The sequence below is a fragment of the Ochotona curzoniae genome, unplaced genomic scaffold, assembly GCF_017591425.1.
Source record: "Ochotona curzoniae isolate NIBS_2020 unplaced genomic scaffold, NIBS_Ocur_1.0 contig_2404, whole genome shotgun sequence".
Taxonomy (NCBI): Eukaryota; Metazoa; Chordata; class Mammalia; order Lagomorpha; family Ochotonidae; genus Ochotona; species Ochotona curzoniae.
In genome coordinates this window covers 89,104-160,702 of record NW_024465451.1, presented here as the reverse complement: position 1 = coordinate 160,702, position 71,599 = coordinate 89,104, and the positions used below count along the sequence as shown (strand labels likewise).

The 71,599-nt window shown below is 46.8% G+C and overlaps 1 protein-coding gene across 5 annotated transcripts; it reads right to left on the bottom strand.

The window, feature by feature from the left end:
* Positions 1-16,506: 16,506 nt before the first annotated feature.
* On the bottom strand, positions 16,507-55,231 carry GMEB1 (glucocorticoid modulatory element binding protein 1). 5 transcript variants are annotated; one of them, XM_040974053.1, is made up of 10 exons: positions 55,124-55,231; positions 49,785-49,942; positions 45,135-45,217; positions 44,358-44,482; positions 40,164-40,267; positions 27,500-27,657; positions 25,872-26,003; positions 24,768-24,905; positions 20,690-20,812; positions 16,507-18,967 (listed from the first exon to the last, which is right to left on the bottom strand). In XM_040974053.1, exons 2-10 carry the CDS (start codon positions 49,910-49,912, stop codon positions 18,267-18,269), a joined length of 1,692 nt encoding a protein of 563 aa, XP_040829987.1. In that variant the 5' UTR covers positions 49,913-49,942; positions 55,124-55,231; the 3' UTR covers positions 16,507-18,266. The 5 variants fall into 5 exon arrangements, with proteins under 5 accessions (XP_040829987.1, XP_040829984.1, XP_040829988.1 ...); XM_040974050.1 differs by having other exon boundaries at positions 45,135-45,247; positions 55,124-55,188; XM_040974054.1 differs by having other exon boundaries at positions 49,785-49,939; positions 55,124-55,184.
* Positions 55,232-71,599: the final 16,368 nt, after the last annotated feature.

Genomic DNA, 71,599 nt, shown 5'->3' with positions numbered 1-71,599 from the left:
TCAAGGGCTTGGCCAAGGCTGAAATGAGAAGCTCAATCCAGATCTCCTGTGTGGGTGGCAGGGACTCAACCACTCCACGTATCACCAGTGGCTCCTCCCAGGGTCTGCACTGGCAGCAAACTGGAATCAGGAGTAGAACTGGAACTTAAATCCAAGGTCTGTAACATCAAACCATCTTAACCAGTTGCTTAACTGCTAGGCCAGATGCCTACCCTTAGTTCAAGCATTTTACACCTGAGCTGGAAACCATAGCCCCTTCTGGATATTTGAGTGAGAGGAAATTCTGAATATTTGAGAAAGAAAAGAAATAAGAAGGGTAAAGGGCAGATTTTTACCTGCTCTTCAGCATTTTGCCATGGGCTGGACTAGGTATAAGAACTCTAGTTTTCCCCATCCACTGCCAACATTGTGCGGTGGATGGGATTGGGGAGGGGGCGACCTTGGGGTCTGGGGGTTAAAACTTCCAGCAGCCTGTAGGCTGCTGGTGGGTATCAGGCCGGGATCGTCTTTACACTCAGAGCCCTGATTCCAGCCACCGCGTACATGCAGTGAGCTGTCCCCAGGCCAGTGCGCCATTTGGCGCCAGGTTCCACTTGCTGGCCACTAGCTGAGAGCTCTGGGGTTTTGGGGCTTTGAATTGCTGCTTAGGTAGCTCCATGTTGAGCCCACTGTGCTTCTGTTTTGTTATTGTTGTTGTTGTTTTTTAATCAATCCTGAAGACTCCAAACGACAGAGTAACTTTTCCTTTGAAGGTAAACAGGGTACTGAGACCTGGTAGGTTGGAAGAGAGGGACCAGATATTCTTTATGGACAAGACTGATATACCAATCTCCTTTGAGTCCTGTGTAGAACTTGTTATCACTGAATAATGCTGACGGCCAAACACCAGTCCTTGCAAAAGCTAACAGGACCATATCCTAGTGCCTGACATAATGATGGATGAGGAGATGGGTCACATCAGACAGAAAAAAAAAGTCCTCCTTTCGGTGGTTCACTCCCCAAATGACCACAACGACCAGAGCTGAGCTGATCTAAAACCAAGAGCCAGGAGTCAACACTAACCCAGCTCCCAGCTATGGCTTGGGAAAGCAGCAGATGGCCCAACTGCATGGGCCCCAGAAGAAAGTCTTGGCTCCTGGCTTTGAATTGGCCCAATCAGGCCATTGTGACCGCTGGGAGAGTGAATCAGCAGAGAAAAGATCTCTGTCTCTCTGTAAATCTGTCTTTCAAATAAAAATTAATAAACCTTACCAAAAAAAAAAACTTTTTTTTTCTAAATGAAAGGACAAACACAGGAGTTCTAGCCAGGAATCTTGACAATATCATTACAAACAAGGCCATTGATGAAGTGATAAACACAGCATTTCCTGTGACAGATATTCTGGGTTGTAAAATCTTTCCAGGAGCTTTGTGAACTTTTTCTCCCTCCAATATGCACTCTCTAGCACTCTGAGAAAGTGAATATGACTTGGCATGTGTCAGAAAGCAACATCTAATTAACCTGCACACTGCCATAAGCGTCTGAAATCCCAGCTAAATTGCATCTCAAACTAGGCCCTGCCCTTTAACTGAACGTAATGACACCATAGGTACCTCATATACAGAAACTCAATAAACGGATATTTAAACGCAAATGAAACAACTCAAGAAGTTATGAAACATGTTCTTAAATAAAATACCAACATTATAAGATGATGCCTAGGGCAGGAATTTGGCACGGTGCACAAGCCATCATTTAGCATGCTTGCATCCCCTGTCGGAGACCCAGCTCTGATCCTGCAGCTGAGGTTTGCTCTAGGAGGCAGCAGGTTATGGCTCCAGTGACCTGGTTCCTGCCATTATACAGAGGGAGCCAGACTGAGTTCCCAGCTCCCAGCCATTGTGAACAACTGGGAAGTGACCCATTGTATAGACGAAAGCTAGCTTGCTTGCTTGCTTGCTTGCTTGCTTGCTTGCTTGCTTTCTTTCTTTTTCTTTCTCTCACTTCCTTCCTTCCTTCCTTCCTTCCTTCCTTCCTTCCTTCCTTCCTTCCTTTATTTCTTTTTCTCTTTTTCTTCAAAAGGCAAATTTACAGAGAGAAGGAGAGGAAGAAAGATCTTCCATCTGCTGATTCACTCCACAAATGGCCACAACAGCCAGAGTTGAGGTGATCCAAAACCGTGAGCCATGAGCCAAGAGCTTATTCCAGGTCTCCCACGCAGGTGCAGGGTGCCAAGGCTTTGGGCCATCTTCCACTGCTTTCCAAGGCCCCAAGCAGGGAGCAAGATGGGAAGTGGGATAGCTGGGACAAGAAGCAGTGCCCATATGGAATCCTGGCACTTGCATACTGAGGATTTAACAAGTTAACCATCATGCCAAGACTCAGATTTCTTCTATCCACCAGTTCATTCCCCAAATGGCTGTACTGGCTGGGGCAGAGCCCATTTGAAGCCAGAGGCCAAGAGCTACTTCCAGGTCTCCCACGTGAGTGAAAGAACCCAAGGACTTGAGCCGATCTCTGCTGATTTCCCAGTCCATAAACAGGGTGCTGGATAGGAAGTGGAGCAAGCAGGGCTAGAACCTGTGCCCAAATGGAATGCCAACACTGTAGGTGGGGCATTAACCTGTTGAGCCACTGTGCTGGCCCCAAAAAAGTAGAAGTTTAAACATAAAATGAGGGATGAGCTTTGTTGTACAGCAAATTGAACTACTGCTTAAGATACCTGAACCTTACATCAGAGTGTCCGGGATTGGGCACCGCTTCTACTTCGGCCCAGTTTCCTGCAGGTGATGATTCAAGTACTTTGGTGTTGACCACACACACTGGGAAGACCCAGATGAAGTTCATTGTTCCTGGGTTCAGCCCAATCCAAGCCTGCTTGTTGCAGACACTGAGGAAATGAAACAGCAGTTGGAAGATTTCTCTCTGTGTTGCTCTGTCTTCCATAAAATGGTCAAATGGATTAAGGTAGTGTTTAGAACAATGCTTGCTAGATAATTGCCCTTTAATTAGTATTAGAAATTATTATTATTCCTGCATCAAATATCTATCAAGGGTCTAAGATATGCCGGTAACTGTTCCAGCGACTTGGAAACAACAGACAAGGGGATTTCCATTCTAGCTGATGGGAAAAAGAAATGTACTTAAGATAATAAACGAAAGACAGAAGCAAACCATGGTAAAGGAAAGTGGAAAACACAATTCAGAGGGAAGTTGATTTTATTTATTTATAAAAATTATTTTTCATATTTTATTTTAATATTGTTTAAATAGTTGAGAGGGATACATGACCATCTGTATTGACTTCTGATTGAGTGGCATAAAGGTTTTAATTTTTTTCCTTTTCTCCTGTATCTGCAGGGTGGGAAAAGAAGGGGGTGGATCCTTGCTGTCAAACTACATTAGCATCATGAGGGATCATCACTTGATGTTGCTTTAGAGACCCCAATGTGGGGAAGAATGTTCCAAAGATGTTACTTAAGTGATTTTGATAGTTTTGAGGCTTTGTCAGTTTTGTTGCTCCAAAGCTGAGAAAATCCTTCCAAGGTCTATCGGTTGACAAAGTCCATCTTAGTGCACCCACAGACGCAGCCACTGGCTGCAAAAATTGGCCAAGAGAGTTGTCCAACTTGTTCTGCTTTCTACCTTCTGATATAGCACTCAATGTCCTCTGTCCCCCCTAGATGAACTGGCTATCATGTCCCCTGTGTGCATCTGGGCATGCTGTCCACTGCACAGGCATCAGCAACTGAGCAGGTTGAGTCCTGATACATGCACTCCAAGGTCAGACCACATAACTTGTAATTTTCCCTGTGGCTGAAGTTTGAGTTTATCCACCTAGGTGGGGAGTCCCCCAAGAAACCTCAGCGAGAGTGACCTCAGCTCTGACTCGTGTGTGTCTGCTAGTGCAGTATGCATGCGGTTCAATCTGTCGCCCGACCAGCTTACGTATATGCCGGTGGCTGAGCTCCCAGCTCAGCTTGGCCCCTCAGCCCCATCTCTCACGCACACCAGCAGATGCCTCGGCCTAATAAAGGCAACTCCAACTAACCCCTACCAGGCCTACCTCCAACCCCAGCTTTTGCATCTGTGGGCATGTGCTGCAGTCTAGCCAATCCATCTTGTATACCATCTGGCTCTCATACACATCCATGGGTGCTGCAACTTAGCTCAGCCTGAACCATCCCCAGATATAGCCCACACATATGCCAACAGTTGGTGCCACTTTGTCCAACTGGCCTGCCCCTAGCCCAGGCTTTCATGCTCACCAGTGGGAACTGCAGTCTGTCAGAGCAGTGCCCACAGTTTCCCTACCAGGCCTAAGCCCCAGATGTTGTGCTTGCCAGGGGATACTGTAGTCCAAACTGTCATGACTTGCACCCAGTCCTGGCACTTGCCAACAGATGCTGCAGCAAAGCCTGGTTAACCTGGCTCTTCCATGTGACGGGGGTGCAGTGACATAGCCCAGGCCAGACCGCCCCCAGACCTAGCCTCCATGCAGGCCAACAAGTGCTGCTGCCCTGCCCGGTCTGCCCCCAGTCCCAGCTCTCATGCTCTTCAGCAGTATCAGCAACCCAACAGGAGAGTCCCTAAAGCTCCCCCATAAACCCTTCATAGTTCTGGGCCCTGTGCATGCCAGTGCATGCTTGGCCCAGCCTGACATGGTCTATTTGGCACTCACCAGCAGATACTACAGCCCTTCTCTCCCAGCCCAAATGCATTCTGGTTCTCACTGAGGAATGCTACAGCCCAATCCCACCGTGCCCTCCCCTCCCCCTGCCTAAACCTGGCTCTCACGCAAACCAGCAAGTGCTGTGGCCTAGCCCATCACATCCCACACCTGCTCTGGTTTTCTGATGTGTAGGCATGTGCTGGGGCATAGCCTAGTTCAGTCTTCCCCCAGACCCAGCCCACATGCATGCTGAAGGGTGCTATAGCCTTGTTCAGCCAAGTCCTCCCTGCTCCTCCCCGTCCCTACCTTTGCACTCTCCAGTAGGAACTGCAGCCCAGCAAGGGAGTCCCCATAGTTCCTCTACTAAGCTCCTCCCAGCACTGGATGTTGCTTTCACCCAGCCTGGCATGGTCCATGCCCAGTCTCAACACTTGCCAGCGGACGCTGTAGTTGGCCTGGCCCAGCCCACCCCTAGTCTCAACTCTCACTAACAGGTGCTACAACCTAGCCCAGCCTGGCCTGCCCTTATCTCTGGCTCTCATGTGAATATGTGGGTGTGGCAGTCTAGCCTGGCTCAACCCACACCCTATGCTGGCTCCCATGCATGCCAGCAGGTGCTATAATTTGGCCCAGCCTGCCCACTCCCAGCCCTGGACCCCATACTCATCAGTGGGAGTTGTGGCCTAGCAGGGAAATTCTCAAGTTCCCTGACCAGACCCACTCCCAGTTCAAGCATGTACCACAGGTCCTAGGCACCTGCTCAGCATAGTCCGTCTACACTCCTGGCCTTTGCATGTGCTGGTGGATGCTATAGCCTGGCCCAGCCCAGCCTTCTCACAGCCCCAACTCCCATGAAAGTCATTGTGTTCCATTGTCAACCTAGTTCCACCAGGCTCTATCCCCAGCTCTTGTGCAAACTAGCAGGGGCTACTGTCCCACAGGAGTGAGCCCACAGATGCCCACAGAAATGGTTCACTTATGTGCTGATTGGTGCCACAGCCCAACCTCACATGGTCCACCTCGTGCCCCAACATTCTCAGGCAGGTACTCTAGCCTAGCCCTGCCAAGCAGGTTGCCCAACCCTAGCGTTCTATGTATGCAGGTGGTGGGTGAAGCTACTTAGCCCAGCCCAGGTCTCCTATGTGGTGGGCTGGAGCCTTGGTCTGACCCACACATGCCAGTTTCCCCTTTCTAAACAACCCCATCTTAGCTTTCTGAGTGACCTGATACTTGGAATCCCCTAGAAGTCATTCCTCACCTCTCAAACACTCCCTCAGCAAGTCCCCACTCTCACACATCCCCAAATGCCCCTCTCAGGACAATTTGTAGCCCATCACCTACATCGTGGCAGGCCAAGGGTTGGTTTATGGTCGTCAGGCAGGAAGGAACTGTCTGGAGATGGGCCGATTTATAAGTTTATTTATTGGGCCAGCATTGTAGCATAGTATAGAAACCTGGGCATCCATGTCATCAACATCCTATATGGGTAACTGTTTGTGTCCCAGCTGCATCATCTCTGATTCAACACCCTGCTAATGGCCTAGGAAAAGCCATAGAAAAAGGCTCAATGTTTGGGTCCCTGCCACCCATGGGGGGAGACCTGGAAGACGAGTCCTTTGGCTCTTAGCTTCAGTCTGGCAAAGCTCTGGCCATTGCAGCCATCTGAGGAATGAACCAGCAGATCTTTGTCTCTCCTGCCACTCTGTCTTTCAAATAAGTAAATACATGTTTTAAAAGTCCATTTATGTCTTTGAACAACAGAGTTACACAGAGAGATGTTTTTCATCTGCCAGTTCACTTCCCAAATGCCTGCAATAGTCAGAGGTGGCCCAGGTCCAAGCTAGGAACCAGGTACTCCAACCAGGTCCCATACACAGGTGGCAGAGTCCCTAGTTTTGCACCATCATTTGCTGCCTCCCAGGACGCACATACCCAGAAAGCTGGATGGAAATTGAGGCAGGATTCCAATCTAGGCACCTCCATATAGAATGCAGGTTTTTTTTAAAGTTTATTTATTTTTATTGCAAAGTCAAATATATAGAGATAAGGAAAGACAGAGAGGAAGATCTTCCATCTGATGACTAACTAACATGGATGCCCAGGTTTCTGTGCTATGCTATAATGTTGACCCAATAAATAAACTTATAAATTGGCCCATCTCCCCAAGCGGCTGCAATGGCTGGAGCTGAGCCAAACTGAAGCCAGCAGCCAGGAGCTCTTTCAGGTTTCTCACTCGGGTGCAGGGTCCCAAGGCTTTGGGCCGTCCTCCACTGCTTTCCCAGGCTACAAGCAGGAAGCTGAATGGAAAGTGGGTTTCCAGGATTAGAACCGGTGCCCATATGGGATCCCGGCGCATTCAAGGCGAGACTTTAGCCGTTAAGCCACAGTGCTGGGCCCTAGAATGCAGGTTTCCAAGCAGACACTTAATTTGCTACAATGACTGGGCCTAGTTGCTACTTTATAGGGTGGGTGGTTAAGGAAGTCCTATCTGATAACATAATATGTCAACAGAAACTTGAAGGAAGTTAGGAAAGAAACTGCAATTATCTGGGGAAAGTGTCCTAAGAGATCATCTGATCAACTTAATAAGCCGGGGGCTGGATGTGATATGATATGAAGGCACCAGATAAGACACCCATGTCCCACTGTAGTATCTGGGTTGGCTACTCATTTTCAGCTCTTGACCCCCTCCCATCCCCCCCCCACCCCATTGCTACGAATGCAAACCCCAGGAGGCAGGAGTGATGGAGCAAATCATTGAGTTCCTGCCACGTGACCCACAAAAGGGACCTGGACTGAGCTCCGTGTTCTTGATCTCAACCTTAGCCCATCACAAGCCTTGGCAGGTGCTTGGGAAATCAATCAGCAAGATAGAGGCTCTCACTTTCTGTCTGCCTATCTCTCTCTTGGCACTCAACTAAATAAGGTTTTAAATAAATAAGCTATGAAAAGCAGTCTGCGTTTGTAATGTGGAGTGGCAGGATGGGGGAAGACACCATGCCTCAGCAAAGGCATGCCAGTGCCAGGCACTCTAGACATGGAGTTACTGTTGTTCTGTTATTTTTTTCTATCTTAAAAAAAGATTTATTTGTTTTATTGGAAAGGCAGATCAGATTTATGGAAAAGAAGAGAGACAGAGAGAAAGATGTTCCAACTTCTAGTTCACTCCCCAAGCGGCTGCAACAGCTGGGGCTGAGGCAATCTGAGGCCAGGAGTTTCTTCCAAGTCTCCCACGCAAGGTTCCAAGGCTATAGACCATCCTTCACTCTTTTCTCAGGGCACAAGTAGAGAGCTGGATGGGAAGTGGAGCAGCTAGGACACAAACTGGCGCCTATATGGGATGCTGCCCATATGAGCATTTAGCTGTCAAGTCATTGCACTGGTCCCTGTTGTTCTGTTTTAGAAGAAATAATCTTGAGTTTTTCATGTGAACTGTCCTAATGTCTGAAACTTTGTATGATTAAACTTTGTATGATTAAACTTTGTATGATTAAATGCATATATATATATATATGCTCATCAAAAATATATACAAGAACATCCATAAGGACAGCATTTATAGTAACTGTCAGCTGGAAACTACTCAGCAACTAAGATTAGTTGAACTGATCAGTTGCAGCGTACTCACAGTGTCCACGGTCATGAGAAGGAACCAATTACAGTTCAGCTTGACATGAACGTAAGATATTGTTTTTTTTTTTAATTTATTTTACTTTTATTTGAAAGGCAGATATATGGAAGAGGAGAAACAGAGAGGAAGATCTTTCGTCCGATGGTTCACTCCCCAAGTGAACCACTGGCTGGAGCTGAACCAATCCGAAGGCAGGAGCCGGGAACTCTTCAGGTCTTCCACGTGGATGCAGGGTCCCAAGGCTTTGGGCCGTCCTCGACTGCTTTCCCAGGCCACAAGCAGGGAGCTGGTTGGGAAGCAGGGCTGCCAGGATTGGAACCAACACTGGGTCCAAATGTAAGCTATTGTTAAGAGAGCTAGACAGTGGCTACTCTTGCAGGGGGAAGGGTTGGTCATTCTCCCTGCCCCAACCCCATTTTGGAAACTAGTTTCATAAATGTGTTCAGTTTGCTGAATTTGTTAAGTTGCTGCTTAATACACTTCTGTTATATCAGTATGACCAGGTTGGAGTCCAGGTTTATAATTTTAGCCTCTTGTTAATGTGTACTGTGGGAGGCAGCACTGGAGCAATCATATATTTGGGTCCCTGACACATATATGGGAAGCCAGGATGCCATATTTTTAAACAACAAAAAAAATTTTTTAATTTATTGGAAAGTCAGATATACAGAGAGGAGGAGAGACAGAGAGGAAGATCTTCCGTCCAATGATTCACTCCCAAAATGAGCACAATGGCCAATGCTATGCCGATCTGAAGCCAGGAGCCAGGAACTTCTTTCTGGGTATCCCACAGGGTGCAGGGTCCCAAGGCCTTGGGCTATCCTCGACTGCCTTCCCAGACCACAAGCAGGGCGCCTATATGGGATCCCGGTGCATTCAAGGTGAGGACTTTAGCCACTAGGCCACGCCACCGGGCCCTTAAACAAATTTTTAATTATTTTTATTGGAAAGGCAGATTTACAGAGAGAAGGATATATGGAGAGAAAGATCCTCCCTCTGCTGGTTCACTTCCCAAATAGCCACAACAGCTGAGGCTGAGCCAATCCGAAGCCAGGAGTTTCTTTCAAGTTTCCCACACAGGTGCAGGGTCCCAAGGACTTATGACATCCAATGCTGCTTTCCCAGGTCACAAGCAGGGAGCTAGATTGGAAATAGAGTAGCAGGGACATGAAGCAGTGCCCTAAGGGATGCCAGAACTTGCAGGAGGAGGATAAGCTAATTGAGCCATTGCTCTGTCCCAGAATACAGTTCTTGTCTCCTGGCTTAGCCTAATCCAGTCTTGGCTATTGTGAACATTTGAGGAATGAACAATCAGTTGGAAGGCATCCCTCCCCTTTTTTTTAAATTTTGTGCTTAAAAAAAAAAGTAAATTTGTCACGTGTTTCAATATGGTGTGCATGTTTTTTTAAATAAAATTTATTTTAATAAAAAAATAAACAAACATGTGGGACAAATGCTGGGCTAGCTTCCATACTCGCCTATTCATATGAGAGGTGGGTTAGGGGCAGGTTGGGCAGGGTTAGGCTGCAGCACTCATGGTTGTGTACAAGAGCTGGATGGAATACAGGATGAATCAGACCAGTCTGCTACATGTTATCACAGTCTCCCATCCCCAGGTGCTGATGCGGTTAGGCTGCTGGGAGCAACCCTCTCCCCTCCTCTCCCTCCACCCTGCCCTCAGATATAGGAAGGATTAAAAAAAATGGAAGCAATTAGTTATCTCAGCAACTTTCTGCCATACTTCAATTCTCCCCACCCAAATCAGTGGTGTACAATGAGCATGCATTCTTCTCAACTATGTAAACAACATAAAAATAAAATAACTTTTTTTTTAAAAAATGTGGGCTCCACCTCCCATCCAGCTCCCTGCTTGTGGACTGGGAAAGCAGTTGAGGATGACCCAAGTACTTGGGACCCTGTGCCTGTGTAGCAGACCCAAAAGAGGTGGCTGGTTCCTGGCTTTGAATTGGCTCACATTCGGCTGTTGTGACTTGGAGAATGAACCAGCAGGTGAAGGATCTCTGTCTCTCCTTCTCTCCATGTATCTGCCTTTCCAATAAAAAAAAAATCTTTGAAATAAATAAGCTGCAGGGCTCAGCATGATTGATCGATCAATGGTTAACTCCTTACAAGTGCCGGGAACCCATACGGCACCAGTTCACATCCCAGATATCTCACTTCCTCTCCAGCTCCCTGCTTGTGGCCTGGGAAAGCAGTAGAAAGTGGCTCAAAACTTTGGGACCCTGCAGCCATGTGGGAGACTGTGAAGAAGCCCTTGAATCTTGGCTTTGCTTCAGTTAGCTCTAGCCATTGCAGCCATCTGGGGAATTAACCAGTGGATGGAAGGTCTTTCTGTCTCTCCTCTTCATAAATCGAATCTGCCTTTCCAGTAAAAATCAACCTCCTTAAAAAAATAAAATAAAAACTATTTTTATTCTCTACATAGGCTTTGTTAGAATTTATTTTACTTTTATTTGAATGGTAACATTACAAAGAGACATCTCTTTGTCTCTCCTTCTCTCTGAGAGTCTGCCTTTCCAACAAAATAAATTAAAAAAGAAAAAGGAAGAAAGGCCCATGTGATAGTTAATTTTATTATGTACACTAGGCTAAAGAAATCTAGAAATTTGAAAATGCAGTATTGTGGGTTTCCTGGTACCACTGGCAATTTGTAAAAAAAAAACAAAAACAAAAACAAAACAAACCAGTGTGACTTAACCAATAAAAGCAGGACAGTTTGTGCCTGGAATCTTTTTTTTTTTTTAAAGACTTATTTCTTTTTAATGCCAAGTCAGATTTACAGAGTGAAGGAGAGACAGATCTTCCATCCACTGGTTCATTCCCTAAGTAGCTGAAACAGTCAGTGCTGAGCCAGTCTGAACCCAGGAACTACTCCGGGTCTCCCACACAGGTGCAGCGGCCCAAGGCTTTGGGCCATCCTCGACTGCTTTCCCAGGCCACAGGCAGGGAGCTGGTTGGGAAGTGGAGCAGCCTAGATATGAACTGGCACCCGTATGGTATCCCAGGCATGTAAGGCGAGGACTTTAGCCACCACGCTATTGAGTCAGGTCTTTTTGTCTGGAATCTTAAGAGTTCACAGATGGGGCCCAGCGCTGTGGCTTAGTGGCTTAAGTTCTCACCTTGAATGCGCTGGGATCCCATCTTGGCAGTGGTTCTAATCCTGGTATCTCCACTTCCCATCTAGCTCCCTGCTTTCAACCTGGGAAAGCAGTCGAGTATGGCCCTACACCCATGTGGGAGACCTGGAGGAAGTTCCTGGTTCCTGGCTTCAGATTGATGCAGCACTGGCCATTGTGGTGACTTGGGTAGTGAATCATTGGACGGATGATCTTCCTCTCTGTCTCTCCTCCTCTTTGTATATCTGATTTTCCAATAAAAATAAATAAATCTAAAACAAAAATAGCTCACAGATGGTTGATGCCAGAGACAAAGGTCAGTCTGTGGGCAAATGACTCAGACCAACGTCAAGGCCTGCAGGTGATGGTCTGCAACTGGGACATGGTCCAAGGCCACAGACTGTGTGCTTTCAGATATCCTTGAGCCCCAGCATGGTGACCTAGTTGCTAAATTCTTGCCTTGCAACCACCAGGATCTCATATGGCTGCCAGTTCATAGATGCTCCTGGCTTTGGATTGGCTCATCTCCGGCTATGCAGCCACCTACAGAGTGAAGCAGTGGATGGAAGATCTCTCTCCTTCTCTCTATAAACCTACATTTCCGATAAAGAAATTTTTTAAAGATATCCTTGAGATAGCCATACACTGACTCCTGTACTTGGGTCACACTATTGCTTTCTAATCATCAAGCACAAGCTGGTTAACATCAATATGTGACATGGTTATCAACATTTGTGCCACATCAACTGCTGTAACTTGGTTCCACAATCAGTTTAATAAAAGATTGAGGCAGTGAGCCTTGTAGGTCGACTTCCTCAGAGAAGAGGGCTTGGACATTTTCATAGTCTTTATCTTGTGTCTGTCTCATTTCTTATTTTCTCAGTTGCATGTCTGGTCATGCTGCATTGGTCGTGGTACCTAGGAGAATGTTTCCAAAGGAGATTCCCATGTGAGCATTGAGTGGATCAAGGGGGAAGACTTAGCCCTGAGGTACATGGCACCATCAACTGGCTGAGCCTCTGGAGAGACTAAATACTGAAGGCAAATTGACCTCTTGTGCAGAGAGCTTAGAAATGCTCAACTCTTATCATGTGTGCCAGCTGCCAGTCTTGCGGGATTTACACCAGTACCCACTGGCTGCCACTCAGCCTCAGCTTCCCTAGTTCCGAGGCGCTAAGCCATGAACTGAGCCATATCAGAGCCTGGAAGATGACCTGTCATCAGTTTTCACTCCGGGTAAGGTGAGCCAATTACCATCACCAATCATCCTTCACACACCTAATTACTTACTCTGTGGATTGTTTCTCTGAGAACCTAACATATTCCATGTAAACCTGTGCTGTATTTCAAGCAATCCCAATTCATAGTGATGCAGAACTGGAAACCACAGCCCAAGCGTCGAGCCAGGGGGCAGTTTCACAGCCTAGGGTAGGGTCCACATTAGGCTCAGAGGCTCACAAAATATAACAGAAATGTCACATAATCGTGATGAGGAAGGAGTCCTATGGCACCAAAATCATTTAGTCAGGAAGTGAGTGTAAATCTCTCTCAGAGAGGAACTGTGCTATGTGGGAGAGAGGTAGCGGTGAGCCGTATTAGGAAAGTACTGCAAATGCAGGAGTTAGGCCAGTGCCTGACTCCACCTCAATGATTATTTCCTCAGGTGAGCACCCAAGGGAGTCCAGCCTCACACTTTTCAGAACCCAACCTTTTCTTTGTCCTTTCTGTTTCCTTGGTAGTACTAGAATCTGGATCACTTGTAACTCAGCTAACTAGGAATTCCATGCTCTCTGCTTGATTTCTACCTTCTCATAATCAATATTCCCTATCATACATAGATTTACCTTTAGTATCGCCAATGAACTTGGATAAAATATCACCAATAAAGGATATAAGAACCACTAATTTTCAAAGTATGTGAACTGACACTTCCCAAAGCTAGGGAAAAAATAGTTTTGAATCTTAAATACTCTTGACTATGGTCCATTTTGTACTTTAGCATTACTGGTGGCTATTTTTGGGAGGGGCAAGAGGAGGACAGGAGCCAACAATCAAGCTGGGGAAGAGAACACTCCACAGGCACAGACCAGGCAGGTGCACAGATGACAGGCTTTTTGTGGAAACCGCGTGGCTGGAAGGTTTGGGGCATTTCCCCCGCATTAGCCAGCCTCTAGACCTGCACTGGATTCCACTCTGAGTCACATCTGATGACAATGTAAAGTCCGCATATGTTTCAGACTTCTGCAGTGGGGCACGTTTTTGAGACAGCCTGGCTTTGCAGGCTGAAGCAGCAAACGCCCAGATATTTGGGGCCTGGTACAATGGTTCAATTGGCTAATTCTCTACCTTCAAGCACCAGGATCCCATCTGGGTGCCGGCTTGAGTCCCGGATATTCCACTTCCCATCCATATCCTTATTTATGGCCTTGGAAAGCAGTATAGAACAGTACAAAGCCTTAAAACCCTGCTCCCGGGGGCGGGGGGAACCCCAGAGTGGAGCAGGCAGACAGGAGGAGGCTTGTATCCCAACCCTGAAGACTCCTAGATCCTCACCAAGGACTATCAGTACGAGCTCTGAGGACTACATCCCAACTGCCAAGGAGACCACGGGGAATTGGAGTGCCTTCGGAGGCCGAGAACTCTGAGGTCACCCACCTCCATTTGGATCTCCCATATGGGATGGAAGAAGCCCATATCCTGCTTTGCAGGATCCAAGGTCATTGGAACGACAACCAGGAGCACTGAGCGGTCTGCAGAAACAAAACAGTAAACTTCCTTTGGGACTAGGGAGAGGAGCTTTCTCTGGTTCTTGCCTGGTGCCGACTTTGAGTCCCCACCCTCTCTCGTAATGACCATCAGGATCGCTCCAGAAACCCCCCAAAACAAACTAACAAATAAACAAATAAATAACAACAAAAAACTAGAATAGATAGAGAACAGCAAGGAAAGCTTAGAAACAGGAAACGGGCAGTGGGGATGCACTTATAACTCACTGGATGGGACACAAAGATTAGTTACTCCTCACTAGGGTATTTAAGATTTCTCTGCACACGCCTCCTAAAACTGTTCACCTAAACTGTTGACATATGTCTTGTTAGAGTTATAGAGTTAGAGTTAGACTATCCAAAAAACAGCCAGGTTCTGCAAAATCATGCTTCAACGCTATAAACTGCTAAATACTAAAATTAAAATAGACATGAGACAGCTGAATAGTAATCTATAGCCATTTTAAGGTGTATAGAACCCAGTTGTATATAAACTAATAATTGAAATGTCAATGTAGAAGTCACAGGATGTGGTTCAGAACTTGCACTCTTTTTTTTTTTCTCTCTCTTTTAATATGCTGGTTATATAATACCATGTCAACTAATTCCATTATGTTATAAATTGTTACTGATGTCATGTTAATTGATTGGCATGATACTCTGTTGGCTCTACCTTCAGACCAGAGACGGTCTCCCCAAGAAACTGTTGAACTTATCTGAACAATAAGATGCAGGACTCTATGCTTTGCAGATGCTTGCAAGGAAAGAACCTCAACTGAATTTGAACTGTGGTAATACAACAAGGTGGAAGAATCCACCATGGGGGGGGGGGGCGGGTTTTGGGGAGGGGATGAGGGAATCCCAGTGCCTATAAAACTGTGTCACATAATGTAATGTAATAATAATAATTAAAAAAAAAAAAACCTGCTCCCACATGGGAGACCTAGAGGAAACTCCTGGCTCTTGGCTTTGAATTGGCTCAGCTCTGGCCATTTGGGGAGTGAACCAGCGGATGGAAGATCTTTCTGTCTTTCCTTCTCTCTGTAAAATCTGCCTTTACAATAAAAATAAATCTTTAAAACAATTAAAATAAGCCCAGGTAGTTAAAACTCATCAAAAAATGGTATCTCCTGAATCTTTTTAGGCACACATCTTTTCTAAAACAACTTCCATATTTGCAGACTCACTATTCTCCCAGCCAGCAGCCCTGTCACTGGACTGACTCCTGTTGATGACTCTTGCAGGAGCTCACTAGAGAACAGCTTAGCCTTTTTCTGTCTTTTTTCAGTCTGCTGAACCTATGAACCAATTCTCAGAATATTTTTCAATGCATAATATATAATACATAGGATTACAAAGGAAACAAATTGTATTAAAATCTAGTTTTTTGCTCCAGACATCTGGAATATATGAGCTCCTTGAGTGCAGGGATTGCAACTTCATTTCTGTATGGCCAGTGTTGAATGCAGAGCCTGGCACACAGATGATACTCAGAAATACTTATTTAATGATGGAACAGAAAAAAAAATCACTTTCAAGTTAGTCTATAGAATGATCCATTGCAAATGTATAAGCACATACCAATGCCTTGTCTGTGTCTCATCCATCTGAAACCAAGTAGACCAGGGCTGTAAGGGAACCTACACTCAAGCACAGGTGCCACGGCAACAACAGCACACTATTGTCAGCCCAGGAAGATGACAAAAACTCCTGTAGTGTCTTACCGGCTGGAAAATTCAGAAAGTAAAAGTCAACAGGCTCAGTCTTGAGATCTCTTAGCTTCAGAAACATCATGGTTAGACCACTTTAAAATATTCTATTATTAGCTGCTCTGAGGGAGTGAGAACAGGAATCCAAGTCAGCACAGGAGTGATCTGTAGGGACCCTCTTACCTCTGGCATAAAGAACGGTGCCCCTAAAAAACACCTGAGAAATGAGATGTGCCTTTCTAGGTTTAAGTAATAATTTGCCTTAGAAATTTTTTTCCCCTAGGGGCTGATGCTGCATTGTAGCCATTAAAGCTGTTGCCTGTGCACCTGGGAAAGTAGTGGGACCCTGTGCCCACAGGGGACACCCAGAAGCTCCTGGCTCCCAGCTTTAGATCGGCTCAGTTTCAGCCATTTCAGCCTTCTGGAAATTGAACTACCTCTCTCTCTTTCTCTCTAACTGTGCCTCTCAAATAAAAAGTCAATCTTAAGCCACTTCTATCACGAAAGATATGTAAAGGGCCAAAGGTTCATTTTAAACAGGCTGATAAATCCATTACACATCTGGAAAAGAAAAGTAAAACAGCAATTTTAAAGCTAAAACCCACAAGTATATAAGGTTCAGAAATTTTACTTCTTAAGACTTTTAACAGCAGTCCCAGATTGGAGGACTTCTGTGGCTACATGGCAGAATGCAATTTCCAATTATTTCGACAGGGTTTCCAACATCTGCTACCAACAAACATGGCTTCAGGTGAGTGTCCTCTTTAAAAACGAAAGAAAGAAAGAAAGAAACCAGTTCAAAGTTTTTCCTTTAATTAAAAAACAAAAACCCTCCCACTTCTAAAGTGTGTGCTTTCTTTTATGACCTATTTTTCCTTTAAATCATTTGCAGTTTCCCTATACTCTTCCTAAAGCGGTAAACAATACAACCAAAGAAATAAAAATCCGGTCCACTCTTGCCCCAATGTTGAAAAGGGTCAAGAGAGAAGGAATCACAGCATGGAAAATGGCCCAACTCTAAATATACAAACAACATTAAAAAGAAAACAAAATAAGAAAAGCCCCCCAAGGACATTATTATTGACATTCCTGGGATGCTTCCTATAGTATAATGCTGCGGATAATGCTTCTTTCCCAGGGAGTCCAGCTCGCTCAGGAGGAGACAGCTAGCGGGTGCCTCAGCAAAGGCTGGGAGTGTTGAGGCCTCCCTGCCAAGCCTACGTTTTTTATGAGCTCTACATCTCATAGAAACATCTGCGGTACAAATGACTCTAAAAGGGGAAGGCAGCAGGCGGGCACCTGTCACTGTTCTCCGAACCAGCCAAAAAGCTGAAGAGTGTGGGATCCAGGAGACAGATGCTGTTAGGAGTCCAAGGACGGTGGGGAGAATGAGAGGAAGCACCAAATGAGTGGCTGCTTTTGGTTCCAAAGCCAAAGAATCATCACCATAAAGGCCCCAGCAAACATGGCAGCTGATCTGCATACGAAGTCTGCTCCTAGCCTTGGATTTGCAACCCCGGCAGTCTCAGTCCCAGTCCAAGAGCCAGAGCCAGCTGCACCACATCACAGCTGGCCAGTGACTGTACTGATGCTAGTTCAGGATGATAAGTGCTTTAACAAAGTGAGGGGCAAGGTGGCTATCACCATGAAGACCAAAGTACAGCCGTGGCATCCCTCGGTGGCTGTTTCTGCACAGCCACAGGCCAACGCCTCACTTGATCTCTGGAGATGGGCCCTTCCACTCCTCACTGGCATCCTCTCAAAATCACAGCCCTGATATCCTCAGAGACCTCAAGGACACCAGTTGCACCTCTGGGAGAAAGAAACCATCCTTGCCCCATCTTCATCAAAGCACTTCCACTTTTAAGCGGCTGCTGGCACGCCACCTTCCCCTCCATGCAGAGTTCCACTTCCTTTTGCTTTCAGAGTTCTGCACTGGCCTTTGGGCCCCTTCCAGGATACAAAATAAAAGTGCCCTTCTGCATCCACACGTGAGCAGGTGGCTTTCCAGTGCCAGATCTGTGATCCAGAGTTTGGTCAACACATCTTTAAAAGAATAAAACCACATGCTCACACTGACTGGCCTGGAAGAGTTCCTAGTTATCTTGCCAGCTCCTCTGAAAGAAATAATTCTTAGTATTAGGACACAGAGTGACCTACTCTCAACTTCTGGAAGGTTGTTTGTGGTGTCCATTTTTCAGTGAGGGGTGGAAGAAACCCAACATTTTCAGTTAGGACAATGACAGTTTGTTTTAAACAACAACAACAAAAATAAGGAGGCACCTATTTGGAAATGAATGGGACAATGATAAAAATAAACAAATAATTAAAATTTCAAACCAAAACCTATCTGCTGGCCCCCAGTTCCCCAGTCAATCCTCCAAGACCACAATCTCCACATTGTGAACTTGATGCTGGTGTTCTTCCATCTCAGCCACAACTTTCTCCTCAGTCCTCAGCTCGGTCTCCAAGATGACTGCTTTGCCCTCAGTACCATCGGCCTCCGGGTCGGGGGCTGGGTCAATCTCAATGATGGTCTGCCCGTCCTCGGAAGTGCTTTCAACAGCCTGGATTGCTGAGGTCAGGCCAGACTCCATGGCCACCAGCTCCACGGGGCTCACCATGGTTGTCATGTTGCCCAGGGGGCTCCCATCCTGCATAGTGGTAGAGCTCAGCAGTGCCAAGCTAGAGGAAGGGTGGATGGTCACTGTGTCGGGTGAGTTACTCTTGGCGGAGGAAACCACGGTGGCATAACGGAAGAGCTGAGGGCCAGAAGGCAGCGTGTGGACAGTCACAGGACTGGAGCCCTGGCTGAGAGTGGCCACTGGAATATTGCCCATGGAAAATGACTGGCCCACTGGCGTGATGGTGATAGGTGAGAGGACCGTGAATTGAGGCTGCTGAACAGGAGGAGAGGGGCTGAGGACGGTGGTTGAGGCAGGCCGCTGCAGCCGGGGCCGCTTGGGGGGTTTAGGGGTGCTCACGGGCATCAAAACCACATTCTGAACTGACTGGGATTTCAGCCGATGATCCCGAGCTTGTTTCTTCTGCTCTTCCAACTGGCGTTCCAAGTCTAGGGGAAGAAGATAGACTCTTAAGGAGGGAATTAGAATCTTGGCAAGAATAAACTTGGAGTCAAGTCCTTAGAGTCTCATTCTGGTTTTATTTCTATATCCCAGACAACTCACTTTTGATTTTAAAATAAAGTACTAGTCTGGATGATTTAAAAATCTCTCCAAGAATCATTCTTTGCTCCATACCTATAGGCAGAGCAAAAGTTCAGAATCCTTTTTGTTCAATTTTTTAAATTTATTTTCATTGTATTTGAAAGAGAGGGAGGAGATATAGATAAAAAGAGATCCTCCATACTCTGCTTCCTCGCTCAAATGCCCACAAACAGGGCTGGACCAGTGTAAATTCAGGATCCCAGAACTCAATCTGGGTCACCCACTTGGGGGCAAGGGCCACTATCTGTTACCTCCCAGAATGCACATCAGCAGGAGCTGGATTAGGAAGTGGAGGAGCCAGACCGCAAACCAGGCACTAAAGATATAGAAGGCAGGTGTCCCAAGTGATGACTTAACTGCTGTCTCAAACGTATACTCCCAGAGTCAGTCTGAAGCTGTATTTCTACCATAATTGAATCTAACAGTTCCTCTCACCTCTGTCCCTCATCAACAAAACGTAATCCAAAGGTGGCTGTCTGGTCAAATGGTTAGTTAAGATACTGCTTGGGGAACCTACAGTCCACATCAGAGAGCTTGGGTTCACATCTCAGCTCTGTTTCTGGCCTCAGCTTCCCACTAATGTATACTCCTGAAAATAACAACAGGTGACCCTTCATGTACTGGCATCCTTGCCACATATGGGGGAGACTTGAACTGAGTTCCTCAGCCCAAGTCAGAGTCCCTGGGTTTGCATCCTGCCTCCACTTCCGATTCCATCTTCCAATTAATGTGCGCCCTTGGAAATACAGGTGGTCCTTGCCACCCATGCGGCAAACCCAGGTGGAATTCTCAGCTCCTTTCATCTGACTCAGTTGAGGCTGTTGTAGGCATTTGGGAATTATAGGAGATCCCTGTCTATATGCCTTTCAAGTAAATAAAACCATAATCAATCATAAAAAAAAATCAAACAAGTTTAAAATAATCCAAATCATCCTTTTCTTGTCAAATAAACTTTCCTCTTGGCTTCACAAGTAACTATAATTCATTTGACATTATTCAAAGACTGCTAATGCAAACTTCTGCCTCGTTTTACAGCTTATACCTGGCTTACTGCCCCGAGAAGTTTCGCCCTTTGCTCTTCCATCTACCCACTACACACCTGTCACAAAACTTAACTACTATGTGTACCTGTTTCTATACTAGCTTTCTCTTAATTTTCTTGAATACCTTGAAGAGACAGAGGGTATCTTAATCAATACTATATTTCTAACATCTATTCTGGAGACTAACATAAAATATTTACTAAAAAAGGAATTACATTTCCCATATGCTATGATTTCTGATTACCACAAATAATGGAGAAGGTACTAAATTTATATCTATCAAAAGAAGTAGGAATAAAATGTTAAAAAGATGCAGACATTCCACGAAGCAATTAGTAGACAATCCTCCTTTGTTTCCCATCATTCCTCCTCTCTTGGGGCTATCTGATTAAATAAAAAAAAACAACAAAATCGGATACCAGGTGAGTTTTTTTTTAAAAGGTCAATTCCAGTAAAAGTCAACAAGGAAATGACAAGATGCAAGAGTGTTCCCACACCTTACGTAAGAAGGTGAGTTACACACACCTGTCAGAGTGAAGAGAAACTGCTCCTCCCCTTGCTCGACTTGGTTCCTTCTGTTGTCCAAAACCTTCTTGACTGTGTCCATTAAGCCAAAGGTATGTGCTACATTGTTGAGAACAGCAGCATCTATGGAAAATAAAAGACACACATGTAGTATTAAAACTGTCTTTTGTGCTGTTAGTAAACATAAAATCATTCAGCGATTCTGGGACCCCAAGATTGCATCTTAATAAAATTTTCACAAAGATTTATCACATGCAGAACTTTGATTTGTTCTATATTTACTTTAGCACATACATACAAAACCAGGGGGAGGGACATTACAACTGGATATAGGTTCTGACTACTTTTTTTTTAAGATTTATTTATTTTTATTGGAAAGGCAGATTTCCAGTGAGAAGGAAAGACAGAAAGAAAGATCTTCCATCTCCTGGTTTACTCCCTAAATGGCCACAACAGCTAGAGCTGAGTTGACTGAAACCAGGAGCCAGGAACTTCTTCCAGGACTCCCACGTGGGTGTAGGGTCCCAAGGCCTTGGGCCATCCTCTGATGCTTTCTCAGGTCATAGGCGGAGAGCTGGAAGGGAAGTGCAGAAGCTGGGACATGAACCGGTGCCCACATGGGATCCCAGGGCTTGCAGGGGGAGAATTAGCCAATTGAGCCATCACAACAGGCCCTAGGCTCCAACTTTTGCGTATAAAATACAGTCACAGTTTAAAGTATTTGGCATGACAGTTAAAGGGTCACTTGGGAAACCTGCATCCTGGATTCAAATACTGGCTCTGCTTTCAATTTTAGCTTTCTGCAAATGCATGCTCTGGGAGTCAGCCTTCACTACGCAGGCACTGGAGGAATCAACCAGCAGATGAAAAATCTGTCTTTTCTCTTGCTTTTAAATAAATAAATTATAAAAAGAAACCACACCGCCATAATCTTTTTTTTTTCTTTAAGATTTACTTTATTTAAAGTCAGAGTTACAAAAAGGGAGAGAAAGAGAGAGATCTTCCATTTGCTAGTTCACTCCCCAAATGGTTGCAACAGCCAGAGCTGGGCCAGTCTAAATCCAGGAGCCAGGAGCCTCTTCTGGGTCTTTCACAAAGGTGTAGGAGCCCAAGGACTTAAGCCTTTCTCCATTGCACTCACAGCATGGGAGCTGGAGGGAAGTGGAGCAGCCTCGACATGAGCCAGGACCCATATGGGATGCTGGCACCCAAAGCAGAAGATTAGCTCATTAAGCCATCGTGCCAGCCCCTGTAATCTTATTTTATTTTTTTAAAGGTTTATTTACTTTTATTGCAAAGTCAGATATACAGAGAGGAAGAGAGACAGAGAAGATCTTTGTCCGTTGATTCACTCCCCAGGTGGACCGCAATGGCCAGTGCTGCATCAATCTGAAACCAGAAGCCAGGAACTTCCTCCAGGTCTCCCACACGGGTACAGGGTCCTAAGGCTTTGGGCCATCCTCCACTGCTTTCCCTGGCCACAAGCAGGGAGCTGGATGGAATGTGGGGCTGCCAGGATTAGAACTGCCATCCATATAGGATCCTGGCACGTTCAATATGATGACTTAAGCTGCTAGGCCACCGTGCTGGGCATCCCCACCCCAGGCTTATTTTAAAAAAGAAAGAAAATAAGTTTGAACTGGCTTTGCTATTTCCTGTCTATATAATATGGATAACTCATTTCAGTATCAAGTTTTCTCATCTGAAACTAATGTTACTGTATAGAATGAATATGAAGACTAGATATATCATCTTAAGCACCAAACCTGGGGACAGACATGCAGTATTGCATTGATTATACTAACAATATTATCTCCGCTCTGCCCTATACAAAATGCCTTCAAAGTTGTATTTGCGGTCATTACTTCCTTAACTAGGACCTGTTTACTTACACTCCCTTTCAATAATCATCCTACCCAGTTCTGTGGTTAAGCAGGTTTAGCTGCTCCTTGGCATGTCCACATTCCATACTGGAGTGTCTTGAATTTCGCTGCTTCCAATCCAGCTTCCTCCAAATGCACACCATGGGAGGTAGTAGACACGACTCAAGAGTCTGGATTCTTCCCACCCACATGGGAGGCCAGAGTGAACTCCTGCTTCCTGGCCTCAGCCTGGCCCAGCTCTGGTTATTGCAGGTATTTGGAGATGGGCCAGCAGATGGAAGATCCTTCTCAGTCTTTCCTTCCTTCCTTCCCCTCGCTCTCTTTCTCTACTTCTTTCTTACCTTTCTGCCTCTTGCTTTGCCTTTCAAATAAATACAAATAAACATGAAGGGAACAGCACTGTGGTAAGAGTCCCTACATCCATGGAGGAGACCCAGAAGAAGCTCCAGGCTCCTGGCTTTGGGATGGCTCAGTTCCAGCTACTGTAACCATCTGGGGAATGAACCTACAGATGGAAGATCTCTCTGTCTCATTTTCTCTCTCTTTCACATAAATGATTATTTTTTTTTATTAAATATTTTATTTATTTTTATTACAAAGTCAGATATACAGAAAGGAGGAGAGACAGAGAGGAAGATCTTCTGTCTGATGATTCACTCCTCAAGTGAACGCAATGGCTGGTGCTGCACCGATCCAAAGCTGAGAACCAGGAGCTCTTCCGGGCTCCCCTGTGGGTGCAGGGTCCCAAGGCTTTGGGCCATCCTTGACTGCTTTCCCAGGCCACAAGCAGGGAGCCAGATGGGAAGCAGGGCCATCGGGAATGGAACCGGCGCCCACATGGAATCCCAGCGCATTCAAGGCGAGGACTTTAGCCGCTAGACCACGGTGCCAAGCCAAAATGATTATTTAAAAAAAAATTGAAAATAAGGGTCCGTTACAATAGCTTAGTGGCTAAATCCTTGCCTTGTATCAGGGCCCTCTAATATCTCTCACAACAAATAGATATCCCTAATACATATTTAAAGATTTCAAAAAGATTTATTTTTATTGGAAAGGCAGATTTACTGAGAAATAGAAAAAGAAAGATCTTCCATCTGTTGGTTTACTCCCTAAGTGGCTACAATGACTGAAACTGAGCCGATCTGAAGCCAGGAGCTTCTTCCAGGTCTCCCACATGGGCGCAGGGTCTCAAGGCTTTGGGCTATAAGCAAGGAGCTGGATAGGAAGTGGAGCAGCCAGGACACGAACCGTTGCTTCTACAGGATTGTGGCATTTCCAAGATGAAGATTTAGTCACTGAGCCATCGCAATGGGTCCTAAAGATTTTTTAACTTAACTTATTATTCATTCCCCAAATGCCTCCAACAGCAAGGGCTAGGGCAGGCACAAGACAGCAGCCTATAACTTCATCCTGGTTCCCCAGTATAGACAGTAGAGCCATCACCTGTTGTCTCCAAGTGCGCATGGGCAAGAAGATGGGCTACAAACTGCATCTGGGAATCTAACCCAAAGACACCTATGGGATGAGGATGCGCTAGTCAGGGTCTTAATTGAGGTGGCATGTGTCCACCCCAGACACACATAATACTTGGCTTTACCTCTGACCATTCAGCAGTTATGGTACTTAAACAAATGCCCCTCATAAGTATTGATCAGACATTTAACACAACTGCCTGGGATGCCCTCATTTTGCATCCAAGTGCCTGGGCTCAAGTCTCGGCCTTGCTTCCAACTCCAGCGTTGTGCTAATGTGTACCTGGGGAGGGAGCAGGAACAGCTAAAGTACTTGCTGTGGTTCCTGCCATTCGTGTAGGAGACCTGCCTGGCTGGACTCCTAATTTGTCCGGCACAGATCTGGATGTTGCCACCATCTTGAGAGAGTGAACAAGTGGTTGGAAGATTTCTCTCTTTTTCTTTCTCTCTCTCTTCGTCACTCTTTAAATAATAAATCTTTCTAAAAATGACAGATTCTTTCTAAAGTCATTTATAAAGGCAAAAGTTACCTGTGGAAAAAGTATGGCCTACTTGGGTTCAATATCAAGTTATGAACCTTGGACACGTGACTTAAGGTTAATGAGCCTTAACTTCCTTATTTGTAAAACGGAGGTAGTAACACCTGCACCTCAGGGCTGCTGCAGGGTGACAAGACCTACCTGCACTCAATGAATGAGCACTGTTTCAAGATCTGTCACCCACCTGTGACCTGGAAGGGTGTCTGGACGAGCCGCTGCTGGACTCCCCTGAGAAGCTCCTCGATTTCCTTCTGGATGTTGCAGACAACCTCCTCCATCAGCCCCACGTCAGCTATTCCTTTCCAGAACATCAACGTGTCCTCTGGCATAGGAGGAACAAGACAAGGTAAATAAGGAATGCCCCCCAGATGTTCAGGCACACCTCTACAATGTGAAACTCAAACTCAGTTCGGTTCCAAAGGCTTTCTTGCTGGCCATTTCTGGGGAAGGAGTTTATGTAACACTAATTGCCTCCCTGCGTGGATACCTAATTGCCTCAATTTGTTTCTAGTTACAAAGAACAGGCATCTTCTTCCAATAAAGAGATCAAATTAAATTTTAAATAAACATTAAATATTTACTATTATTTAATTAAACTCAAATATAATTTAAGATTAGTTAATATTCAAAATTATACAAGTTAAAGAACATAGAAATTAAGTCAAATATCAAGAGACATATTCCTCCTCATGTTACACTTGAGAAAATAAAACAGTTGGATAGGTGCGGCTATACGCATGCTAAAGACGGTGACTATATTTTTATCTGTGTACCTAGTAACTAATACCTAGCAACAGTATCAACCAAAAATAGGTAGTAATACTTACTAAACTAATAAGTTTAAATAAGTTTTAATATGAATTAATAAATGAAAGCTAATAATGAAGGTTCATCTGAGAGGGATGATTCCCTCGAAGAGAATCATCATGCATCACCACCCTTTCACACTGTACGCTACGAATTTTCCCAACATTTCAAAGCCTGGTGTAGCTAAGAAAAGTTAGAGGCAACTTGAATAAAAAAGCATGAATGATGCAACCAAACAGTGGAGCTGGTTGTGTGACTAGTCTTAGGTAAGTTGTAGAACCTTCCTTAATCCTAATTTCTTTATGTGTAAAATGTGATTCTGCATGGCTGCTGCAAGGATCACAACAAGAGGTCTGTGGCCATAGTAAGCATTCACTGACATGGGGAAAACGATGAAAACAATCAAGAGGTCTTTTGTGGCCACAGTCATGGCAGTAAGAGTCACAAAACTTGCAAGTATCTAAGCCCTATAGAAAAGTACCTGAAATTTCCTCTGAGTCTTTCTTTACACCCTCCTCTGTGGCCATGGTAACAGCAGCGGTGAGGGCCGAGTTCCACTCCAGCCCTGCTTCTTCCATGCTCTCCTCTGAGATGGCAATCTGTGTGATGCTACCTAGAAGCAGTCCGTTAGAGGTGAGGTCAGGGAATTCCATTTAAAGTCACAGCTCTTTTACTCTCACACTCACAGCAATAAAACTTGACTGCTAGGTAAGGATTTTCTGAAGAAATCCTGCCTTTGGGGTGGAAGTGGGGAATGAGTTCTTACTCTGAATAGAAAGGGAAAGATAACATCACCAAGACAGGCATGCTACTTCACTTCAACAGTGAAGGCAGGTACAAGTGCCAGGCTGCCTGCCGAGACACTGAGAGTGAGGAAGATTGAAAATAATTTAGGAAAAATCTATGGTGTTTTACCAAGAGCTCTACTAGAAATGTATCTAAGACTAAGCATCTAGAACACTGAAGTTGTATTTTATCAGCATATGAAGAGAAAGCTGAGGAAATATCAAGTAAGAAACTCAACAGATTTATAAGGGCAGAAAAAACACCCTTTGCTATCAATTGGCTACCAAGATCTAAAACAAATAGAAGTAAGGAAAACCTGACAGTGATGTAGACAGCAACCCAAACAAGTGTGGTACCCTCCACTCTCCAGGAAACCAACAAACACACAAAGCAGTAGCAGAATGGATAATCAAGTACAGAAAGTAAATAATTTCACATTTTTCACTTTTCAAGTGAAAGAGTGCCTCAAAATTGAATCTGCTAAGTGTCTGTCCACAACATTCCTGAGAGGGACTTGGGCTCCAAGAGACTCAGCTTTACTTACCCAGTGGTTACTCACCAAGTATTAGGGTTAACCAACAGAAAACTTAAGAGGTCACTTCCAAAGCACTTGTTCCCTACCCTTTCAGATTCTGACACTTTCTGTCAGACATATTCTTAACTCTTATGGCAACAATGAAAACACATTTTACCCAAATGAGCTAAGTTTCCAACTAGACTAACTGAAGCCTTCATAATTATCTCCTACAGGGATCCACTTATCCTGTATGGTAGGGAGCCATGTCCCAAGCTCCTGACCATACTGCCCATCCTATCTCCTCTGTGAGCAGACCTCAGCTTAGTAATCTGGAGTCGGTCCAGGCAGAGCATTCCAATCCTTCTAGCAAGGTCTCCACAGTGTAACCCAGCCAATGATGCACTGTCTTTGAGAAACCTCAGAGCAACGACTGAAGTTATCATTGTTATCTACCTTGACCGCTAATAGAGCCAAGGATTTTGCAAGCAATCTACTAAGTTCAATTTTGATATGTCAAGTGGTACATAAGTGAGACTACTGAGTAAGCATTATAACCACTGAACAATCTTTCCAATGCTTCCCAAGGCACTGGAAGGGAGGAAGAAGGAAAGAGATCTGTGGTCAGTGTCATCTGGGAGAAAATGAAGAGCTCCGTTTCCAGAACAGGCATGGGATCCCACCCGAGATTACTTACAAGGCCCACCAACGCTCCCAAGATTTGAGATTAAGAAACACAAAGGAGAAACGAAGGGAGAAAGTGCAGCTGAGAATCACAGTGGGTTTTCAGGTGGTTTCCTACCCCCTACCATCAGCCGAGGTGGGTGTCTGCACCACACTTGTCTGCTGTCCTGGCACTGGAGCTCTTGCACTGCTGATCAGAAGATCAAACTTGGTGCTTCTGCAGGTATTGGAGCAAACTTTGTCATGCTGGTAAAAATCAATCTGTCCAGAGTCCATCATTTTCCTGTGCACAGGGAGACAAGAAGTACCAATTCAGCCTGTACCTCAGCAAGAGGGACAAATAGGGACAAAATACTGCTGAGTCCACTCTGACGATTAGTGAAACTTGGTAATACTAGAAGAAGTCATTAAGTTGTAAAACCTCTGACTGGGACTATGAACTTTTCATTGGTCCTGTCCACATGTACCAGTGCTCTGGTTCCGTCTTAAACTCACACCTTACGAGTACTCCTTTGTACTGTCCGTAACCACTGAATCTTAGGCACACACTCCTGATCACAGCCGAGTTTCCCCACAGAAACCAAATGCAACTGAGCTCATATCTCAGCACAACTGAGAAACATCATAGGGAAATCAGAATTTTGTGATGAGACTCTGGTGTATCGGTTTTCATGACCAATGTGACATGATATCATGCTTAGATAAAGATTCAGCAGATGTCTTTCCATTAACAACAATAACAAAAAAGAGATAGCAGCTGTCTTAGAAACAAAGAGTAGAGTCGATTATGCTAACCCCACTGGCTCCCCTCTGGACAATGTTCTTGTACCAGGATGCAAAGGACATTTACTATACCCTTGAGCAAACCCATTCAGTATTTTTTTAAAGATTTATTTTTATTATTTTTTTATTGGAAAGTCAGATATACAGAGAGGAGAGACAGAGAGGAAGATCTTCCGTCCAGTGATTCACTCCCCAAGTGAGCTGCAACGGCCGATGCTATGCCGATCCGAAGCCAGGAGCCTCTTCTGGGTCTCCCACGCGGGTGCAGGGTCCCAAAGCTTTGGACCATCCTCGACTGCTTTCCCAGGCCACAAGCAGGGAGCTGGAAGGGAAGCGGGGCTGCCGGGATAGAACCGGCGCCCATATGGGATCCCAGGCGTGCAAGGCGAGGACCTTAACCACTGCGCCACCGCGCCGGGCCCATCCCATTCGGTATTTTAATTACAATAAACTTCCTGTTATAACATCACTTGACTGTTATTAAAGATGCTTTATGCATTCAGATTCCTAACTCCATGTGGGAAAAAGTGGCATATGCTAGTCTTTGTAGGCAGCCAAAACAGATTAAGGGCACTAAAAATTAAAGTATCCCTTCCCAATTTCTTTCAACTGATTTCTGCATACAAATTATCTGAAATACATATTTTTCTTAAAGATTTTTTTCACAACTTGAAACAAAGAGAAAGAGATCCTGCATCTCCTGGTTCACTCCCCAAGTGGCCACAATGGTCAAAGCTGAGCCAATCTGAAGCCAGGAACAGCTCTAGATCCTCCATGTGGGTGCAGAGTCCCAAGGACTCTACTGCCTTCCCAGACCACAAGAAGGGAGCTGAAGTGGAACAGCTATGACTCAAACCAGTGCCCATAAGGGATGCCAGTGCTACAGGTGGAGACTCAGCCTTTAATACTACAGTGCTAGCCCCCGAAATGAACATTTTAAAAAATAGTATTTGGGGGCCCAATGCGGTAGCACAGCAGCTAAATTACTCACCTTGCAAGCCCTGGGATCCCTTATGGCCATCGATTCTAATGCTGGCAGCCCCGCTTCCCATCCAGCTCCCTGCTTGTGGCCTGGAAAGCAGTTGAGCATGGCCCAAATCCTTGAGACCCTGTACCTGTGTGGCAGAACCAGAGGAGACTCCAGGCTCCTGGCTTCGGATCGATGCAGCCCCAGCCGTTGCGGCCACTTGGGGAGTGAATCATCGGACGGAAGATCTTCCTCTCTGTCTCTCACCCTCTCTGTATACTTAACTTCCCAATATAAAAAATAAAGGGGGCCCGGCGCGATGGTGCAGTGGTTAAGGTCCTCGCCTTGAACACACGGGATCCCATATGGGCGCCGGTTCTAATCCCAGCAGCTCCACTTCCCATCCAGCTCCCTGCTTGTGGCCTGGAAAAGCAGTTGAGGATGGCCCAAAGCCTTGGGACCCTACACCCGTGTGGGATACCTGGAAGAAGTTCCTGGTTCCCGGCTTCAGATTGGCGCAGCACTGGCCATTCTGGTCACTTGGGGAGTGAATCATTGGACGGAAGATCTTCCTCTCTGTCTCTCCTCCTGTCTGTATATCTGACTTTCCAATAAATAAATAAATCTTTTTAAAAAATAAATAAATATTTAAAATAATAATAATAATATAATAGACTCAGGGCCAGTGCTGACTACTCCAGTGTTGATTCAGGTCCTTGTTCATGTGTCTGGTAATGCAGTGGAAGATGGCCTAAGTCCTTGAATGCCACACTCATGCGGGAGACCCAGAAGAAGCTCCTGGTTCCTCGCTTTGGATTAAACAGCTCCAGTCATTGTGGCCATTTAGGGAGTGAACCAGCAGATGGAAGAGTTCTGTCTGCTTCTCTCTCTCTCACTCTGACTTTCAAGTAAATAAATAAATCTTAAAAAAAAAAAAAAAAAAAAAACAGGCCCGGCGCGGTGGCGCAGTGGTTAAGGTCCTTGCCTTGCACGCCCGGGATCCCATATGGGTGCCGGTTCTATCCCGGTGGCCCCGCTTCCCTTCCAGCTCCCTGCCTGTGGCCCGGGAAAGCAGTCGAGAACAGCCCAAAGCTTTGGGACCCTGCACCCGCGTGGGAGACCCAGAAGAGGCTCCTGGCTTTGGACCGGCATAGCACTGGCCGTTGCACTCACTTGGGGAGTGAATCAACGGACGGAAGATCTTCCTCTCTGTCTCTCCTCTCTGTATATCCGCCTTTCCAATAAAAAAAATAATAATAAAAATAAATCTTTAAAAAAAAAAAACAAAAAAAACCCAGGCAGAGTTTCTGGTAAGGCGGTTTGGACGCCACTTGGGATGATCCCGTCCACATCTGAGTGCCTGGCTTTGAGAGCCAGCTCCACACCCAGTTTTCATCCTGATAATGCAGCAGGCAATGGCTCTCATAGCTGCGTATGGGAGATCTGGACTGAGCTCCTTGATCCCGGTTCTGACCTGGCCCAGCCTTGGCTTGCTATAAAAATTTGCAAGTGAACAAGCAGAAGTGAGATTTCTCTTTTGAACAAATAAAATCAATGAATAATTTTTTTAAAGACCTCAAAAAGTAGTCTGGCACTGTGGTATAGTAGGTAAAGCTGCTGCTTGCAATGCCAGCATTCCATATGGATGCCAGTTCAAGTCCCAGCTGCTCCCCTTCTGAGCTAGCTCCCTGTGAATAGCCTGGAAAAAGAAAGGGAAGATGACAGAAACAGTTGGGCCCCTAAAACACTCATGACAGACCCAGGAGAAACCCAGAAGAAACTTGTAGCTCCTGGCTTCAGTCTGGCCCAACACTGCCTGTTGTAGCCATTGCACAGTGAATCAATGGATGGGAACTCTTCCTCTCTGACTCTCCTTTTGTGAATCTGTCGTTCCAATAAAAAGAAATAAAAGATTTATATAAAAAAACATGTAAAATACAGATGACAACATTTTAGCGTATTTCCATCCACAAATTTCACTTACATATATGTGAACACATTAATAAAACTGGTATCACTCTGGCTAATCAATTTGACATATCTTTCATGTATTATCTTTCCAGATAAAAAATTCTTCAGATTAAAAATTAAACCATAGCATATAATCACACATATTTAGATAAATCATAATTTACTTTAGAAGTTCCTGGATCAATTAATGGAATGGACTTATTTCAGCAAAGCACACTGCAGTTTTTGCCCATAGTGAATAATGTTGCAATGAACAGAGATTCATGTTTGAACTTCTGTTGAGCATACAGATTCTCCAAGTAGATTTTCCTTTAAAAATTTTTTTTTTTTGGTAAAACAAAAGACACCTTTGAGAGGGCAGGCATTTATCCTGCTAGTTAAGAACCCTGCATCTCAGAGAACACACCTGGCCTAGTGGTTAGGATGCCAGTCGGGACACTGCAACACGTATCAGAGAGCCTGTGGTTCCAGGTGCATGGCCACTGCTCATGCAGATTCCTAGTGGTGCACACCCTGGATGGCAGCATGCGATGGCTCAAGCCTATGGGTTCTTGCCAACCATGAGGAAAACCCGAGTTCAGTTCTGGGATCCTGAATCGAACTGGCCCAGTCCTGGTTACTATGTACATGTGGTGAGTGAACCAATGAATGGAAGATCTTTCCCTCTCTCTAGCCATTTCTATCTCTCCTTCCATGTCTCTGCTCATAATCTAAATCAACTAATTAAAAAAAATACTTAGTTATTGTTATTGGAAAGGCAGATATACAGACAGGAGGAGAGACAGAGAGGAAGATCTTTAATTCAATTAATCACTCCCCAAGTGGTCACAACAGTCAGAGCTAAGCCAATCTGAAGCCAAGAGTCAGGAGCCTCCTCCAGGCCTCCCACCTGGATGCAGGATTCCAAGGCTTTGGGCTGTCCTTGACTGCTTTCCCAGGACACAAGTAGGAAGCTGGATGGGAGGTGGAGCAGTCAAGACCAGAACTGATGCCCATATGGGATCCTGGCATGTGCTAGGTGAGGACTTTAACCACTAGGCTACAATGCCAGGCCTCCAAATAAATCTTTAAAACAAAAGACAATACATCCCATAGCAGAGTACCTAGCTTTGACTCCTGGCTCCTCTCCCCAGCTTCCTGCTAATGCAGACCTTAGGGGCAGCAAACAGTGGCTTACATAATTGCATCTCCTAACATGGGAGACCTGGATTGAGTTTCTGGCTCTAGGCACAGGATTTTGGCATACTAGTTAAGATACCCCTGGGAGTACTTGCCAGCATACGTGTGAGTCAGGTCTGAGTGCAGGACAGGCTGGGCCAGTTCATAACACCTACTGGTAGATCTGAGAACCAGGATGGGGTGCAGGCCAGGCCAGGTTGGCCACAAAACCAGCCAGTTCACATGGGGTTCAGGCTGGGCTGGGTTAGGCTACAGCACCCACCAGCATGAGCTGGGACTAGGGGCAGATCAAGCCTGGCCAGGTTACTAAGTACCTGCCACCGGCAAATGCCGAGGTGAGACTGGGCTGCAACACTCATCCGCACACGAGACATGGGCAGGTGGGTGGAAGCCTGGTGGGGACACTGTGGGGGACTGCCCTACTGAGCCACTGCCCCCACTGGTGAGCACAACAGCTGGAACGAGGGGCAAACCAGGTCTGGTAGGGCCACAACACCCATTGGCTTGCAAGTGAGCTGGGTTAAAGAGAAAACCAGGCTAGAATAAATGATGCCACCTACTGGCGCACACATGGGCCAGACAGAGTAAGTGCAGGTTGGTTAGGCATTGCCACAGCATCAGCTCGTTAAGTGGTGGGTCTGGGGGCAAGTCCTGCCAAGCTATACTGCAGAACCACCTGATGAGTGCAAGATCCGGGCTTGGGAGTGGGCCCAGTAGGGAAACAGTGGGCAACTCTGTAATGAACTGCAATCTCCCACTAGTGAGCATGAGACCCAGGCCTGTGATGGGTCTGGCTAGACAGAGAGTGGCACCCGCTGGCATGAGTGTGGGCTGGATAGCAGGGTTGGCTGGGTTGAGCTAGGCTTTAACACTCATTGATGTGTACAAGAGCTGAATGGGATGTGAGACAGACTAGACCAGTCTGCTGCACATACTGACAAGCACAGGAACCAGGACTGGGGATGGGTCTGGTGGAGGTTACTAGAGGTCGCTCTGATTAGGCTGCAGTTTCTGCTGGTGTACATCAATGCTGAGTACATGCTAGGCAGGGTCAGCCTGAGGCCGTAGCAACCATTGGATTACATAAGAGATAGAGCTAGAGACACTACCAGTGTGTGTGTAAGCTGATGTGGGCAAGTCGGACCCTGTCACCAACAAGCACACACAAGCATCAGGTCTAGAATCACTGCACATGAGGTTTCTTTAAGGATCACTCCAACTGAACCACTGGAACCAGAACTTCAACCATGGAGGGAATTGTAGCTTTCTGCTCTAATGTACCCAGGAAAAGCAGCAGGGAGCTGGATCAGAATGGATCTGCTGAGACTCAAAAGAGTCACTGTGATAATGAATGCTGTGTCAAAGGTTTACCATGCTGTGCCCCAATGTTGGACCCTACCACCCACATGAGAAACCTGGATGGATTTCCTGGCTCTGAGGTCTGGCCTGTTCCGACACTGGTTGTTGCAGGCAACCAAGGAGTGAACCAGTGAACAGATCTCTCACTCTCTCTCCCTGTCACTCTACTGAAAATAATTTTTACACCAAATAAAAAAATGTTTTAAAGACTCCTAATATATGTTTTACAGGGAATTTTTCATGATTAAAAAAAAAAGACTGGGCCCGGCGCGGTGGCGCAAGTGGTTAAGGTCCTCGCCTAGCACGCCCGGGATCCCATATGGGCGCCGGTTCTAATCCCGGCAGCCCCGCTTCCCTTCCAGCTCCCTGCCTGTGGCCCGGGAAAGCAGTCGAGGACGGCCCAAAGCTTTGGGAACCTGCACCCGCGTGGGAGACCCGGAAGAGGCTCCTGGCTTCGGATCGGCATAGTATCGGCCCGTTGCGCTCACTTGGGGAGTGAATCATCGGACGGAAGATCTTCCTCTCTGTCTCTCCTCTCTGTATATCCGCCTTTCCAATGAGAAAATAATAAAAATAAATCTTTAAAAAAAAAAAAGACTTATTTATTTATTTGTTTGAAAGTCAGTTATAGAAAGAAAAGGAGAAGAAGAGAATTTTCCAACCACTGATTCATTTCCCAAATGGCTGTAATGACCAGGGCTGGGCCAGGCAAATTGGGATCCAGGAGCTTCTTCAGACTTTCCCACAAGGATGGCAGGGGCCAGGGACGCAACCATTTTTTGCTGCTTTCCCCAGGCCATTAGTAGATGCCTGGATTAGAAGTGGATCATCTGGGCCCGGCAGCATGGCCTAGCGGCTAAAGTCCTCGCCTTGAATGTGCCGGGATCCCATATGGGTGCCGGTTCTAATCTCGGCAGCTCCACTTCCCATCCAACTCCCTGCTTGTGGCCTGGGAAAGCAACTGAGGATGGCCCAAGGTTTTGGGACCCTGCACCTGTGTGGGAGACCCAGAAGGAAGACCCTGGCTCCTGGCTTTGGATCGGCATAGCATCAGCCATTACGCTCACTTGGGAAGTGAACCATCGGATGGAAGATTTTCCTCTCTGTCTCTCCTCCTCTCTGTATATCTGACTTTCCAATAAATACATAAATCTTTAAAAAAAAAAAAAAGAAGTGGATCATCTGTGATATGAATCAGAGTCCTTATGGGATGCAGGTCCTGCAGCCAGCACCTAACCAACTGTGAGTCCTTATGGGATGCAGGTCCTGCAGCCAGCACCTAACCAACTGTGAGTCCTTATGGGATGCAGGTACTGCAGCCAGCACCTAACCAACTGTGCCGCAGTGATGGTATTGAACTTCTCTCAATCTTGGTCACATTTTCAAATTTTTAATCATTTGGTGAGTGTTCAATGGATACCAAGTAATGCTAACCTTTACAAACTACGCATATGAAAGAAAAGAAGAGAGGGAAGGAGGACTGGAGGAAGGAAGGACGATAAACGTAAGCTTGCTGCAAGCCAAGGTATGGGAGAGAGGACTGGCACATCGTTTCTATCCGTGGCACCGTTAGGACAAGGATGGTTCTAAGTGCAAGTGTTATTTATCAGCAATACCCTCCTATTTCCCAGATTATCCCAAGCTTCGTCAGTCAGCCCACACTTTTCCATGGTTACGATGCTTGCTCAGCACCAGGCATAGCCCTGCCTCTGCTTGGTAATCCCAAACAGGACTGTCACCTACTCCCTGGCAGCTTCTTCGCCTATAATCCTGATATCCAGGATGTCTATTCCAGACATTGGGAATTCATTCAATTCAACCTCTCTGTTCTCACATAGATTTTTTTTTAAAAGATTGTTTATCTATCTGAAAGGCAGAATGACACAGACAGGCATGGCTTCTATTCATGGATTCATTCCCCAAATGCTTATAATAGCTGAGGTTTGGCCATTCTAAACCCAGGAGGCAAGAACACCATCCAGGTCTCCCACGTGGGTATCAAAGACCCAAATACTTGAGCAATCACCTGCTGCCTCCCTGGGGGCCCACTAGCAGGAGCTTGATGGTAAGCAGAGGCAGAACACAATCTCATCCAATTTAAGATACGGATATCTCAAGCAGTCACTTAATCCATGGTATCACAGCAAATGTCTTCACGGGAGCTTTGAAAAAATTTTTTATAAATGTATTTATTTTTATTGGAAAAGTAGATTGACAGAGAGAAGGACAGACAGGGAGAGAAAGATATTCCATCTGCTGGTTCATTTCCCAAATGGCTGCAATGGCCAGAGCTGAACCAATCTGAAGTCAGGAGCCAGGATTCCCTTCCAGGTCTCCCAAATGGGTCCCAAGGCCATAGGCAATCCTCTGGTACTTTCCTAGGTTACAAGCAGGGAGCTGGAAGGGAGTAGCCAGGACATAAACCAGCACCCATATGAGATCTCAGAACTTGCAGACTGAGGGTTAGCCAGTTGAGCCATCTCTCTGCCCCTCTTTTTTTGAAGTTAAATAATTTTATTGGAAAACAAGATTTTACAGAGAAAAAGTGAGACAGAGAGAAAGATTTAGGTCACTTCCCAAATGGCCTCAACAGCCAGAACTGACCGAATCCAAAGCCAAGAGCCAGAGTGGGTATGTGACATGCTGAGCTAGGTTGCAGCACTCACTGAACCAAGTGTGAGCTGGTCTGCAGGGTGGGCCAGAAAGGATTGGGCTGTAGCATCCACCAACGGGAGAATATAAGCTGGACTGTCAAAGCCACAGTACCCACTAGTGAATGTCAGCTCTACTGGTTGACAAAATCAGGCTGAACCAAACACCCACTGGTATGCACAAAATCCACAGTTTGGAGCTGGTCTGATAGGAGATCCTGGGTAACTCCCCTGTAAAGACACAGTCCTGGCTTGTAAGTGTAACAACCAAGGCTGGGGGCAATCCAGGCCAGGCCATCAGCACACATGTGGGTCAGGTCTGGAGTAGGCCAGGCTAGGCCAGTCAGCAACACCTCTGGCAAGTGCAAGAGTCAAGACAGGGTGTGGGCCAGGTGGGGTTAAGATGCAATACCCACCAGGTCATATTAGGGCCGAGAGTGGGGGATAGCCAAGCTGGATTAGGGTGCACCACCTGCCAGCATAAACTGGGATTGGGGGCAGGCTGGCCAGCAATAATGAGGTGTGACAGGACATGTCAAATTGAGCCACAGCACCCGTTGGAACACACAAGACCCCAGGCCAGGAGTGAACCTTGTGGGAAGGCTGCAGTGCAAACCCCTACTGGTGAGTGTGAGAGCTGGAACTTGCGGCAGACCGGGCAGAGCTGCAACAACTGTTGGCAGGCATGTGAGCTGGGTCTAGGTGAGGGATGAGCTAGGCCAAGCCACTACAATGCTGGCATATGCAAGGGCCAAGGTAAGTGACAACTGGCCTGACTGCCACAGCATCTGCTAGCAAGTGCCGGGACAGGATGCAAGTCATGTTAGGCTGGGTCACAGTATCTCTTGGAAAGTGCAAGATTCAGGCCCAATGCAATGGCTCAGTGCCTAAATCCTTGCCTTGCATATGCTTGGTTCAAATATGGGTGCTGGTTTGTGTCCCAGCTGCTCCACTTCCCATCCAGTTCTCTACTTGTGGCCTGGGAAAGCAGTAGAGGATGGCCCAGAGCCTTGGGATTCAGCAGCTGTGTGGGAGACTTAGAAGCTCCTGGCTCCTGCCTTTGGAATGGCTCAGCTCTGGCTGTTGCGGCCACTTGGGGAGTGAATCAGTGGGTGGAAGATCTTCCTTTCTGTCTCTTCTCCTCTGTATATTTGACCTTCTAATAAATAAATACATAAAGATAAAAAATAATTTAAAAAAAGAAAATAAAAAAATAAATCTCTTTTTTATAGTTCATGGAAAATGACATTGAAAGTTAAAAAGAAATAAACAACAAAAAAAAAAACCACTGCCTTCCCAAAAAATAAATAAAAAAACAAACCAGAAAGAAAGGAAAAGAAAAGAAAGAAAAGTGCAAGATCCAGGATGGGGATTAGGCCTAGTAGAGAAACTATAGCTCCTGCTGGTGTTCATGACAGCCAGGACTGGGGGTGCATCAAGCTGGACAAGGTGGCAGCACCCATCAGCCTATGTGTGGACTGGGTCGTGGGGTGAGGTAGGCTGAGTTAAGCTGCAACACCCATAGGTGTATATAAGAGTCTGACTGGGATGTGGCACATATAGGACTAGTCTGCTGCACATACTAGTACATGCAGGAACTGAGGCTGGGGGCAGGCCTGGTGGGCTAAGTGGGGATCACCCCAACTAGGTTGTAGTTCCTGTTGGTGCACATAAGAGCCAGGTCTCTGGCATGCTGGGCTTGGCTAGGCAGCAGCACCCATCGGTGTGATGGGACGTGGGGCTGAGGACAAACTGACCTCTCTGGCATGCTGGGCTTGGCTAGGCAGCAGCACCCATCGGTGTGATGGGACGTGGGGCTGAAGACAAACTGACCAGGCAACTATAATCACCGTATGTGTGTAGAGGATACAGCTGGTGTACTGAACTAGACCTTGTACTGGCTGGCACATGCAAGAGTTGGGTCTGTGGTCACCTCAAGTAAGGTTTCTTGGGAGATTCCACAACTGGACCACTGGACTCAAAACTGCGGCCACATAAGAATCACAGGATTTGTGGTCCAACCTTGGATTACATATATCCTCAGTTGTTGATGCCTGTGCAGTGGATGGCATGCCCAAGTGCACAAGAGGAACACGAGAGGACATTGAGTAAGAAAAATGGAGAACAAAATAGGTTGGACAACTCTCCTGGCCAAACATTGACAGCAAGTATCTGGGTGAGTGGATGCACTGGGGTGAACTCTGTCAGCCAGCGAACTTTAGAGCAGTAGAACCAACAGCTTCTCAAAACTATCAAAATCAATCAAGCAATACTCTTGCAAATTCTTCTCCGCATCAGTTTCTATTTTTAATTTTGCTTTTTTGTTTGTGACCATTTAATTTTTTAAATTTTCTCACTTTTTAAAAATGTTATTTTTAAAATTCTTTACATAGTTGAGAAGTATACAAGCCCATGTGGGCCTCTGATTAGGGTGGGCATGGAGGAAGGTGGGTAGGACATATGCTTGTCTTTTGGTTTTTTTTTCTCCTGTATCCCCAGGGAAAGGCGGGGATGGTCCTTTGATGATTCCCTAGAGACTCCAATGCAGAGAACAATGTTCCGAGGGTGTTACTTGAGTGGTTTTGATAATTTTGAGAAGTTGTTGGTTTCGTTGTTCAAGGGTTGAAGAAATCTTTCCAAGGTCTAATGGCTGACAAATTCCATCTTAGTTCCTCCACAGACCCAGGAACACGCTGCAAAGCTGGGCCAGGAAAATTGTCCAACCAGTTTTGCCTTCTATCCTATGAGGAAGCAGTTGACATCCCCGGCTGGCCTAGATGAGCTGGCTGTCATGTCTCCCGTGTGCATCCGGACATGATGTCCACTATACAGGCATCAGCAACTGAGGAGGCCCAGTCCTGACACGCACTGTCAGGACCACACATCCTCTTATACATCAGTGTTTCTAAGATGGCATCAAGTGGATAGCCCCATCCCCACATACTGATGTAGTCTGGCAGCCCCTTGCCAATTCCTCACCTCCCCCTCCCCATACAGGAGAAAAGGAAAGAAAAGGAAAAATGGAAGCATTTGTTCCACCCACCTTCCTACATACCTCAACCCTCCCCACCCTATTTATTCAGTGGTCCTCATGGGCATTTGTTTATTCCTGTCAATTATATAAACATTAAAAAACAAAACACACAAACAAACAAAAAAACAAAGCCAGAAGCTTCTTCCAAGTTTCCCAAATGGGTACAGGGTCCCAAAGTTTTGGGCTACTCTCCTCTGCTTTCCCAGGCCTCCTAACACGTAGAGAGTTTGATAGGAAGTGGAGCAGCTGGGACACAAACAGGCATCCACATGGAATGCTGGTACTCGCAGGCAGAGGATTAACCAATTGAGCCACCACACTTGTCCCTTTCTTTTTATTTTGAAGAGCAAAGAGAAAGAAGTGGGAAAATTTTTCATCTACTAGTCTATGCCCTAAGTGTACATAAAAATTAGAGCTGAACCAGAATGAAGCCAAGAGCCCAGGGCTCACACTTAGCATCCCACAAGGGTTTGAATGATTAATTGCTGCTTCCCAAGGTAGACATATCAGGAAGATGGATTTAAAAATTCCTGGAGGAGGGATGGCATGTGGCACAGTAATTACACTGCCACTTGATACACCTGCACGGCTTGACAGAGCGCCTTTTGGAGTCCTTACTATTGTTTCTCTTGATCTGGTTTTGACCTAGTCTAGTCTCAGCTGTTGTGAAAACAGCAGAATAAAGCAGCAGATGGGAAATCTGTCTCTCTTTCTCTTTGTCTTTCAAAAAAAAATGGAAACAAAGAACTTGAACAAAAAAAGGGGGCAGGAGGAGAAAAGACAAGATTCAATCAGACTAAGTGCCCCAAAGTTTCTCAAGAGGCTTGAACTTGGCAGTCACTTACCTGAGCATGATGCCACCCAGACGAATGGCTCTCTTCCAGTCCTTCAAGGTGGATTTGCCCGCCAGATGAACAAAATGCTTGGGGCTGATCAACTGATCATTGAACTAGAGCAGAAAAAGAAATCCAAAGTAATCCAATGTGAACTTAGCTGTATTTGTTACATTAAAAAGAAAAATCCATCCAGATGACATTGTAAGTCATACCTTGTATTACCCAAACCCTGGCTATCCAATCTCCTAATAAAGCTATCAAACTCAGAAGGAAGATAAGAGATAAGCTGACAAGCATCTGAAATCCATGAATGCCTGGATCAGGTGGTGGGGTCTAGCATTGTGAAGGATGGTCAAATAACAAAATAAACATATCTAGCCCTAAAGACAATATTCAGGATGTGGTGGAAAGAATAAATGTGGCAGAAATCAATCGTACTACAGAGCCTCAAAACTGCAATCTTTACTAATCAAGATGCTACTCTGGTGACTGCTATCTATGAGTATAGCTGTAGCTACCAATGGACACACAATAAACAATTATTCCTACCTTATGCTCTCATAAAGATTATTTTTACCAATTATATTTTCTTTTTCTTGAAAGATTTATTAATTTTTATTTGAGGGCCTGGCGGCGTGGCCTAATGGCTAAGGTCCTCGCCTTGAATGCACCGGGATCCCATACGGTCGCTGGTTCTAATCCTGGCAGCTCCACTTCCTCTCTATCTCTCCTCCTCTCTGTATATCTGACTTTGTAATAAAAATAAATCTTTTTTTAAAAATTGTATTTGAAAAGCAAAGAGAGAGACACAGATCTTCCATTTGCTAGTTCACTTCCCAAATGTCTACAATGGCCAAAGCAGATCTGATACTAAGCCAGAAGCTTCTGGGTCTCCCACAGGGATGTAATGGCCCAAAGACATGGGCCTTCCTCCACTGCTTTCCCAGGCCATTAGCAGAGAGCTGGATCAGAAGTGGAGCAGCCAGGACTTGAACCAGCACCCTTATGGGAAGTGAGTACCACAGTATTGGTCCATAGCATTTTTCTAAATTATTTAATTAAATCTTTTAAGGATTTATTTGTTTTAATTGGAAAATCAGATTTAAATAGAGGAGTGACAGAGAAAAAGATCTTCCATCTGCTGGTTTACTCTCCAAATGGCCACACCGGCCAAAGCTGAGCCAGTGCAAAGCCAGGAGTCAGGAGATCCCTCTGGATCTCCCATGCAAGTGCAGTTGCAGACCATCCTTCACTGTTTTCCCAGGCCAAACAAGCAGGGAAATGGGGAAGTGGAGCAGTTAGGGATATGAATGGCGTCCTTGTGGGATCCCAGAGTTTGCAATGGGAAGGATTAGCCAACTGAATCATGATGCCATGGCTTAAATTTTTTTCAAGTATTAACATAGGTGAGAGAGTTGAGATCCATGTGAGTCTCCAACTCCAAAGGTGAGGGTAAAATGTTTCAGCTTGCCCTCTGTGTGTAGGCAGGTGAGGGTAGCAGAGAGGAAATGAAATGCACCACTCCACGCTGTCTATATCTGCTCATGGAGTCAGAGATGACCGTTTGATGTTGCCTTAGAGACTCTGATGAGAGGGAGAATGCTCTAAGAGTGTCACCTGAGTGATATTAATTGTTCTGATAAGTTATTTTGCACCAGAAGTGAGACACTTTAAGGGCTGCTGGATGTCCATGTCCATCTCAGTGTCTCACCAAGGTACATGCTGTAAAATCTGGCCAAGAATGTTGTTCAACTTGTCCTTTCCTTTGAACAAGTATTTGAGGTCCTCTTTTGGCTTAAATGAGTTGGCTATCTTGTCTTTTGTGTGTATCTGGGTATGTTCTCTATTGCATGGACAACATCAACTGAGGTGGTCCAGTACCACAACATGTGTTTTGCCAGGGCCCAAATGATGGATAGGGGGCTAAATAGTTGTCTTACACAACTGGAATCCCATATAGGCACCGGTTTGTGTCCCAGCTGCTCAATTTCCCATCAGCTCCCTGTTTGTGGCTTGGGATGGCAGTGGAGGATGGCCCAAAGTCCTGTTATCCTGAACCTGCATAGGAGACCCGGAGGAGGCCCCTGGCTCTTGGCTTCAGATGGGCTCATCTCTGGCCATTATAGCTACTTGGGAAGTAAACCAGCAGAGGGAGGATCTTTCTGTATCTCCTTCTCTCTGTTAAATGTGCCCTCCCAATATTACATGCCTGTGATTTCTCTGAGGTCAGGAACGGAGTACATTGGTCCAGCTGGGGAGACCCCTAAAAAACCTCACCTGAGTTCTCAGATCTGGCTCTCATGTGCATAGCTGGTACAGGATCTGGCTTAGCCTGCCCCATGTGCCAGGCAACCCACATCCCAGTGAGTGTAGCTGGCTGGTTATTCCTACCCCCAGCTCTGACTCACACAAATCAGTAAGTGCTACAACCTAGCTGGAACAGCCCTAAGAACCCCCATCAGGCTCACTCTTAGCACACGCCAGTGATTGCTGCAGCCAAATCCAGCCCTGGCCTGCCCCCAGTCCTAGCTCTCTCATGCACAGGTGGGTGCTGTAGCGTAGTCAGCCAACCCCAAAGAATCCCTATCAGGCCAGCCCCCAGCCCTAGTTCTCACATGTGTGGGTAGATGCTGCAGCCCACCCAGTTATGGCCCACCCTCAGCCCCAACACTAATCAGTAAATGCTATCTTAGCCCAGCAAGGCCTGTCCCCAAACCCAGCAACCCAGCTCTCATGTGAACTGGTGGGGGCTACAGCCTATCCCAGCCTAGCTTCCCCATCCTGGTTCACATATTCCAACAGATGTACAGCCTAGCCTGGCTCACACTGCCTCCAGTTCTAATCTTGATTGTGCCAGCAGCTACAGCCTAGCAGGGGCAACCCCAAAGTTCTTCTACCAGGTCTGTCCTTAGCCCAGCATTTGCCCAGTGGATGCTGCAGCCTAGTCCAGTTCTATCCTTCCCCATGCTCAGTTCTTATGTGCACTGGTGGGTGCTGCAACGCAGTCCAGTCCAGCCCATCCCCAGTTTCAGCTCTAGCCAGAACTCATCGTGGCCTAGCCCAACACAGCACAAACTATCCCTGATTCCAACTTTTAGGTGTGCCAGCAGGTGTTGTAGCCTATCCCAGCCAGGTGTAGTCCACCCCCAGCCCTGACTGGCATATGTGCGCATGGATGCTGTGGACTACTTAGGACAACTTCAACAAACCCTACTATGCCTGCCCTCAAACACAGCCCTCGCAAGCACAGACAGGTGCTGCGATACAGTCTGGCCTCCTAGCCCCAGCTTCTGTGAGCACCTCCACACGCCTTGGTCTGGCCCAGGGAAGTCCTCCAATTTGCCCCATTTGATTCATCCATCTCATCTCCCTAAATTACCTGCTGGTACAATAGTCCTTACATATCAAACAAGCCCTAGTGGCCCTGTTCCCAGACTGCCCTCCCTGTACAATGCACAGCCCCAGTTGGCATGGTACCCGTTGTAGAGTGGCAGGCACCCTACCACCACCCATTGGTCCATAACTTTTTCAAATAAACTATGACCATGCACATCAGTGTAAGACATTTTACATACAGTATTTAATCTAGCAGTCTTACATAGTAGAATAATACACAATTATTTCTGTTTTAGCAAATGAGATTTGATGTATTGAATAACTTATTTAAGATCATCTAGCTAGTGCAGTGACAGATTGGATCGCATTGATTTAAAAAATGTTGATCATTTACTATATATCAAGCACCATATTCTTGCTGAGGATAAACTAGCAAACAAGTAAGTTCTCTCTTACAGGTTTTATACTCAGTGAGACTTAAATCCAAGTCAGGCAGTGCTGTCATGACAGCAGGTTAAGCCACAATCTGGGATGCTGGCATCCCATATGAAACCCAGTTCAAATTCCAGCTGCTTCAATTCTCATCTAGCACCTTGCCAATGCTTCCTGAATAGCAGAAGATGGCCCAAGTGCTTAGGCTTTTGCCACCCACATGAGAGACGAGGTGGCATTCCATGTTCCGAGTTCTGGCCTGACCCATCCCTCACTGTGGCCATTTGGGGAGTGAGCCAGCTAATGGAAGCTTTCTCTCTCACTGTAACCAGCAGGTGCAGTCTAGCACGGGCAACCCCAAGGTTCTCCTACCAGGTCTGTCTTTAAAATTAGTAGCGAATCTTTTAAATAGAAAAAAAAAAAAAAGACAATTACCTTGACACACTTCACATTTATTCCAGGACATACAAACTTCTTCCAAAGAAGGATGGCTTTGCTCTCCCCACAAGTTATGGGATAAGCAATTTCCATATCCTCATTTGCTTCTATAGTGCTGGCATCTAAAAGTGGGGGAAGGGGAGAAATCAGTTATTTACCCAGCATCACTTCCCTAAAGCTTAAATTCAAGTTTCTGGCCTCCTGGATGCTCTGTGGGGTAACAGTTCACTCTTGCTGGTACTGTTGAGGAATCCTCTGGTAGTCTGCTCTCACAGCTAGCTCTTACCAAGCTCCCACTACGCACCAGAAGCCACTACGTACTTCTACACACTTAATCTTATTTCTTACAATAATCCTGTGAAGGAGTGGTTATCTTTTACATTATATATAAGTGGATGGTCCTGTGAAAGATAAAGAGACTCCCGAGCACACAAGTTAAGATGTAAGAAAGCAGAATTCTGTCAGGTTAGTGAAATTCCAAAGTTTCTTCTTACTGTCTGTCTACTAGTCAGTAACTTAACAGTCTTCATCAGCAACTTTTCCAATGACAGAATCAATCCTCAAGTTCCAATCTTTTTGCCATTTTTATAGACAAAAAAAAAATCTTTTCAGCTACCCTAGTAAGCTGTTACTAAACCATCTTAGTCACCGTTGCCCCTCAATATGCTACTATCCAACTGATGGCTGTGCTACCAGCAAGGCATACTGGGTGGGGGGAAATGGAAGGCACAAAGAGGCTAAGGTCAGAGGTACCAGAGTAACAAAGAGGCTTACCAATCCCTTCTTCAATTTTGTGTATCGTGTGAGTTTCTACTGCTACAACTGCCGTGTTGTTTTCCGACCCAGCTTCATAAATCCTGTTGTAAAAGTGTCCATCGATAAACAAACTACATAAATCATGAAAAAATTAATATTCACAGCATGGGGTTAAAATTTGCTTCAATCTATCTCAAAACAAATAATATACTTTACAATCTGTATCAGTGCTTTGAGTAGATAGTTTGCTTCCGGCTGCCCACGTCTGCTCAACAGCCAGTCTTGGAAAAGAATAACTCTCTTCAACACAACAGAAAGTAGTTCTTGCTACAATATTTCATCAGACTCTTCCATTTGTAACTTTCAATGCTGGTAACATAGTGAGTTTTACCCCAGGGATCTGACTTGACAAGACTAAACATTAATATTGCTGACAGTTGAAAACATGTTGATCATGCTTGTTGATGTTTGCTGGAATCCAGATTCTAGCACTTTAAAAAAAATGCTTTAGCATTTACTAAGGCACAATAACAAAACTATTGACATGAACAAAGCCTAGTGCAGAAAAAATAGAGGAAGTGCACATTTAGCACAGCACTTGAAACAAGCTTAGAACATCCACATTCGCTAAGAGAGTTTGGTTTGGGGTCCCTGTTTTGCTTCCAATTCCAGCTTCCTCTTAATGCACACCCTGGAAAGTAACATGGCTCAAATGCTAGAGCCCCTTTAAGCCTCTCACAAGGGAGACCTAGAGTGAAGCTAAGGCTCTTAACTGCAGCGGGCCGAGGCTACCACAGGCTTTTGGAAGTGAACTGACAGAGGATCACTCCCTCTCTCTCTTTTTCTCTGTCTTTCAAAACAAGAGAGAGAGGTGATAGAGAAATTACACTCAAAGTAACTAGATATTAACTAGAGGCACCATTTAGGGAAGGTTACATGTCACAGATTCTCTAAATGTGTCAATTATGTATGGACTCTTAACCTAACATGATACACTATGACTTTTTTCTGTTTTGATTATACTTGAGACAGAGAGAGACCGTAGGAGAGTGCACTTCTGCCTACTGGTTCATATTTCAAATGCCACAGTGGCCAAGACTAAGTCAAGCAGAAGCCAGAAAATAGGAATGCAATTCAGATCTCCCACATGGATAGCAGGAACCCAATTACTTGAGCAATCATCATTGCCTTCCAGGGTCTGCATTAGCAGGAAGCTGGAATCCGACATCAGAGCCTGATCTTAACTCCAGGTGTTTCAAAACGGGACATGAGGATCTTTTAACTTCTAAGCTAAATGCCTGCCCCATTGACGTTCTTTAGTTTCTGTAATAGCCCAATGTGCTGTTTTTTGCACGTTATTTAATTATTTAAAAGCACTCCCTGAATAATCTTCGTCACGTAATTGTCTACCTTCAAGTGACACACCTTTAGAACATATCTCCCCTCTGAATTTCACAAAGGACACAGGTTAGCTAGATAGATAAAGACATTTGGATATCCCACGGGACTATGCGAATTCACAATGTCTAAAGTAACCCCAAAGAGGCCCGGCACGGTAGCCAGGTAGTTAAAGTCCTTGCTTTACATGTGCCAGGATCTGAAATGGGCACCGGTTGATATCCCAGCAGCTCCGATCCCATCCAGCTCCCTGCTTGTGGCCTGGGAAAAGTCGAGGATGGCTCAAAGCCTTGGGATCCTGCACCAGCATGGGAGACCCAGAGGAGCTTCCAGGCTCCTGGCTTCGGACTGGCATAGCTTCAGCCATTGCAGCCTCATGAGGAGTGAATCATTGGATGGAAGATCTTCCTCTCTGTTCTCCTCTCTCTATGACTTTCGAATAAAAATTAATATTTAAAATAAATAAATAAATCTTAAAAAAAAAAAAAGAAGGGCCCGGCGCGGTGGCGCAAGTGGTTAAAGGTCCTCGCCTTGCACGCCTGGGATCCCATATGGGCGCCGGTTCTAATCCCGGCGGCCCCGCTTCCCTTCCAGCTCCCTGCTTGTGGCCCAGGAAAGCAGTCGAGGACAGCCCAAAGCTTTGGGACCCTGCACCCGCGTGGGAGACCCGGAAGAGGCTCCTGGCTTCGGACCGGCATAGTATCGGCCCGTTGCGCTCACTTGGGGAGTGAATCATCGGACGGAAAGATCTTCCTCTCTGTCTCTCCTCTCTGTATATCCGCCTTTCCAATAAAAAAATAATAAAAATAAATCTTTAAAAAAAAAAAAAAAAAAAAAAAAAAGAAGCTGCTCCCTGCTAAAGCAGGTGGGAAAGCAGTAGAGGATAGCCCAAGTTCTTGGGCACCTTGCACCCATGTGGAAGACTCAGAGGAAGGAAGCTCCTGGATTCTGACTTCAACCTGACCCAGCCTTGGCCATTACAGCCATTTATTTACTTAGTTTTTAAAAGATACACTTTTTTGAAAAGCAGAGTTACACAGAAAGAGGGAGAAAAAGGGAGTGAACCAGTGGATGGAAGACCTTTCTGTCTCTCCTTCTCTCTATAATTTTCCTTTCCAATATTAAAAAAAAAATCTTTAAAAGAAAATAAAAAGATGCCCACATTTCCTATCAGAGGGTACAGCTTACTAGCAAAATAAACCCAGGCAGACAGCAGGTGATGGCTGAAATAAATTAGGTTCCTGCCAATCATGTGGGAGTCCTGGATTGAGTCCGTGGTCCCTGGTTTCAGCTAGCCCAGTCCTGGCCATCATGGGCACAGGGAATGGACCAGGAGACAGAATTTCTCATGTCTGTCTAGTTTTGAGTATCTGCCTCTGTTTGTCTGCCTTGGAAATAAATAAACATTTTAAAAGAAATTACTGGAGCAGGTTGTGACACACAGGTTAAGTCACTGCTGGAACACCTACCTGGAACTGAGGCCCATCAGCATTTCCCATCCAGCCTCCTGTTTTGGCACCTTGGGAAGCAGTGGATGATGGGCTAAGCACTTGGATCCCTGTCATGCCTGTCAGAGCCCAGGAAGGATCTTGACCTAACCCAGCCCCAGCAACTGCAGGCATCTGGATGGAAGATATTGCATTCTCTCTCTCTTTCTCCTGCTCTCCCTGTTATTCTGCCTTTTAAATACAATTCTTCCAAAATCAGTGTTCCTGTGAGCTACAAAGCACTTCCTAAGTGCTTCAGCATTTCTCAGATTTTTGCCATATAGGTAATCTCTATTGCTTCAAAAAGCAAACAAAAAATGCATATCATCTTTTTACTGATTCATGTGAAATGAACATAGACAGAGACAGCAAAAGGTCTCCTACCGACCGATTCACTCCCCAAACACCTACAACAGCTGGGACTGAGCAGCAACAGCCAGGAGCCAAGAACTCAATCCAAGTCTCCCACAGGGGTGGCAGGGACCTGTTCACGTGACCACCATCTGCTGCCTTCCAGCAAGGCAACTAGAATTGGCACTAGAGCCAGGACTTGAACCCAGGAACCCCAAAAAAGAATGGACATCTCAAATAGCATCTTAACAGCTGCACCAAACACTTATTCCCACAAACTCTTTTTCAATCCTCCCTCATATATGTACTTTTTGAAATCTTTATTTATTTGAAAAGTAGTTACAAAGAGAGAGAGGGGGGTGGGGGGGAGTAAGCCATCTTCCAAATAGTTCACTCCCCAAATGGCCATATCAGCTAAGATTGGGCAGGATTGAAGCCAGCAGCCAGGGATGCAGGGGCCAAGGACCTGAACCATCTTCTGCTGCTTTCCAAAGCACATTAACAGAGATTGTAACTGCAGCAGTTGGGACTCAAACCAGCACTGAAACATTGGGAGACGCCAGTGTTACAGGCAAAGGCTTTACTCATTAAACCACAACGCCAACCCCTGTATTTTTTTTATTATTATTATTTTTACAACTAAACTGCAAATCCTATAATGTTAAGAACCAATGTGCTATATATTTCTTCCAACACTTCATGTTGTGGTACAAAAGGTCAAGCCACTGTTTGGGATGCTGACATCCCAGATTAGAGCATCTTCCAGATCCTGGCTAATTCACTTCCAATCCAGCTCCCTGCTAAAGTGCCTGGAAGCAGCAGACGATAACTCAGGCACTCGAGTCTCTTTCATACCTGTGGGAAACCTGGAAGAGCTTTCTGGCTCCTGGCTTTGGCCTGGTCCAGTCCTGGCACTTGCAGCCATTTGGGGAATGAGCCAGCAGATGCAAGATTCTCTCTCACTCTGCCTTTCAAATTAATAATCTTTAAAAAAAAATAAAGGAAGGAAGGAAAGGAAGAAGGAAGGAAAGGAAGAAGGAAAGAAGGGAGGGAGGGAAGGAGGAAGGAAGGACGGAAAAGAAAAAAGAAAAGAATAAAGAAAAACAGAAAGTAGGGAAGGGCTTTATGGCATAGTTGGCAAGCTAAGCTGCCTGCAGCCCACACTGGAGCACCAGCCTGAGGTCCGGCCTGAGGCCCAGTTACTCTACTTCCTGCCATCATACTTGGGAGCAGTGGATGATAGTTCAACTACTTGGGTTCCTGCCACCCAAGTGAGCCCAGATGGAGAATTGCTGTGGCCATTGGGGGCGTAACAGTGAATAGAAGATTCCTCTTCCTCTGTCTCTTACACTTTCAAACCAATCAATCTTTTAAAAAAGCGAAAACACCCTCCCCGAGAGTTTCAGGAAATCCAAATATTCTAGCCACTTACCCTTGCTGCACAGGTTGCAACTGCAAGATCACCTGGGTTTTAGTGTCCTCGGGGTTCTCTCCCTCATTTCCTTCGGTGGGCACCACAACCACATCCCCCACTGGGACGCTCACTTCCGCATTAGCCATCTTTCACATGAAGTCCAATAGAGGGGACTGCTGTCAGAAACAAGAAGCACCGGTAACTTCACCTAGTTTGAAAAGATGGCAACCACAGGAAAGCAATGTCAAGGCAACAACTGCCACCTCTACCCCAAAAGTCACGACCCTCTGAAAAGGACAGGAACTATGAGAAGGGGCTGACATAAGTTCTCATCTTTCAGGAATGCCTTAGCACTCACTTGCTGTTGTAGATTTTCTCAGAACGTGTGATTCATCCAGTGATGAGCTGGAGCCAACTCTATAAGCTCTGGAGAACTGACTGTCCGCCTCTCATCTCAGTGCTGAGTTTGGGGACATCAAGTTGGTAGACTGAGACAGTGATGTGAGAAATACACACATCACAGAAATTGACAAGCACTACAAACCAGGCTTTGCTTATTTGTTTTCTAAAAAATGATTCTAGTCACTGATAGTTTCATCCCACTGGTCCTGGACAGCAGAAATCCTGTCTATATTCTGTCCAATCACTCATGATACCCCATCAGTGTTCTGTCGTGGAAGAAGGACTGGTGCAAGGCCAGCACCATGGCTCAGCAGGCTAATCCTCCAGCTTTAAGTGCTAGCATCCCATATGGGTGCCGGTTCACGTCCCAGCTGTTCCCCTTCCCATTCAGCTCGTGGGAGACCCAGAAGAAGCTCCTGGCTCCTGACTTTGGATTGATCCAGCTCCAGCATGTGGCCATTTTGGGAGCAAACCAGAGGACGGAAGACCACACCCTCTCTGGAACTTTCAAATAAACAAATCTTTACAATTAAGAAAATAAGAATCTGTGAATTAACTAAACTGAACTTCATGGTAAGGGTAAGATGGCTTGCGTACCTTAGATCTCTAATGAAGGCTGAATTCAATTTACATATGACCTCTAGGAAATACTTCTTTTTGTTCTTTTTTAAGTAGCTGTGCCACAGTGTCTGCTTTCCTAGGGCCTTTCTAATGCCCTTTTGTCTCAGAATGAGCAGCGAGACGACCTTGGCTGACACCTCCTTCAGAAAACTGCAGAGGAAAGCAGTGCCTCGCACTAGGCACACCTTGATTTTAATGCAGCTCAGAGTAGGGCAGGTACTTGGCTGCCACATGGAGCGCCTGGTTCAACTCCCAACTACTTCACACTTCCGATCCAGCTTCCTGCTAATGCATCTGGAGGCAGCGACTGAAGGCCCAAGTACTGGGGATCTTGCCACCCATACGGGAGGTCTGAATGGAATTTCTGGCTACTGGTTCCAACTGGCCTATTCCTGGCTATTGTAGCATCTGAGAATGAAACAGCTACAGAATATCTTTCCCTATGGGCTAATGTCTTTGCCTTGCACGTGCTGAGATCCCACATGGGCACGGGTTCTAATCACGGCTGCTCCACTTCCCATCCAGCTCCCTGCTTGTGGCCTGGGAAAGCAGTCGAGAACGGCCCAAAGCCTTGGGATCTTGTACCCACGTGGGAGACCTGGAACAGCCTCCTAACTCCTGGCTTTGGATCAGCTCAGCTCCAGCCACTGCAATCACTTGGGGAGTGAATGAACGGATGGAAAATCTTTCTCCCTGTCTCTCCTTCTCTCTGTATATGTAACTTTCCAATAAAAATAAATCTTAACCAAAAAAAAAAAATCTGCCTTTTCAAATAAATAAGCAAAATAACAAAGTAACAGATTTTTAAAAATTTTTTTTGTAATTGCAAAGTCAGATATTATGTACTTGAGCTCCTGTCAGATATGTGGGAGACCCAGATGGAGTTCCTGGCTCCTGGCTTCATAATGGCCCATCTCCTGCTACTGTGGGCATCTGTGGAGCAAATCTGTCTCTGTCACTCTTTTAAATAAGTAAATAATCTGAAAATTTTAAAAAAACAATCAAGCTAACATGAATTGGATATTGTTAAACACTGTTTTTTTAGTATTACACATTTAATTAACTTAAATAATCTCCTCTAATAAACTGTGAGAAGAGCCGTAGCAAACATTTTTCTTTGGTTTCAAGGTTTGGGACGGTAAGGAATAAAATGAGTTTCTTATTGAGAAACATACTAATCAGGAAGTTAGTCAGTCACTTCTGCAGACCATCAAAGGGGACGCACCCTTAGAGTGCAAAATTTGTTACAGGCATCCTTCTAATTCTGGCTGGTATATTCTGTTAATTTACCTAAGCCACTGATTTCTAAATTTCTTGAAAGTACTTTTTTAGAGTAAGAATTATTCTATGAATTTACTGCATGCGAAATACAAGCCTTTTTAAAGCAACTTTTTGGAGTTCATAAATTGATATAACTATTATTCAAAAAAGTGTTCTAAATTTTAAAATAGTGGCTTAGGTAAATTAATAAGTTACAGCAGCAGAATTAGAAGGATGTTGTTCATTTCAATCTTCCACCCTAAGATTGAGTCCTCTCCACGGCATTCTGAAATACATGGTTGACTAACTTGATTAATGTTTCCTCAGTAGGAACTCCTATTTCACTCCCAACCCCTCCCACGCCTGGGCACCCGGAAGGAATGTGCTGGATGCTCCTCTAAGCTTCTCAGAGTTTATTAGAGAAGACAACAATAATCATTCATAATGCTCAATGTCAGAGACAGATGTCTGGTTTATCATTTTTTAAAGATTTTTTTTTTATTGGAAAGTTAGATACACAGAGAGACTGTTGATTCACTCTCCAAGTAGCCACAACGGCCGGAGCTGAGCCAGTCCAAAGCCAGGAGCCTGGAGCCTCTTCCGGGTCTCCCACGCAGGTGCGGGGGTCCCAAGGCTTTGGGCCATTCTCGACTGCTTTCTTAGGCCACATCAAGGAGCTAGATGGGAGCAGGGCCACTGACATATGAATCAGTGCCCACAGGGGATCCTGGTGTGTGCAAGGCAAGGACTTTAGCCATAAGGCTACCATGCAGGGCCCCAGATGTCTGTTTTAACGTGGCAACCATGCAGGGCCCCAAATGTCTGTTTTAACGCGGCAATTCCTCCATTCTTTAGAGAAGCAGGTTTGGGTTGAATATCTCTCATTACCCTAGATACTATATTCTTAGCGGGTAACCAGAAACCAGCTCTGTAGACTACATGGGCTAAGTGCAAGGTCATCTCTTGGAGCTGAGTGTAAACTGCAAAGCAGCCCTAGTTGCTAGCAACAAAAGCTCTGGAGACAAGATGACTGAGTGGGTCCTCTGGCTGTTTTGTGGAAGGGACTTTCAACTATACCTGGTGAAATCACACCATTTTGTCATGCCAGAGAATGCACACACACACAGAAATATGCCAATTTTTAATAAAAGGTATATTGTTATTTCAAAAAAAATTAAAGGTGTGCTCAAAGCAAACATATGAGCTCACATATGCTTTCAGAAAACTAAAATGACACTTGACCTATTTGGATGACTCATTTGTGTCTTGACAATGTCTCAAACATGGTAGCATTCTATGTTGGAAGTAAAAATAAACATAACATGATTGCAGGAACACCCAACTGGTAGTTGAAAACAATAAATGCCAAATAATCTGAAATTTCTTAATGGCATCATTTGTTTATTCCACACTCCACTAGAACTTTTGTGGATTGTGCTTAGTCTCAAGAAATGTTCAGATTAAAACTTCTCACTACTTAAAAGCCAAAACTTGGCTTCCCCTGCCTGGCCCTGATCCTTCTCATGCTTTTGCTACGTGATTTGGATGTAACAAAGCCAAGAGATTACACAGGAGCACACGGCAGGAGGTCCCCAGAGCATAGGAAGTCCCTGTATGTCACAGGATGGAGAAAGCCTATGTGGGTGTTGGGGGGCTGAGGGAAGACATTAGGATAAGAGAGTTCTTCAGAGTCAACTGAGGGGACTCCTGCCTAGGGCAAAATCAAAGTGGGATTCAAGCTGCCTCACTGACAATGTGAGACTCACTTAGGTCAGTAGACAGTAAGCACAGCTAACACACCCAGAGCTGTCATGTGGGAGAAAATCCAAGAATTTAAGCAACCAGTCTGCAAAAGCACGCTGGTAACTATTAGGAAAGAATCCCCCTAAGGCTAGCATTATTCAATAGTGCCTGTGCAAGGAGGAAAAACACACTTCGTGCAGCAACTCCCAAGTCTTCCTCCTTGTTGGTGGTAGTAGGAAGTGGTTTTGAAAAATCCTCTCCTTTTGGGCCGACTCCAGGGCTCTGGCCCTGCTCTTTGAAGAGCCCAGCAAGCCTGCTTCACATAGGCGGTCCTAGTCAAAACACTCTGCTCTCCCCTCAAGACACCTGGCCCAGTCCTGGGTCACTTACTAGAGCAGGAGTACCCTAACCTCCTTTCTCTCATTAGCCACACCCTTCAGCCCGCAGCAAGACAGGTGGCTCCCTCCCGTGACGCAGTAGCCCACCCCCACCCCCTCCAGCTGCCCGTTAGGAGCCCCTCGCTCCGGCTCCGGGCAGCTCAGCTCGCCTTCCTTCCGCCCCCGCAGCTGGGGGTGACCCGGGCCTGGCTCACTTCCCCCTCGGAGCGCCTCTTCCTAGTGTCCCCGTCATCGGAAAACCAGCAGGCTCTAGTCCCCTTGACAGGATAGCCCCAGGGCCTCGACCGCGCCCTCCCCCGGGGAAGCTGGTACCCTACTTTCCTCGGTACCCTATTCCCCATCGCTCTGCCGAGGGGGGGTGTCTCCTCCCGGGCAGGCATCCGTCCGCTCTCCCCCCTCCCCACGATCGGGACCCAAGGCCTCCTCTCCCCACCCAGATCCCCACACCTAGGGCCGGGGCGCCCCGGGATCCCCTGGGCGTCTAGATCTCAGTCCGGAGTCTCCCTGACCTCTGCTGGCCCTTGGACCGAGGACTTCCGGGACCCTCGGTCGTGGGGCGCCGGTCCCCCGTCACACACACACACACACACACACACACACACACACAGCCCACGGCTGGTCAGCCCCGCCGCCCTCACACCCGGGCCGGAGCCCGAGCCACGCCGACGGCCGGCCACGCTTGGGGGCGGCCCGGCCGCTCGGGCGGCCCCCGCGGCAGCGTCCCCCCACCCCCCCGCGGCGCCGCGACGTCCGCTCGCTCCCCGGCGGCGGCGGCGGCACGCACGGGGCGTGGGGAGGCGCCCGCGGAGGCAGCAGCCCCCCGCCCCCTGCGCGCCCGCCCGCCCGCCCTCGCCGGCCGCCGCGCGGCCCCCGCGCCCGCCCCCCGCCCCCACCCCGCCCCGCGCCCGCGCGCCCACCCCTCCCCCTCCTCACCGTCTCCGTCGGGCGGGCGGGCGGCGAGCGGCCAGGGCGGGCGGGCGACGGAGCATGCGCACAGGCCGCCACGGTTGGGCCCGTCGCCGCCGCCGCCAGGCCGGGCTTCCACACTTCCGGCCGCCGCCGGCGCCGGCGAGCTGGCGCCTTAAAGGGGACGCGTCCCTATTGCCGGTGCCGCGGAGGCTCCACCTCAGCCGGCGGGATTAGGGGTTTTCCCTGGCAGCGCTGGAAAGCTCTCCGGGAACCCCAGTAACTCTTCCCCCTCCACTGTCATAGCAAAAAAAAAAAAAAAAAAAAAACAAGCAGAAAAGGGCCCGAAGGAAGGTCCCGCCTTTCGGGGGGCCTAAGCCAGGTTTCTCGACTCCTCTGGAGGACTCTGCCCCTGTTTGATGTGCCTAGTGGCTTATCAGACTTTCGAGGGTCTGAACATGTTCCTGTTACTCGTCCCAGACCCTGTGCGAGGAGCGGGTTCTGTGCTTCCAGCCCAGGTGCCAGGCTTTCCTGCTTGTGGGTTCTGGGTTCAAATGTGAACTTTGCTTTTTGTTGGGAGTGTGAGGTTCCTATAGAACTTCCTAAGCAGGCAAAGCGTGGGGAATTTGAGAGACCTGGCCAAGGGCAGCATCATGCTCAAATGAGTAGTGATCACTTCCGCAGATCAAGAACGAGAAGCTAACTGAGCTCGTGTGAATGTAGGTGGGATAACCAGGAGGGTCTCTTCCTTCTCCAGGGTCCACAGAGATGATATTAAAAAAAAAAAAAAATTAGGGCCTGGAGCAACAGCTCAATGGTTAACCCTCACCTTGCGAGCAGTTGAGATACCATATGAGTACCAGTTTGTGTCCTAGCTGCTCCACTTTCCATCCAGCTCCCTGCTTGTGGCCTGGGAAAGCGGTTGAGGACGACCCAAAGCCTTGGGACTCTGCACCCACATGAGAGACCTGGAAGAAGCTCCTGGCTTTGCATGAGCTGAGCTCTAGCCGTTGTGACCATTTGGGGAGGAAACCAGCAGATGGAAGATCTTTCTCTCTGTCTCCTCTCCATAAATTTGATCTGCCGTTCCAATAAATATAAATAAATCTTTAAAAAAAAAAAAACAACTCGGGTGTCTATCCCTCCCTCCTTTCCAGAGGCTCCTTCTCTTTCCTTGTTCTTTCCCCACTCACCTGGTTCCTTTGCAAATAAACTTTTCTGTCTGCAACTGGTTCCCAGCTTTTTATTTCTATATTAAGCTGAGGAAGAAACTCACCATGCTTTTCTGGTAACATATTTTCGGTGGTGCCCAACGTGGGACTTGAAAAAGAAACTTAGACTGAAGCCATGTGGCCCAACTCAACTGAGAGACGACTTCACAAGGGGCCTTCAGAGTTCAGATGGTCCTCAACTTGCATCGTGATATGGTGACTGACTTCTGTCACAGCAGCTTGGATGACCCAGACCATTGCTCTGTGGATCCCACACTGCCAGGGGCCCCTTTACCAGAATGATGCCTGTTTCAGCGGAAAGTAGCTAGAAGACGTCTTTGTCCCTTACCCCTACAGAAGTAGGATGTAGGATTCCGGGGAGGGGGGAGGTCTGAGACAGTCCAAGCCTGCTGAAATCTTGGCAACACCATCAAGTGGGTGGCACAAACATTGCCCAGCCATTTCCTAATGGGTTAAGAGAACACCATTGGGGAACGTTTTACTTACAGGTTCCCACCCAACAAGGAGGGGTCAAGGAAGGCTTAAAATTGTAAGACCCTTCCTCAAACCTTTGGTGTCTTTCCCTCTGTCCCTTCAAGAGGAGCCCCAATTCCCAGCTTTCTCTCGGGAGGTGCTTTTCCCTTCCCTCTTCTTTTCCCGCTTACGTGGTCCCTTCACAAATAAAATTCTCTATCTGAAAAAAAAAAAAAAAAACACCTTAAAGGAAGGGTCTGGTATTGTGGCGTAGTGGGTAACAACACTGCCTGTAACACCGGCTTCCCATATATGTGCTGGTTTATGTGGAACAGTTTACAACACTGGCATTTCTATCTATAAAATAAATTACCAGTTTTTTAAAGAATTTATTTTTAAAATTTTTTTATTGGAAATTCAGCTATACGGAGAGGAAGAGAGACAGAGAGGAAGAACCTCCTCCCTCTGATGATTTATTCCCCAAGTGACCGCAATGGCCGGAGCTGCTCCAATTCAAAAGCCAGGAGCCAGGAACTTCCTCCAGGCCTCCCACGTGGGTGCAGGGTTCCAAGACTTTGGGCCGTCCTTGACTGCTTTCCCAGGCCACAAGCAGGGAGCTAGAAAGGAAGCAGGGCTGCTGGAATTAGAACCAGCGGTTATATGGGATCTGAGTGCGAGCAAGGTGAGAACTTTCAGCTGCTAGGCTACCGCCCTGGGCCCTAATTACCTATTTTTTTTTTTTTTTAAGGATTTATTTAACTGAAAGGCCGAGTTGCAGAGAGAGCAAGAGGGAGATCTCTATCTGCTGGCTCATTCCCCAAATGACGTCAGTGAAGTAGTGTAAGAAGGACTAGAACTGGCACGCATATGGGTTGCCAACTTAACACACTATGCTGCAGAGCCAGCCCCTAATAAACCCTTTTCTGAGAAGCACACCCAACTATAGGAACAGGTTTGGTTGCCTTGTCTCTAGGCAAACGTTACACTGCTGGGAGAAAAGCAGCCAAAAAGACCCGGCACAATGGCTCAATGGCTAAATCCCCGCTTTGCATCTTCCCGCAGAGCATAGGAGCGACTCCTATCCCAACTGCTCCACTTCCCGTCCAGATAGGCTCAGCTCCAACTGTTGCATGAGATCTCTGTGTATCTCCTTCTCTCTGTAGATCTGCCTCTCCAATAAAAACAAAATAAATCTTTTAAACAAACAAACAAAAAAACCACTAATAGCTGGTGGGCATCCTGGGCCTGGTTAATGCCAAATTTGTGTTAACTATACCAGTGTGCCAGCATAGACACCTGTTTTATTTTCCTTTTTTAAAAGATGTGGGAAAGGTGGCAAATACTGGGCAGAGGGCATCAGGGGTGAGGTTGCTGCAGATTGCTTGGGGAAGGGGTTCTGGGGACATATTGGAGTGGGAGCATCTTAGGGCATGTTTGACAGAACAACTTCTAGGGGCTTCCACAGACCTGGCCACTGTACTCACAGGTAGGTGAGGGAGCTGAGAGTGTTTTCCATGGGGAAAGCAGAGGGCGTATCTGAATCAGACCAGAGCACCCACCCACGCGGGAGACCTAGCAGGGCTAAGTCGTATTGCCCACTACACACTGGTGCCTGCAAAAGCTGGGGCTGGGGAGCATGCCTGGCTGGCCCAGGCCATAGTACACACCTGTGAGTGTCAGAATGGGAGCTGGGCCATATCAGGCTGGATCAAGGCACCCACCAGAATATGAGAGAATGGGATCAAGGGGCGTATTCTGTAGGAGACTTGGGGGACTGCAGCATCTGCCAGCTTGCACAGAGAGCTGAGAGTGGTGACAGGCCAGACCAGGCTGGACCATGAAACTCAGCTACAGCTCACAGGACCAGGGCTGGGAGGAGGCTGGATTGGGTTAGGCTACAGCACTTGGGAAAATATGCAAGAGCCAGGACTGAGGTCAATTCATGCCAAGCACAGCAACAGCATTTGCTCACACACATGAGCTCTTGGGCCTGGTAGAGGAACTTGCGGAACTCCCCTGCTGGGCTGCAGTTGTTGCTGGGAAGTGCAATAGCTGGGCTGAGGACAAGCCAGGCCAGGAAAGGCTGCAGCACTTGTATGAGCTAGGTCTGGGGACAGGCCAGGCTGGTCAGGCCACAGCACCCACAGGCATGCATGGGACCTAGGCCAGGTTATAGGCCATGCCCAGGTGAGCTAGGCTACAAAACCCACCGGCAAGAGCTCAGACTGCAGGCAGGCCATGCCAGACTGGATTGAACACCCACCGGCATGTGCAAGATCTGAGGCTAGGAATGGACTTTATGGGGAAACTGTGGGCAGTGCCCTGGTAGGTTACAGCTCCTGCTGGTGACAATGAGAGCCAGGGCTGGTGGCAGACCCAGTGTGCAAGGCAGCAGCACCCATCAGCATGTGTATGGACGGGGTCTGGGTCTGGGGGCAGGTCAGGCTGAGCTAGGCTATAATTCCGATGGGTGTATATGAGAGCTAGACCGAAGAACATGATGGTACATGCAAAATCCAGGACAGGGGGTGGGCCTGCCAGAGGTTATCGGGGGTCACTCTGACTAGGTCATGGCATCTGCTTGTGTGCATAGACTGGGCTGGGGTAGACTATGTTGGGCTAGGCCATAGCACCCATCAGTTCATGTGAGAGATGGGGCTCGTGACCAGGCAGCTGCATCCACAAGCATAAGCATCGGCTGCTTCAGGTGATGGACAAAATCTGACCCTGCTTTGGCTGGAACACACAAGAGTCAACTCTGAGGTCATACCAGATAAGGTTTCTTGGAGGACTCCCCAGTTAGACAGCTGGACTCAAATCTCAGCCACAGGGAAAAGCACAAGATATGTGGTCCAACCTTGGAGTGCATGTGTCAGGACTGGGCCTCTTCAGTTACTGATGCCTGTGCAATGGACAGCATGTCCAGATGCCCACGGGGGCCATGACAGCCGGTTCATCTAGGCCAGCAGAGCATATCAACTGCTTCCTCAGAGGATGGAAAGCAGTACTGGCTGAACAACTCTTGGCCAAGCTTTGCAACATGTTCCTGGGCTTGTGGATGCACTAAGGTGGACTTGGTCAGTCGACAGACTTGGGAAAGATCTTCTCAAGCCTGGTGCAACAAAGCCGACAACATCTTAGAACTCTCAAAACACTCAGCACCCACAGAACGCTCTACCCATATCAGAATCTCTGAGGAGTCATCAAATGACCGTTTCCCCATTTTTTTTAAGATTTATTTTATTTTTATTGGAAAGTCAGATATACAGAAAGGAGGAGAGACAAGGAGGAAGAGTTTCTGTCTGTTGATTCACTGTCCAAGCAGCTGCAACAACCAGAACTGCACTGATCTGAAGTTAGGAGCCTGTAGCCTCTCCCAGGTCTCCCATGCAGGTGCAGTGTCCCAAGGCTTAGGGCTGTCCTTGACTGCATTCCCAGGCCAAGAGCAGGAAGCTGGATGGGGAAACAGGACTGCTGGGATTAGAACTGGTGCCCATATGGGATCCTAGCACTTGCAAGGCGAGGACTTTTAGCTACTAGGCTACTGCACTGGGCCCCGGTCCCCCATTCTTGGGTGCTGATGAAGTTTGATAGCAGAGCAGCCTCTCCACTTCTCTCTCTGCAGACACAAGAGAAAAAAAAAGAGCTGAAATATTTGTGCCATCCACATTTCTCAATACCTCGAGCCTCCCCACCCTCATCTGAGACCCACATGGGTGTGCTTCCCTGTCAACTATGTAAAAAATGTTAAAAGTAAAGTTAAAACATAGGGGCCAGGCACGAATGCTCAGTGGCATTTTTCTTGCCTTAGAAACCCTGGGATTCCATAAAGGTACCAGTACATGCCCTGGCTGTTCCACTTCCCACCCAGCTCCCTGCCTGTGGCCTGGCAAAGCAGTAGAGTATGGCTCAAAGCCTTGGAACTCTGCACCTGCGTGGGAGATCCAGAAGATACTGCTGGTTCCTGGTTCCCAGCTTTGAATGAATTTAGCTCCGGCCATTGCAGCCACTACAGAGTGAACTAGTGAATGGACGATCTCTGTCTCTCCTTCTCTCCATAAATCTGCCTTTCCAATAAAAATAAAGAAATCCTTAAAAATTAAAAATAGGGCCCAGCGTGATGGCACAGTGGTTAAGGTCCTCACCTTGCACACCTGGGATCCCATATGGGTGCCAGTTCTAACCCCAGCAGCTCCACTTCCCATCCAGCTCCTGCCTGTGGTCTGGGAAAGCAGTTGAGGACAGCCCAAAGCTTTGGGACCCTGCACCCACATGGGAGACCCGGAAGAGGCTCCTGGCTTTGGATTGGCTCAGCTCCAGCTGTTGCAGCCACTTGGGGGGGAGTGAACCATTGGATGGAAGATCTTCTTCTCTGTCTCTCCTCTCTGTATATCCAACTTTCCAATAAAAATAAAATAAAATCTTTTAAAAAATTAAAAGTAATAATGTAACAAAAAATAATAGAAAACAAAAAGATATATGCTGGAGAGAAGACCAGAACAAGGACGTTAGTGAGATAATGACATCATCCAGCCAAGAGAGAATAAGGACTCCCCCAGGCAGCAGCCAGCACCCAGCAGCAGCAGGGAGGTGTCCTAGGCCATGGTCAAAATGACAAAGGCAGCCCTTCATCTTGGGCGCAGTTTCTCTGTGAGCATGCTTTGGCACTTGTGTAAATCCTGGTGTGGCTGTTTCCTTGGACATCTAGTTCTTTGTCAATATCCCAGGATAGTGGCTTCCGTTCTTCTGCAGGCTTTAAATTCTCAACGTCCGTGCTGCTCGGCTTGCTCTAGCACTTCTTCTGGCCCCTCTGTCTGCAGACCCAACTTTTCAGGGCACTTCTGCTTGCCTCTACAGGTCCCTCTTCAGGCCATGGTGCTCACCAGGTTTGGCTCTCTGCTGCCCACCCTCTCTCCAGTCACCCCAGATGGTCTCTCCCACACTTGGCCTAATGGTCCCATTTACAAACCCCAACCTAGTCCTCCGAGACAAGTCAATCCAGCTTCCTGGGGACAACTCCAGCTGTATGGCAGAAACACCCTGACCTCGGAAGTCCAAACGGTCTCATCCTTCATCTTCCTGTCAGTCCCCAAACCGTCCCACCAAGGCTTCCTGCTTTCTGCCTCCCTGTGGGGTCTTTCTTGTCCCTCTCTCTCCCTCAGTACCATCATTGTTGGTCACAAGGTGTTGTTGATTCACATTTGTACCTGAAGTCCATGAATACATGATGACCGAAAAAAGCTAGCTGTCACTGGGGGACTAGCACCATGGAATTGCAGGCTAAGTCACTGGCTACTCCACTTCTGATGCAGCTTCCTGCTAAGGCACCTGAAAAAAGCAGCAGAGGATGGCCAAATTCTTACCCCTTGCATCCATGCCGGAGGCCCAAAAGAAGCTCATGGCTGCTTGATTCGGCCCAGCCCAGTCCTGGTCACTGAGATCATTTGGGGAGTGAACCAGTAGATGGAAGATCTCTCTCTCCTTATCTCTAGCTTTTCCTTTCAGATCAATCAGTCAATAAACCCTTAAAAGTGGTTATTAATTTATTTGAAAGGACAACTTTCACAGGCAGAGGTGCCTGTGTTGTAATATGAACCACATGAACAAGCACACACAGGGGAAAAGCCAGTGTTGATTTCACTGACTTTATCCCACCCCACCACAACACTAGACTCTTCTTCCAAGTTTTCTGGTTCTTTCGTTTTTGTTTGTTTGCTTGTTTGTTTTTGTTTTTATTGGAAAGACAGTTTTACAGCGATAAAAAGAGACACCTCTTTCATCTGCTGGTTCACTCCTCAAATAGCCACAATGGCTAGAGTTGAAGTGGTATGAAGCCAGGAGCCAGGAACACCTTGTGGGTCTCCCACATAGGTGCAGGGGTCAAGGACTTCAGACATCCTCTGGATGAGATTGGAGCAGCTGGGCCTAGAATCAGCATCCATATGGAATGCCAGCCTTGCAGACACATTACCCTGCTGACCCTCTATGTCATTTCCAAAAATAAATTTTTTAAAGATTTATTTTTTAAAAAAAAAATCTATTTACCTTTAACAGAAACTCAGACATACAGAGAGGAGGAGAGACAGAAGATCTTCTGTCCACTGATTCACTCTCCAAGTGACCGCAACAGCCAGAGCTGAGTCGATCTGAAGCCAGGAGCCAGGAACTACTTCTAGGTCTCCCACATGGATGCAGGGTCCCAAGGCTTTGGGCCATCCTTGACTGCCTTTCCAGGCCACAGGTAGGGTGCTGGATGGGAAATAAAGCACCTGGTACATGAACCAGTGCCCACATGGAATCCCAGAGTCCTGCAGGTCCCAGGTGGGGACTTTAGCTGCTAGGCTACTGTGCTGGCCCTGAAAATAAATATATATATTTTTTTAATTTGGAAAAATATGCTACACAAAAAGCAGAGAGAAGGAGATACACAGAGAAAGAGCTTCAATCCATTAATCCACTCCCCAAATGGCCATAACAGGTGAAGCTTCTTTTAGTGGGCGACCGGCATCATTAAGAGAGGCTTTGGTGCAGGATGTCCAAGGTGTCTCAGGCCCACCTTGGTGAGACTTTAGATGTGAGCTGGACACAGACAGTTGGTGGCTACCAAGCAGTTTGGAAACAGCTGGGAGACTGATCCTGCCCGTGCCTGGCATACTCTCCAGACAGGCTGCCCCTGCCCCTTGCAGGGCACTGCAGCATCCCACCTGGGCTTCCTGTTCTCAGGGTCCCAAGCTGGCCTCTCCTCCCCATGTTCCCAATCTGCCATGTCTCGAAATACCCTGTTTCTGTCTGTGGTCCCTGCCTACCTGCCACCACACTCACCCTGCGGAAGAAGGCCTGCATTCTGCATAGGAGTCCTAGCTCCCACGACATCCCCTCCTGCTCCTCCTGCGTGGGGAGCACTCCTCACAAGCTCCTGGCTTCAACCTGACCCAGTCCACGCTGTGGTGGGAAGTAAAACAGTGTATGGAAAACCTCTATTTTTCTCTGTCGCTTACTCTTAACTCTCACTTTTTTCTTCCCTCCTTCCTTTTTCCTTTATTATTATTATTACTTTGGAAAGGCAGATTTACAGAAAGAAGGAGAAACAGAGAGAAAGATCTTCCATTTGCTGATTCACTCCCCAAATGACTGAAATAGCTGGAGCTGAGTCGATCTGAAGCCAAGAGCCAGGCGCTTACTCTGGGTCTCCCACATGGTTGCAGGGTCCCAAGGTTTGGGCCATCCTCTACTGCTTTTCCAGGCCACAAGCAGGGAGCAAGAAGAGAAGTGGAACAGCCAGGGCAAGATCAGCATCTGCGTGGGTGCTGGCACCCATAGTTGGAGCACCAGCATATTGTCCTTCTCAATAAAGTAAATTAAATAAATAAAAATTGAACTGTGGCTCTCAAGAATACTTTATGTGTCTACTCGCCCAGCCCCCACGGCTTAGCCCACCCTTCTGCCTCCACATTCCTGGCAGCCACTAACAGATGGGGAGTGAATCAGAAAAGGAGGAAGTGTTGCTGTTCTCAAAAAAAAAAAAAAAAAAAAAAAAGAGCAAGAATGGAGATAAAGTCCAGTGATTCAGTTGTCTCAGCCCCACCCTGCCTCCCACCCCGCAGGGCAACCACAGCAAAGGGCTGACTTCCTGGTTTTGAGACCATGGAGGACAGCATCCAAGGCCTCCTGGCTCTAGGACCTCAAGCCCGTCCCTGAGCCAGCCTCAGTTCCCCAGCCTGGAACAGGGAGACGCTAACAGTGTCTCCCACGTGGGGGAAAGGAGGATTCAGTGGCGTAATCAGTCGGCACCAAAGGACGTGGAACACTGTCGGGCACGTGGCCAGCCATCTGGGAATGTGCATCAGGGGAAGGAAAAGCTCCTTAGCTCCTTAGCCTGATTAGTGGTTGAGAGGCCAGATACCTGTATCCCACATCTGGGTAACCAATCTGGTGTCCGGGCTCCTCTTGGGCTCCTCCTGACTCCAGCTGCCTGGTGCTGTGCATCCTGGGAGGCCACCGGGATAGTGCACTTCAGCTCCTCCCACCCATGGGCCTGACTGAGACCCTGGCTCCCAGCTGTTTTCCAGACTTTGGGAAGTGGTCAGTGAACAGTTCTCTCACTTCTCTCTCTAATCACATGTGCATGAACAGGCGTTATTAAATGCACAAATGTATATTTATAAATATATACTTTCTAAAAATTTTATTTTTATTGGAAAGTCAGAAACACAGAGAGGAGGAGAGACCGAGAAGAAGATCTTCTGTCCATTGATTCACTGCTCAGACGGCCACAATGGCCTGAGCTGCGCCAATCTGAAGACAGGAACTCAAAGCCTCCTCTGGATCTCCCAAACAGGTGCAGGTTCCCAAGGCTTTGGGTCGTCCTTGACTGCTTTCCCAGGCCACAAGCAGGGAGCTGGATGGGAAGCAGACAGGACAGCCCAAAGCCTTGGGAACCTGCACCCGTGTGGGAGACACGAAAGAAACTTCTGGCTCCTGGCTTCGGATCAGCTCAGCTGTTGTGGTCACTTGAAGAGTGAATCAGTGGATGGAAGATCTTCCTGTCTCTGTATATCTGACTTTGCAATAAAAATAAATCTTAAAATAAATAAATAAATAATTCTTTAAAAAAAAAAAACAGTGGAATAGCTGGAACTGCAAGAGTTGTCCATATGTGATATGGTCAACGTAATTGGTGATTTTACCCACTATACCCCAGTTCTGACCCCTTTTCCACAGTTTTTAATCATATACTTCAGTGCCAAGGCCATTCTCATTCTTATGTAACCATCTTCCATCTACAGGATCTCTTCATCTTCCCAACATGGAATTCTATGCCCAGTCATTTTCTCTACCCCCTTCATCTTGTCGAAGCCTGCTGAGATCTTGGCCATAGCTTCAAGTGGGTGGCCCAAGCATTGCCCAGGCATTGGTTGAGAGTCCACCAATGGGGAGCCTTTAACCTGCAGGTTCCTGCCCAACAAGGAGGGGTCAGGGAGGCCTCAGAATCCTAAGACACTTCCTCAAAACCCTTGGTGTGCATTCAGGAGGTGCCCCAACTCCCGGCTGTCTCCTAGGGGTGCTTTTCCCTTCCCTCTTCTTCCTTGACTCACCAGGTGACTTTGCAACAAAATCCTTCTCTGCAACCAGTTCCCACCCTTTGTTTTATTTACTGATTTATTTATTTATTATGACTTTACATAGTTAATTAAGGTGATAATGGTCAATGACGACAGGAAAGTTTGTGAGATCATCATTTCCACGTTCTCAGTTGTTTCTTCCTGTATCTGGGGTAAGGGGAGAGATAAGCAGAGAAGCCGCATCCAGCCCCCTAGAGCCTCTTTATCCCGGGATGGAAGACATTCATCTGATACAACCCAGGTCCCCTATGTGGAGCATGCTCTGAGCATCCTGCTCAAGTGGTTTTGATAGGTCAACAGTTAAGAATTACTGCCAGTCTTGCCATTCAAAACACAATGAAATCTCTCCAGAATCCACTGGCTGACCTAGTTCACCTTAGAGTCTCCATTTGCCCAGATATTCACTGCTAACACGTGACTGGGGTAGTTGATCCATTTGATCTGTCCTCCGTCCTCTATTGTGGTACCAGGTGTCCTAGGCAGACTCCAATATACTTGCCATATCCTCCATGTGCATCTGGATGTACTGTTCACTGCTCTATCCAAACCACCAAGGAGCCTAGCTTTGACACTTGGCACTCCATGGTCAGACCATGGAACCTGCAATTCTCTCCATGGTTGGGGTTCTAGGTCGAGCAATTCAGTTGTGGATCCCAAAAGAAACTTCTTCTGAGGGCCCAGCAGCGTGGCCTAGTGGCTAAAGTCCTCGGCTTGAACACGCCAGGATCCCAAATGGGTGCCGGTTCTAATCCCGGCAGCTCTACTTCCCATCCAGCTCCCTGCTTGTGGTCTGGGAAAACAGTCGAGGATGGCCCAATGCTTTGGGACCCTGCACCCGTGTGAAAGACCTGGAGGAGGTTCCTGGCTTCTGGCTCCGGATTGGCACAGCACCAGCTGTTGCGGTCACTTGGGGAGTGACTCATCGGACAGAAGATCTTCCTCTCTGTTTCTCCTCCTCTCTGTTTCTCCTTCTCTCTGTATATCTGATTTTGTAATAAAAATAAATAAATCTTTCAAAAAAAAAAAAACTTCATCTGAAGTGATCCCAGATCTTATTCTCGTGTGTGCTTGTCAGCACAGGGTCCAGCACAGTCCATTGCCCAAATCAGCTCATACTCATGCTGATGGGTGCATTTGCTGGGTCAGTTCTGTTTCCAGCCCTGTCTTCCACACAAGCAATGGGTGTTGCAGCCCAGCCTGACCCTGCCCACCACATTTTCAACCTTTATATTCACTAGTGGGAGCTACAGCCTAGTCGGAGCGACCCACAATATCCCTACCAGAGCTGCCCCGTTCTAGTGCTTGCCAGTATATACAGCAGACTAGTCCAGTCTGTCCCACATCCCATTCAACTCTGCTACATGTCAGTGGGAAGCCTAGTTCAACCCAACCAGCCCCACTATCTAGCCCACACATATGCCAGTGAGTACCACTCTCTGTCTAGCCATGCCTATCCCAGTCCCAGTTCTCAAGCCTACCATTCGGAGTGGCAGCCCAAGAGGAAGGTGCCAACTGTTTCCCTACTGGGCCCACTCACTTCCAGATCTTGCATTCTCCAGGTGGTTCTACAGTTTACCTTGACAGAATTTGCCCCCTATGCCCACATCTGCCAGCTAATGTTATGGTAAAGTCCAACCCATACCCACTCTGACTTATGCTTGCACCAGTAGAAACAGTCAACCCAGCCTGGCTTTCCCCTGATTCAACTTACATGAGGCCAACAGGTATTGTAGCCCTGCCTGCCCTGGTCTGCCCTATCCCAGCTCTCCTGCTCACCAGTGGGAATGGTGGTCCAGCAGAGGAGCCTCATGCAGGTCCCATACCAGATTTGCCCCCTCTCCCCCGAGACTCACATGTGCTAGTTGGGCACTGTGGCCCAGTCTTGCATGGCCTGCCTCTCCTCGGCACATGCCAGTGGGTGCTGTAGGTCTGGCCCACCCCCAGTTACAGCTCACACTTTTGGAAGCTACAGCCAGCCCCCACTCCCAGCCCTCATGTGAAATGGCCTGTGTTACAACCCAACTCAGCCTGACTCACACTCCATTCTGGTGCTTGGATTCACCAGCGGGCGATATGAACTGGCCCAGAATGGTGCACCCACAACCTGTGCCAAAAGTATGCCGGTGGGTATCATTCCCTTTCCTGCTCTGGGCTGCTTCCTATCATTGTTCTTGTGTTCAACTCCAGGGATCGTGTCACTCCAGAGGAGTTCCCCAAGCTCCTCCATCAAAACCTCTCCCACACAAGAACCACGACAGGGAACAGCCCAGAGCAGGCCAGGGAAAGGTACCCACCGGCATATATTTGGCACAGGTTGGGGATGGACCAGGCTGAACCAGTTCACATCAAATGCTGGCGAATTCAAGCACCAGAACAGTGTGGGTGGGTCCAGGTTCCGTCACAACACATACGAGTACACATTACAGCTGGGATTGGGTACCTGCTGGGCTGGGCTAGACTGTAACCTTCACCAGCATCAGCTGGAATTGGGAATGGGCTGGGCTGGGCCAGGCTACAGCACCCACTGGCAAATGCCGAGGTGAGGGGGGCCATGCCAGACTGAACTGCAGCACCAAACCAACATGTAGGAACCAGGGAGGGAGGGAGGGAGTAAAGGTGGTAGGGGAAATATGGAGGCCCCCCCCCCGCCGCTGCTGGAACACCACTCCCACTCAAGAGAATGAGTTGGGATGGGGGTGGACCAGGCCAAGCAGGGCTACAACACCTGTGGGCCTCATATGATCCAGATCAGGGAAGAGCCAGGTTGGGCTGACTGTTCCGACTGGTGCAAGTATAAATCAGAATGGGTGAGAGTTGGTTGGGTTTTGCCGCAGCATCAGCTGTCAGGGGCTGGCACTGGGGGCTAAATCTGTCAAGTTAAACTGTAGAACCACCTGGAAAGTACAGGATGTGGAAGGGAAGTGGACCCAGTAGAGAAATAGTGGGCACCTCCCTCTTGGGTTATCACTCCCTTTGGAGAGCACAAAAACCAGGATGGGAGTTGGGGTGGCTAGACAGAAAGGCAACCAACAGCATGTGTGTGGGCTGGATAGTAAAACTTGTTGGGTTGAACTAGGCTTCAATGTTTATAGACATGTGTGAGAGCTGAATGGGATGTGTGATAGACTGAACTAGTCTGTGGGACATACGGGCAAGCATGGGAACCAGGGCAGGGGGCGGGCCTGGTGGGGGTTATTGTGGGTTGCTCTGACTAGGCTACAGTTCCCACTGGTTTGTGTGAGGACCGAGTGTGTGCTGGGCAGAATCAGGCTGGGCTGCAACACCCATTGCTTCATGTGGGCTGGAAACAGAACTGACCCAGCAATTGCAACCAGCTGATTGAGGCAACGGACTGTGCCAGGCCCTGTACTGGCAAGCACACACAAGAATCTGGTCTGGGATCATCTCAGACAAAGTTTCTTTGGGGATCTCCCCAATCAAACTGCTCAACCCAGAACCCCAACCATGCAGAAGTGCAGGTTCCATGGTCTGACCATGGAGTGCAAGTGTCAAAGCTTAGCCTCCTCAAAGGCTCAGATGAAGCAGTGGACAGCATACCCAGGTGCACATGGAGGATATGGCAAGTACATTGGAGTCTGCCTAGGACACCTGGTACCACAACAGAGGACAGAGGACAGATCAAATGGATCAACTACCCCAGTCATGTGTTAGCAGTGAATATCTGGGCAAATGGAGACTCTAAGGTGAACTAGGTCAGCCAGTGGATTCTGGAGAGATTTCATCGTGTTTTGAATGGCAAGACTGGCAATAATTCTTAACTGTTGACCTATCAAAACCACTTGAGCAGGACGCTCAGAGCATGCTCCACATAGGGGACCTGGAATGGGTGGTAGACTGGGTGAGGCTTCTCTGCTTATCTCTCCCCTTACCCCAGATACAGAAAAAAAAAAATGTGGAAATAATAGTCTTAACCCACTTTGTTATAGCCCTCGACCTTTTGTGCCCTAATCAACTATGTAAAGATTGTCAAAATAAAGCAATTTCAAAAAAAAAAAAAGATTTCTTTTCTTTTTACTGGAAAGTCAGATTTACAGAGAGAAACAGAGACAAAAATCTTGCATCCACTGGTTCATTCTGCAAATAGCCACAATGGCTGGAGCTGTGCTGATGTGAAGCCAGAAGCCAGGAACCAAGAGCTTCTTGCTGATCTCCCACGCAGCTGCAGGGTCCCAAGGCCCTAGACCATCCTCCACTGCTTTCCAGGGCCACAAGCAGGAGCAAGAGGGGAAGTGGAGCAGCCGAGATGCAAACCAGCACCAATATGGGGTCCTGGGGGTTGCAAAGGGAGAACTTCAGCAACCAGGCCCTTGGCAGCACCACACCCTTCTTTCACAATTTGCCAGATTGTCTTGTATCTATATTTATTCTTGTGGCTTCACTTTCCAGTCGCGGACTGCACAATGCCTTCTCAAACGCCAACTTTAGACATTGCTAAGGTCTCTGCTCACAAAACTCAAAGTTAAGTGTGGCAGGTGCCTCTTCTCAACTGTAAATCAAAAGTACGGCTCCTCAATGCCAGGAAGAGTGAGCTTGCGGGAGGCCATGCAGTTGGTCAGATGGCATGGGTGTGTGATGAGCACTGCTCTTCAGTTAGCAAGGCTACAAGGACTTTCTGGCTGCGAGGCAAGGCCTGACAGAATGTTTCTAATCACCTCATTGCTGCCTCACCCCATTATATGGACACTCAATCACCTCTTTAATATTACATAAAATTCTCTTGACAGTGTTGTTGTTTTTCTGCAAATGTGAAATGATTCCTGTAACTGGTATAACACCTCAAACTGATCAATCATGTTATGGTAAAAGCATCTTTAGCGACATAAGGCAATGACACACAGCTAAAATCACACAACAGTACAATTGAGCCCACAATGTCTCCAAACTTCCTGTTATGTGTCCACCTTTGTCCTGGGGCTTGCCCTAATATAAGTAATGTTCTCCTTAAGAAATGGCATGGTAATATCTTAGAACAGATGGCAATTGTGGAGGTACAAAGAGTTAGTTTACCGTGTTACAACACATGAAATGACGCATTTTTGGTTTCTCACCACGGGAAGCAGAAAGTAAATTAGGCATCTTTTAAAGGGAGACAAATGTGAACCCCCAAACAAAAATGGCTTACAACTTCTACCTTATATTGGCACTTCTTTTTACGGAAAGAAAACAGTTTAAAAAGATAAAAAGAAGTTTCTTATAAAAGCCCTCTGTTCATAGAAAGGCTTAGTTGGCCTAATCCTTTTCACTGCCCTTTAACAAAGGAACAAAAGCAAGTGAAGCAGTACTAGGTGGAGGTGATGGTAATTCATATATGACTGATTACAAGATTTAATAAACAATCTGTGATATACGCCTTTATAAATTCCTCTCATTTATAAGCTTTCTTTTTTATTATGTATCTTTGATATTTTAAGTAATATTAGTTTAGGTTTAGTGAAAATTAATTTTGGATATAAGTAAACCACTTGTCACTATATAACCACATGTGCTGCCAAACAAGAAGTTCCTGGTTTCAGCAAGTCCACGCTGGTTTGAATGAGCTTGCTAAAAATATTTTCTCTGAAGTAAAATAATAATTTTTTTAGGATTTTTTTAAAGATTTGTTTATTTTTATGGCAAAATCAGATATACATAGAGGAGGAGAGACAGAGAGGAAGATCTTCCATCCAATGATTGAC

Excerpts from the sequence above, each read along its gene's own strand:
- GMEB1 (XM_040974050.1), bottom strand. The coding sequence starts at position 49,912 with ATGGCTAATGCGGAAGTGAGCGTCCCAGTGGGGGATGTGGTTGTGGTG. Across the intron at positions 45,248-49,784 it reads TTGCAACCTGTGCAGCAAGG|TTTGTTTATCGATGGACACT; the intron begins GTAAGTGGCTAG and ends TGATTTATGTAG. Across the intron at positions 24,906-25,871 it reads AGACTCAGAGGAAATTTCAG|AGGACACGTTGATGTTCTGG; the intron begins GTACTTTTCTAT and ends CTCCTATGCCAG.